The sequence below is a fragment of the Eucalyptus grandis genome, chromosome 3 (genome assembly GCF_016545825.1).
Source record: "Eucalyptus grandis isolate ANBG69807.140 chromosome 3, ASM1654582v1, whole genome shotgun sequence".
NCBI lineage: Eukaryota > Viridiplantae > Streptophyta > Magnoliopsida > Myrtales > Myrtaceae > Eucalyptus > Eucalyptus grandis.
The window spans coordinates 35,672,113-35,744,201 of record NC_052614.1 but is presented as its reverse complement, the minus strand read 5'-3'; the positions used below and the strand labels follow the sequence as shown (position 1 = coordinate 35,744,201).

The 72,089-nt window shown below is 37.8% G+C and overlaps 3 protein-coding genes across 7 annotated transcripts; all 3 read right to left on the bottom strand.

Annotated features, from left to right (window-relative positions):
- Positions 1-751: 751 nt before the first annotated feature.
- Positions 752-2,866, bottom strand: LOC104437333. The gene has a single exon (XM_010050273.3). It carries the CDS (start codon positions 2,686-2,688, stop codon positions 988-990), a length of 1,701 nt encoding a protein of 566 aa, XP_010048575.1. The 5' UTR covers positions 2,689-2,866; the 3' UTR covers positions 752-987.
- A 14,314-nt stretch (positions 2,867-17,180) lies between these two features.
- On the bottom strand, positions 17,181-53,582 carry LOC104437332 (calcium-transporting ATPase 10, plasma membrane-type). 5 transcript variants are annotated; one of them, XM_010050268.3, is made up of 35 exons: positions 53,336-53,582; positions 45,975-46,142; positions 44,618-44,734; positions 44,490-44,529; positions 41,683-41,789; positions 41,468-41,599; positions 41,238-41,327; positions 40,317-40,386; positions 38,891-38,961; positions 38,726-38,809; positions 38,568-38,645; positions 38,413-38,484; positions 37,496-37,579; positions 35,037-35,119; positions 34,780-34,888; positions 34,644-34,699; positions 33,251-33,293; positions 33,083-33,166; positions 31,681-31,818; positions 31,532-31,597; positions 31,309-31,407; positions 28,310-28,420; positions 22,713-22,883; positions 21,973-22,032; positions 20,915-21,079; positions 20,724-20,840; positions 20,268-20,366; positions 19,575-19,712; positions 19,372-19,472; positions 18,967-19,012; positions 18,751-18,885; positions 18,470-18,577; positions 18,293-18,384; positions 17,652-17,749; positions 17,181-17,568 (listed from the first exon to the last, which is right to left on the bottom strand). In XM_010050268.3, the coding sequence occupies exons 2-34, from the start codon at positions 46,128-46,130 to the stop codon at positions 17,653-17,655; spliced, it is 3,219 nt and encodes a 1,072-aa protein (XP_010048570.3). In that variant the 5' UTR covers positions 46,131-46,142; positions 53,336-53,582; the 3' UTR covers positions 17,181-17,568; position 17,652. The 5 variants fall into 5 exon arrangements, 3 of the variants coding, with proteins under 3 accessions (XP_010048570.3, XP_039164998.1, XP_039164997.1); XM_039309064.1 differs by having other exon boundaries at positions 53,341-53,582; XM_039309063.1 differs by lacking the exon at positions 53,336-53,582 and having other exon boundaries at positions 45,975-46,373.
- Positions 53,583-62,899: 9,317 nt separating this feature from the next.
- LOC104437331 (lisH domain-containing protein C1711.05) lies at positions 62,900-69,307 on the bottom strand. Its single transcript, XM_010050267.2, has 7 exons — positions 69,045-69,307; positions 67,890-67,954; positions 67,252-67,286; positions 66,235-67,085; positions 64,855-64,944; positions 64,641-64,702; positions 62,900-63,308 (listed from the first exon to the last, which is right to left on the bottom strand). Exons 1-7 carry the CDS (start codon positions 69,270-69,272, stop codon positions 63,203-63,205), a joined length of 1,437 nt encoding a protein of 478 aa, XP_010048569.2. The 5' UTR covers positions 69,273-69,307; the 3' UTR covers positions 62,900-63,202.
- Positions 69,308-72,089: the final 2,782 nt, after the last annotated feature.

The window sequence follows — 72,089 nt, the reverse complement described above, 5'->3', positions numbered from 1 at the left end:
CTCCAAGCACAATCGTAGCTCTTTCATCTGCTGAATAGTAGCATGTTCTACCCTTTGGTTACAACAAAATTCATCACCTCTCCACAGTGGTGACATTTTTCAATCAACAAACCTCGCGCCTAGAATTTGGTTCTAATGAGAGGCACCATGTAGACTCTTCATCTTATCATATGGTATCAACAAATCAGCACAAAATTATATAGTTACTAGAAATAACCGACCAGAACCAGGATGATGTAAGATATAAGTCCAAACTTATCAAGAAAGGACAATAAAAAAGATAATAGCATTCAATTTTCTTGTCAAACCATTATCATGTTCAGCTACTGTCAGAGTTCCCAACAGACTGCACTCGGTCCAGAAGGAAGTGCATATTATTACAGTAATAATAAGCACACTGCAGACAATGGTCATGTTGTTGAGGTACTAGGCTCCATGAAAGCACCTATAACTATCTATAAACCAACAACAATACCTGACATAGCAGAGCTTCAACTACGAGGCATTTTTTTTCTAACAAAAGCTTCAACAACATTAAGAGATGTGCAAAATCCCCAAGACAAATCCTCAACAAAAGGAAAGCAACCATCCATGAGGCCAACACCCAAAAAGCTACAGGTTCATAAGCATGGGCAATCAACGAGCAACTACATTAACAACAATGTCAATGCTATTTGATTTCATTCTTTAAATTTGTTTCTGGTTCAATTTCATTGTCCATTTTTCACAATATTTCCCTATCAATCTTGTATTCAAGAATTCCAGCACAAATAAGGCAATGAAGTAAGAGATGGTTGGGAAAGTCAAGTCCAAGGCCAACATTCAAACATCAAGCATTAAAACTGAATCTGTGTTCCCTAAAACCTGATCATACAAAATTAAACCAACCAGGTAGATATCCCCGAGAGTCCAAGGACAACAATCCAACATCAACAATTAAAACTGAATCTGTGTTTCCTAAAACTTGATCTTACAAAGTTAAACCCACTAGGGAGATAGCGCCTTCAACTTCTTCAGACGTTTGACAGCAGGTGAAATGCTCTTTATCGTCTTTCGGACCTTCTTTACAGTTCTCGCTCGCTGTCTTGCTTTTTTCCCCAAGGGGGGCATCTCCATGATGGGCCCAGGAGACAGCCCCTTCTTGAGTGCACTTCCTCTAGGAGTAGCAGAAGGTGGCAACCTTAGATCTTGCGGAGGTAAGGGAGTGTGAGGCTTCCACACCAAGTTGTTCTTCATCGCAAATCTGACTCGCTTAACACTCGTGTCCCCGCTCTTTGCAGAGGGTGCATCTCCATCATCTCCTCTCTCAGTCATTTCACATTTGAGAGATCGCTGCCTATCTCTAGTCTTCTCTCTCTTTCTCTTTTTGGAGCTATCACCATTTACTGCGGCCTTTTCTGCATCCCAGTCAGTAGGAACATCTATTCTTAGACCCTCTGCAGCGGCGACCCTCTCAAATTCCATTTGGAGGTTAGACATCATAGATTCATCGAAGATCATGTTTCCATTACTGTTAAGTTCATCCGTCGTGAACTCCGACATCAAATAGCCAGGATTAGCATTCTCCACATCAAAAGTGCTATTATCAAGATTCACATCCTTCTTATTCTTTTTATTCTTCTTCTTCTTCTTCTTTGCTTCTGCCTCCATGCCACCAAGAGCCTTCTTAGCTTTCTTTTGCTTCTTGGTAATCTTAACTCCATTCGTAACGTTCTCTTGAAAACCTGAATCAGCATCATCCATTTTAGTCTCGCTACCAATGGGAATCAAGTCAGGCACTTCCTCATGGTCGTCATTGGCACAAATATAAGGAATGGGAATCTCGAACTCCGAAGAAGCCAAATCCTTCTCCAACTTCAAGAACTCCTCGTGCAAGCCAAACAGCAGCTTCCTGTTCCCCTGATTGCACTCAGCTGAAGATCCCAATTCGAAGAATTTACTCGCAAATCTCATATTCAAGGCTATGGTCCCATAAACAACTAAATCATCACCCAAATCAATCTCAACCCCCGACTTCTTCGCATCCAACAGACCCTTCCCCATCCTGAGCAACACATCAAACACATTAGCCTTGATCTTACCGAGCAACACTTTATCCGACGACCTGCCCATCACATTCAAGAAGGGATTGAGCAAAACCTCCAGGGTCTCCGCTTTGGCAGGCAGAAAAGGCCTGAGCTCTTCGAGATACACGGTGGCAATATGGTAATTAACGCCATTGCCCTGGAGCTTATCGTCGGCAAGAAAAGCCCTCTCTTCCAAGACCCCCACCAACCTCCCCACGAGCCCCGAATCCCACGAGTACTTCCTCATGAGGGCGAAGGAGGAGCTCAAGAACCTGCGGATCAGGACGTAGAACTTGTCGAGGCGGAGCGCGTCGATGCCGACCCACTCGCGGCGCATGGTGAGGACGAAGGCGGAGAAGTAGTGGACGGAGAGGGGCAAGTCGAGGGAGAGGAGGAGGGAGGAGAGGCGGTCCGCCAGGTGGGTCTGGTAGGGGGCCTTGTCGGCGTGCCAGACGCAGTAGAAGAGGCCCTTCCAGAGCTTCCGCATGGCCTCCTCGGAGAGGCCCGGCTGCGCGGGCAGCCACGTCTTGAGGAGGACGCGGAGCGAGCGGTCGCGGGTCGACTGCTTGCAGGACGCGAGCTGCTTGATCAGCGACGACGGGCCTTTCTGGGCGCCGTCCATCGTCCGAGCGCGGCGGCGGAGGCGGAGGCGGAGGCGGAAGCGATCGACGACGGGGGAGCGGCGGAGGACCAGGTCGCGTCGGAGGAAGCTGGAATGCGCCTGAGGGAAGAGGAAATTAGTAGAGAGCGCAAGAGCGAGGGAAGGAAAAAACCCTAGGGTCAGTTTTGGAAATGGAAAAAAAAATGTCGTGGCTTAAAAAAAAAGTACTAGGTATTCTTCTTTATTTTATATAAATACACTATTATAATTGGAAAAAATTTAAAATAAGGATGCGAACTACTCTCATTTTCTCGAATAAAAATTTGAAATGATATTCTTATTTCAATTAGGAGCCTCAGTTACTAGGTTGATCTCAACAAAAGACTTAACCTCACTAGCTCATCGAAGGTATTTCTCTCATTTACTTTTTAATTTACTTTTTTCCTTTTTCTATTTTTTTATTTCCACAAAAAACTCAAAAAATAAAAATAAAAAAAAACTTAGAAAAATACAAATATTAGAAAGAAAAAAATACATGCAAAGGCCATCGATTAGCTTATGAGGTCATGTCATTTATTGAAACTGACATAACTATTTCAAATCCTTATTGGAAATAAAATCCACTTCAAGCCCTAATCTAAAATAAAGTTCACTTAAAGCCTTTATCTAAAAATATGGTGGCACTTTACACTTTTATTTGGAATTGTCCCTTATATTTATGACTTCATAGTTTAATATAATTATAATTATAATTTTGCTGATTTTGCGTCATGAACAAGAATAGTATACTCTCACAAATCAAATATCCAAATGAGAGGTGTCAAGAAATTAAAGTGTGATTTTTAAAGCTTGAAGTGTCTAAATAATTTTAGTTCATACGCGGAGAAAAATTATGTCATACTTTGAAGTTGACAAAACCTTTTACTTTTCATTATCACTCAAAAAATTTAGATTCGATCTATTTCAAGTGATATAAAGGATATTCTATCGTCATTAATGAGATTCAAGGGGCAAAGCAAGAATACCAGTACGGACTGCATACACATTGATGAAGAGTGAAAAATTAAAAATAATGAGAAGTTCATGGATACTAGGAGGTATGAGGTGAGCAAATTAGGAATCTTGATTGCTAATGTGCTTGAGAAGATCAAATCAATTGTCATTCATTGGGAGAAATGGATTTTTATTTCTTCTTCGGCATGGCCAACTCTATTTGTGGAAAATATGCCATTAGTAGGAAGATTTGATTGAATGGCAAACAGGATCTTCAATGATTGTATTGATTATCTTCAATAGCTATGTCAATGCTCTTATTGTGTGTTTGGTTCACTATTTTGAAGCCTCATTGGGGAAATACAAAGACTTTTTAGCCTAATGGGGTTTGGGCAAATGCAAATGGCTTTTGGTTAAAAATTCTTTGTAAAGCAACTATGATTGAACTAGTGTTTGGTTAAATAAATAAAAAATTGCAAAGGGCTTTGCTTGTAATTATTGTATTTTTTTTTTTATAAAAAGAAATCAAACCCTTTGTAGGCTCCAACAAAGGGTTCAAGCTGTCAGCCAAGGTTGCACAACCTTGAGAGCCTAGCGAGGGTCATGTGACCTCAAGTGGCCATTACATGGGTCGCATGACCTCGTTGACCCTTCATCAATCTCCTATCAGTCCTTCATCGATCAAATTTAACCTCGTCGACCATCATTAGCTGCCCTCGCAAAGAAAATGAATAGTAGCAATAAGGGGCAAAATAAAAAAAATTTGAAAATAAAAAAAATTAACATCAGTTTCAATATTTTGCAAATTCTACCTTGAAAGGCCAATCCCTACTTAGTTGGACTTTCAACGTTTTCAAGATGAACATTTGATCAAAACTATTTAAAAAGGCTTATTTGACTTACCAAACACTCTAATATTTCTCCAAAGGACTTTGGAGACTGAAAAGCCTTTGAACAAGTTGAACAAAACACATTTAGACATTATCCAATGGCTATTTGGGAGATTGAAGACTACACGACAAGTTCAAGACATTCTGAAAAAGATCAAATACAAAACAAAAAAAGCTTAAAATATTGATGCATTGATATTCTAACTATTATGAGCAAGAAGTTCATTTTGCCATTGAGACTACTCGTCAAAGATTTTAATTTAATTTGAGGGGTGCTCAAGCGTTGTAGTGGTGCTTGAATTTTGATTATGTGATGTAACAACTTCGAGAAGAAGTAATACCTACTACACTGCAACTACTCAAGAAATTACTTGTGAATTTAAGCCTATTTACGTAGGCATTAATCGCAAATCCAACCACTATAAACTCTGTACACATTAATTTATCTCTTTTACATTTGATGGAAACATAATGCCCTTGATATTGTCAATTTCAAGCACGTTCCACATATTTTAAACTTTACTTATCTCATTCCACAAAATTTGTTAAGTTTTCATAAGTCAACTTATTCACCCCTTCTAGATTGTATAGTTAATCACAAGAATTGGTATTAGAACCAAGTTGTTCATTATTTTGAATAGTTATACTTCAAGAGCATAAAAATCTTCCATGATTAGAAGAAAAGAGAAAAATAAAAATAAAAATATTAAATTATAATGAAAAATTATCTACGTCATTGCCAGCCACATAATAAAAGAATGATCAACATCCCATCAAAATTGATTGAAGAAACTCACATAACAAAGTTGAAAGAGTTTAGGATTCAATTGGCCAATTTGAATAGAATTAAAACTCAATTAACAAAATTAAAATGTTTTGGATTGAATTAACAAAAGTATAGTTGATTAAGAACTTTTTAAACAATTTTCCCCCTATAGCCCTAATGTATTTCAAGTTCATAAAATATGTTGTCTGATAGCTCGACCCTTTTCACTATTTCAAGAGAGATTGCCTTTGTATCTCCAAACACATAAGGCTATTAGGCTAGGAGAAGTGTTAAAAAAGTCCTAAACCTATTGTATTTGTGTCAATTTAGTCAAAATCCTTTTTTTGTCCCAATTTAGTTCTAAATCTTTTTATTTTGTTTCGATTTAGTCTTTTCTGGCCAATTTTAGGCCAGATTTTGCTAATTGACCGCCGGTTGGCTGAAGTAATCGATCACCAATAACTTTTAATAATATTTTAATATTTTAGAAATTTTCTTTTTCTTTTTCTTTTTTTCCTTATCCTCCTCCTTTCTCCGGTGAAGTTAAGGTTAGTTAGATTTTGGTGGTTGGTGAGCTAACTGGGCACCAACCGGTTATTAATATTTTAATATTTTTGAATTTTTTTTTTTTCTTCTCTCCTCCTTCCTTCAATCAGCGAGATTGACCTCGACCTCGTTGACCGAAAGGAGGAGGAGAAGGAAAAAAGAAAAAGAAAAATTCTAAAATATTAAAATATTATTAAAAGTTATCTATTTAGCACTGATCAAGCTACGTTAGCTAGCCGGCGCCTAGTCAACAAAATTCGGCCAAAATTGGTTGAAAATGACTAAATTGGCAAAAAATAACAAGATTTAGAACTAAATTGACACCAAAAAAAAATTAAGACTAAATTGACATAAATACAAAAGGTTTAAGACTTTTTAACACTTCTCCCTATTAGGCTTCATAAACTTGGATCCACGATAGGATGACTAATTAAGAGCTTAATCACATAACAATTAATCCCATCACCTTCATAAACATGAATCTTCAAGTTCAAGTAACGTGAATAAATGGAAACTCACTGAATAAAATATGCGACAATTATAAAAGAATACATATTTTTTAGACAAATAAAAATTCATTTTAATTCGCAACAATCACAAAACGCCTTGGATTATTTTGTTAACAAATACCATTTCCCTAGGTTTGTACTAGAAACGGCATCAAATTTGCAATTGGTATATCTAAAGCAAAGCCGAAAAGACAAAATCATGCGTAAAAAAGGGATTGTCAGGTAAATAGTTAGGAGGGGAAGCCTGTCACGACAGTCCAATTATTTAAAACTGTGAACTTATTAAGGTGGAAAATGACTTTGAGAAAATGCAAATATTTTTGGACTAAAACTGTTTTCAAGTCTAAGCAATAACAAGAATATTTTGAGTATAACATCAAAATGCTATCTTGTTTGGCAAATTATAACTCTAAAGTACATTAAAAGAGAGCTGTGACTTAAATGCCATTTTACATTCACAAAAGAAATTTATTTATTTATTTATTCATTTTGAAAAATCGAAACTAATCTGGCAAAGCTCAATTACTAGGCATCCTCACCTAAGGTTGCCAACCTTAGGCGAGGCGGCCTGAGGTTGCATGACCTCAAGCACCACCTAGATCGAGCAACCCAAGCAACGGTCACTTAGATGAACGTACTCATGAAGAAAATGATCTTTACATGGAAATGAAAGAATCGTAGAGTAATTAATGCTCGACGGTATGCGACCTCAGGCAACCATCACCTAGGTTGCTCAACATCGCCCGCTGCCTAGGTTGTTGACCTTAGGCAATGCCCTAGGTCGCATAACCTCCGACAACACCTTGGAACACACAACCCAAGCAACAACCTCACCTAGGTTGCTTGACCTCAATCGCCATTGGGACCAACGTGATGCCCTAGGTCACGCGACCTAGGCAACAATTGCAGGGGACGTGTAACCCCTTAGCGATGATCGTCAGCCTCTTATAGCTCTTCGATTCAAATTGGGGAAGATGAATAGTAATAGTGAAGAGATGACCGGTGTCCACGGGACTTGCATTCCCAAAATGTTGAAAGCCCAAAGCATTGGCTTTGGGCCTTCCCAATACAAGCACTTGGCCACTGGGATCTCAAAAGCACTCACTAAACACTTTATATTTTCCCTAATGGACTCTGGGACTCAAAGCCCCTTGAAAAAGTTTAACCAAACAAGACCTAAGCAAACCGTGAGGCCGAAAAGATTCTACAACTCTCTCGGGAGAGATCCCTATGATATGCAAATTTAGTCCACAAAACCAATAGAAAATCATAATCACAATCACAATCTCACACGTCATGAGAAATGGACCTCAAAACAATGGTAACCCCACCCTCATATAGAAAAATCTTCAACCAAAATCAAGACTTTTCTTTCTTGCTGAGCATAAGGCCAACATCCCCCTAGCTAGTGTTGCAATGATTGTGAAAATCTATTTGAATTAAAATAAACACCATTATTTGCAAATTAGATGATTTGAATGATCCAAACCTTACATTATCAAGGATTTGTCTAAAAGAAACCAAACTTTCTCCAAATATAAGATTCGTTCTTTAAAATGAACTATTGCCTCAACTCGGGCTTCAAAATTTGTGAGGTCCTAAACACTATTACAAGTGAAATATATGATTCAAAAGCCCTAAACCTCACAACATTAACTTTCTTAGATTTGAAGTTCATCTAAAGTAAGGGTAAATGGTTCTAAGTTTTATCCATCTTCCACCTGGAATCTAGAACCTATCCATTGGAACAAGTTTTTCTTTTTCTGGAAACTGGAACCTATCCTAAATACCTTGAAACCTGTGATCCTATAACTTAAAACATATCCTGTCACAAGTTCAAAAATCGATATAAGAGTATATCTAGGTTTCACCTATATAATTATTTAAACGATTACAGTTCAATAACCATAACTTATATTTAGACATACGAAAAATATAAACATTAATAAAGTAAAAATCTTAGTTATAAAATGAAAATTTAGACTAGTACTTCCAAATTATACACTTATCATCGAACAATATAAAATATTGGAGCATCACACAGAGACATGGACTAAGAAAAGCCTTAAAACTTATTCTGAGTTTTAAGTTCCAAGTTCCAAGTTTCTCCAACTAAAAATCTAAAATCTATCCATCAAAACAAACTTTTCATTTTTTAGAACTTAAAACCTATCATGTATATCTTTGAACTTGGGAACCTACATATTTCAACTGGTCTGGTTATCAAGTTCTAAGCTTCACCTTCGAACCATGCTCACTAGGGGTGTGCAACCGGATCAGGTTTACCCGGTTCCCGGTCCAGCCCACCCGGAAAACAAGATTGGGAACCAGTTCCAGTTGAAACCGGTCCGGGAATCGGTTCCCAAATTCCATACCCTATTTGAATCGATCTGGGAATAGATTTCGATGGATTACTCACCCGAGAATCGGATCGACCGGACTGGTTCGGGAACTGGTTTTTAAGGCGGGCCAAAATCCAAAACCCTAATTCGTTTCTATCTTTACCTCTCACCTGCAGACTTGCTTTTCCTTCGTCGCGCCATCGCCAGATCCGTTAGTGGGAGAACGCCACCGCCGGAGCTATCGCCGGGTTCGCCACCGTCGTAGTCGCGCACCCCCTCGACGTCGTCCGCACCCGATTCCAAGGTCTCTCTCTCTCTCTCTCTCTCTCTCTCTCTCTCTCTCTCGGGTGCTTTCGGCTTGTGTCGAGTTTTCGGAGTTTGCTTTCGGCTGATACGGATGATTCGTTGATGACTCAGTGGGAGAACGCCACTGCCGGAGCCATCGCCGGGTTCCCCACCATCGCCGCCGCACACCCCCTCGACGTCATCTGCACCCGGTTCCAAGGTCTCTCTCTCTCTCTCTCTCTCTCTCTCTCTCTCTCTCTCTCTCTCTCTCTCTCTCTCTCTCGGGTGCTTATGGCTTTGTAGACACCCGAAATTTTCGTCAACATTTTTAAATAAATATTTTGCAAAAATAAAAAAATTGAAAAAAAATTCATTGAAATGAAAAAAAGGAGAGAAATAAAGAAAAAGGGAGAGAAAAGGAAAAAATAATAGAAAAGGAAGGAGGGGGCGTTCAAAGGGGGTACTCTCTCTCGGCGCGGATTCTCTCTCTCAGAGACGCTCTCTCTCTCGCTAGTTCCCGCTCTCTCGACTAAACAACCGAACGGACTCGCACACTCCCTCTCTTTCGCCGTAACAACCTCCTCTCTCTCTCTCGATTTCTTCCCGATCTCAGAGGCTGACGAAGAACCCTCCGGCGCCGGCCATGGCTCCGCTCCCTCCCTCGACAATCGCCTCCAAGTCTCGCAGAGCTCCTCTTGAGAAGTAGCGCGCCAGATCCGGCATCCTCACGATCAGAGACTCTCTCTCTCCCGATCAACTCTAGAAGACGGAACAACTGTTGATCGAGGAACTTGTGGTGCGTGACTCGGAATCGCGCCAAGTTGTTGGAGATATCAGTTCGGTTCCGAGGGTAAGGATCTGAAGGCGGTGACATCGGCGGTCGGAGATCAGTGCTTTCTCTTGGTTGGAGCTCGATTAGTTGGGGTTTTCCTTTATTGGCGCGATCGGAGGTGCGGGAGCTCGCCGGATCGAACTCTCTCTCGATCATTCATTCTCTCTCTAGATTTGGGGTTCCGGTTCAGCTCCAAGGATTGAGCTCCGAGACCGATCGACGACATCAGCGGTGACGGCAACAACGGTGACGATAGGACGTTTAACTGTTTCTCTCTCAGCTCTGTCGTTTGCTCGACGATGAGCTATTTTTCTCTCTCTCAATCCACTGAGTTTTTGGCATATGGTTTCTCTCTCCTGTTCACTTCCTTTGACTTAAACGCTTTCTCCCTCTCGATCGCTCTCTCGCGCACCCTATCTAACTCGCTGGAACGGTCGGTCGAGGAGCTTGACGTTTAGGGCTCAAACAGCATCGTCAACGGCAACAGCCGACGGCTTGTGATCCTTCGCCTATTCATTCAAGGTAAGCTTCAACCCTTTCATTGCTGGTTGGTACTGCTGCGATTGCGAGGTCTTGGGTGTTTATTGTTTTTGAATCCCTACTCAAGCTCAGTCTCGGTGCTCCCTGTTTTTCTTGCGCCTATTTAGCATTTGATGAAATGCCTAAGCTAAACGCACGTTCATAGTCTTTACTGTGCTCGAGGCTTGCTGTCCTTTTGTACTATGCTCGAGGCTTGTTTCTTTCTTGATATTTTCTAATGGATGCCGTGAACTTTTGGATTTGATCATCATTTACTAGATTCAACAATTGTTACAAGCGGAGCTACAATTGATAAATGATTAAGTGTTCTGTTTTCATGACCTATGTTGTTTGCCATTTTCACATGATTTTTTGTGATTAGATTCTAAAGTTGATGTCTAAATGAAAGTTGTTCATTAGGTTCCAATCTATATCAAATAAAAATTTCGTGATAATTGAAGATCATTTACCTAGGTCGAGTATGCCTAGAATATCCCTAACCTTGTTTGAAATTTTGCAGTTCTGATATGTTCTTTGTTTCGAATGGCCTTTTATGCAAATGACCTGATATGAGCTGGTTGCTGTGGTTTTCTATGTTTGATGCCTTCATGAGAGTTGAAGATGGTTCGACCAGCTTTCCAACAAGCTATAACACACCCTGATCCGATATCATTAGCCACATGAAACCTTCTTTAAAAGTTAGGGAGTAATTCTGGAAAATTGTTGTGTTCGTACCAATGTGTTATGTTACAGATTATGTCTATTCCGTGCATGCTTGCCGTTCATATGCCCTAATATGTGGAGTTGTTCGATCGTGCATTTGATGTTTGTTGTTCATGTATGCATTTGCTGTGTTAACTGACGTTAGATAGCAAAGCTTTTTGCAGTACAAAGAAGCAAATTTCCTTTGCTACCATATAACCTGGGTGGGATTTTATCTGTTCGCAAGATTTTGCTGCCATGTATTGTTTCCCTTTGCTTTCAAAAGTTTCTGTTCTCTTATGCTTCAGTGTCTATGAAATGTCGTTTTCTTACATCCCAATTGTGTCACTTACTAAATGATTTGGTTCGCGATGCATACAATTTCCAAGCTTTCATGTTGTATTTCCAAATTTCTTAATCATGCTTTTGGCTTGACATCAATGCTATCTGAGGTTTGAAACATGTTTAGAACGTCTTTGAAGCTTGATCAGTTGTGCCCATGATGCACCTAAGCTTGCCTTGATGACTAGATACATTCCCTGACTTGATGAACTGATATCTCCCTTTTCATCAAATCTTTTAAAATGATGTCCTTTGTCAATTGTCTATAAAACGGTTTTAGGTATCATGTGGGTTACATATTGAATGCTTCATTCCCCTTGAATACATGTGTTGAGCGAATTCAATGGTGCATGTGTTTGAATAAGTGATCCTTAGTTGGTTCACTCATTGGTTTGGATTGATTAAGAGTCAAGATCGTATGGCCAAAGTGCATGTCAATTAATATGCCTCGCATGTGATTGTTAGATAAATGACTTAGGCGCGATGCAGGATAATGTAAGTGCCTTTGGGATGTCGCATAGAACTTGACTTAGGGACTTCGTGACTTTAGTCACCATTTATGAACATAAAAAATGTCTTGCTTTTGATTGTTTCTTTCATTTGTATGCATCTAGTCATCTAGATTTCTTAGAGTAGGTTTAGATTAGGGCCCCAAAGGTGGACCTTTGTGTGAAGATGGTGGAGGTCGATGTCCACTCCGACCGTTGTCATGTACTATTTGTTTTCCCGACATATGTCTCGGGTTCCATGCATTGTATAAAACCCAACGAGTTGCGGGTTTCCTTTCTTTCCCAATTGTTTTCTCTTTTATATTTTTAGAATTGCATGATTAGGTTTAACTGTTTTTCTTGATTGTTTACTTCATGTCTTGCAATTTCATTTTCATTGTTTGTTTTCCTTTCATTTTTTAGGAATAGAATAGAATGAAAGTAATCCACCACGCATGATCATTTAGTATAGAATTGATGATCCTGAAAATATAAAACGAAACACATGGACATGTTAGGAAAAAACACAACATACTGTTTAGGTACCGAAAGGGCGCTAATAGCAATATTAGTGTAACCCAAGTCCCCGAACCTAAATATTTGGTTGTGTAGGAATTGAGGGAACACTCCCGACCCTCGATTGGGTTTCTAGCCGACCCCCAAAAACGAGGCTAGTGGCTACTCTTGTATATTTTTAGGTTGTTATAAACAACTAGATCGCATAAATAAACCTACTGTCACGCGGGGTACGAGCTTGGGAGAGCTCGCGATCTTGAGATCAAGTACCCCTAAACCTGACCTTTCCCACCTTGGACATTTCGAGGGCGGCGAGATCGGGTCGCGACAGGCTTGTGTCAAGGCTCTCTCTCTCTCTCTCTCTCTCTCTCTCTCTCTCTATGAAAACCCTGAATTTCAACTCCGTTTTCTACTGAATAAACCGGGCATTTCATTGACATGCCTATAGGGCTATTTTCAGAACTAATCACTCTTGAGATAACTAGATTATCAGGGAAAGCCATTAAGAATTTTAAGGCAAATAGACTTGAGAATTCAACCAGGAATCGGCTTCTCGACCGTGCTCATCTATCGAGATTATTACGGCACAAATATAAATCGATTTGAGATCAAATATAGGTTGGTTGATTGAGATGTGTGTCTAATCGTGGGTGACACCACTAAATTGAAAAATTCTCGTTGGCCGGCACTAATTTGATTTCTCTATCGTTTTGGTACCATGTGTACGTATTTGAATACTCGAGATTTTCACGACAATCGAGAGTCGCCAATGAGTCAAGTGGGTTCATAGTGACTCGAAGAAAATCGACCACGGGTCATTTGCACTTAAAATATCTTAAAGTTACCTAGTAGCCTAAATCACGCTAAAAACGCGCCAAGTTGAAATTAACTAAGAATTCAAGTTTGATTTCAGAAATTGAAATTCCTGCCATGTCGCAATAAATTATAAAAGTGTTGACTCAATCTTAGAAGATTTTTCTGACAGTCGAGACTTTTTGGAAAAAAGTTTGTACATAACCATTTTGTGCAGAAAAGGCCGGGGAATGTTTTGATGGCAAAATTGAAAAGCAAGATGGCTATACGTGAGGAAGAATGCCAAGGTAATCAATGGTGGATCAATTGATTTTTAGAGGCTATTTGATATCGAATTAAGAGAGAGTTGATGTGCAATTGAGTCCATCCCTCCCCCAAATTCGTGTACCCCTAAGCCACAACCTTTGGACCCTTTTGGCTTCTAGAAGAAGTGTATGTGTGACCTAATGGAGGCCAAACAAAAACACTTGGCTTAAGATGGTTTGTGAAGATATTTTTTTGGAAAGATCAAGCTAAGGGGGACCCTCCATTCTCTCTTTTTCTCCAACCCGTGTGTGACCAGCAAGGGAGAGTAGAATCAGCGAAAATTCCAGTCCACCGAACGTCCACCTCCTCCGTTCCTATCCATCTTCACAGTTTCTCTTTCGTTTTGTTCCAAGCTACATCCATTGAAAAAAATTACTGCCTTCTCTCGCCTCACGAGCTTCAGCTTGCCGCCACGTCCGAGTCATCTTCAACACCACCAAAGCCCTCTCCACTATCTCTCTCTCTTTCACTTGGCCAGTCCACGAATTCCACCGATTCCTCTGCTGCAACTCCTAGCGCCAACACCCCAATCGGTCGGTCACCATCTTCCACCAAAACCAATCCTCCACTCACACACGTCCAGGCCACGCATCCAGTCAACCACGCCATCCCCCTCCATCGGTTTGTTGACCTCGTGGCCCCACACGAAGCCGCCCATCTCCACGAAGCCAGCTCACCTCCACGACCCCACAATTTTGGCCCAAATCACAACAAGCTTCGATAATTTGAAGACTCCACCGAAGCGACCATCTCCTTCAACCTTCACGCCCCTGCAACACATGTGTTTCTCCCCTGCCAGCGAACACCAGCTGCTCCCTCATTCGGTTTGTTGACCGAAGCAACGTAGCTACCGCTTCCTTCGCGGGCCGCGCCAGCCCACATTTCTGCTACCAGACGTCCCCAGCATGGCCTTCTCCAGCAAATTTCAATCCAGCTTGCATTTCGGTCGGCCCAACTCTCCCAGCAGCAACCCAGCGAAGTCTCTATCAGTTGGGCTCTTAAGCCCGCTAGTTGAAGCCCATCAAAGCCCAGTGGAATCAACAGCCCATCTTAGCCCATTAAATAAGTCCAACAGCCCAAGTCTTTGGCCCAAAAATCCAGCAGCTCCATTGAGCCCAATTCAGCAAGTTCGGCCCAAGTCCAGCCCACGAAGAAGGCCCAATCGCAGCCAAGCCCAAGCCTAAGAATGAGCCCAGTCTAGTGCAAGAACAAATCTCAGTTGGGCTGAGATTTGTTAGGCCCAAGTTTAAGGCCCGGTCCAAACCCGCCGATGTCGTTGAAAGCCCGATTTCGACCGCCGTCACGATGTCCTGATCCCCACTTTTAATCAAATGAATAATCTCATTAATCATTGCTTAGTAGACTAATGATGCTTAAAGGTTGATTAGATTTAATTAAGTGCAATTAGGTGGTTAGATTAGAATGGATTAGCGATTATTAGTTAATTGCATTGCATATTAGTTAGGTGGTTAGTGTACTCAGCTAGAGAACTGCCTATACTATTTATTAAATGCATCTCGGGATTTTTCTCGGCCCTTATCGGGCTTCAATTAGGCATTATGGGCCTAAATTGGATTTTTAGTATTTATTTATTAATTTTCGAAATTAATTATTTAATTATTAATTTTTCGGAAATTAGGTAAGGATAGTCGACGACCGAAATTTCGTGCTAATTGTCGTGGTGCAATCCATTTATTTATTTGAGCTCTACGTTGTGCTGAATCGAATTAATTGTGCAATTTGAGGAATTATTCCTTAATTGACTGAAATTGAATGATTAATTGGTAGATGGCCGAGTGTGGTTATTTAGCATTGACAATGCTTTAATGAGTTGTAAAGTAGAGGAAATCGTGAGACTGAATTGAGAATAATCTTGGCTGAGAATTCCAATGATGATCCGAGTACGACCCGGATGAGGACTATGATCCAATCCTCTTTGTGAACCCTGTTTGTATATGGTTGAGTGTGAAACTATACCTTTTGTGAATAGTATGGTAAAATACTTTGAGGTGTAGTTGTATAAAATTTTGGTTGTGAATTTAAATATGAAAAATATGGCCATACTTTTCTATTCCATTGTTTTACAAGTAAGGAATGTGTAGGTGCCTAAGGATCGGGGCGTGACACACACTCTCTCTCTCTCTCTCTCTCTCTCTCTCTCTCTCTCTCTCTCTCTCTCTCTCTCTCTCGAGCTAAAAGTGCTTGCGTTGAAATGGTGAGTCAAATTTGGTAGTGTACATTTCAGCTCCTGGGTTGGTGAGCTGCATCCCAGCTGCCTTTGGTAGTGTACATTTCAGCTCCTGGGTTGGTGAGCTGCATCCCAGCTGCCTCGTGTTGACTTGCCCCCTTGATCATGGCTCGCTCGTCGCGTCCTATGATATCCTAGAGTTTTTAAAAATTGTTGGTTACCTTCCACTCTTTTGGGTTCTAAACTTCTGGGTGTTTCTTAAACTCGAACCAGGTTTGGATTTTGAGTTCTGAGTTTTTCTTGAACTTGACCCAAGTTTAGATCTTGAGTTCTTGGTTTTCCTTGGAATTCTAAGAAGGAACCACCGGCGAGACGTTGGGGGTGAGCCAGTTGTTGTCCAGAACTCGGCAGAGGAAAGGGAAAAAAATAAAAGTAAGAACAGAGGTGACTAGTTATACTGAGTTTCAAGCTAGATGGGTTTTTCTTGAACTTGATTATTGCTATAGTGCTTTTTATCTACTGCATATTGTCTCTAGAATTTTCTATATCCATGTACTTTAGCTCGTTATTGAGTACTAAACTAAGATTGATTCCGTTGACTGGCATACTTACAGTGTTTTGCGCTATTTTTATGTTAATGTCGATTGTTGGTCTATGAATTTTCTACATGTATCTCTTCAATACTTTACAATAATTGATGGTTTTTTTCTCATGGACATTGGTTTTTCCCCAGTATGGTTTTATTGCCTGGCTCCTCAATACTTGCGTTGGGTTGCTGCTTTCATTTCTGAGGTATGCACTTGGTACTACAACATTCATCTTCGTGTTTGACTTCTACACACTGTCAATATTTGCAAGCTAGAAATGATAGTTCACCTCTCTTTCATGGAAATGAATGTATAGTTCAAGGTATTACATATAACAAGAAACTTTCATAGTAATGTATTGGTCTCTATTGTTTGCCATGTATGTATCATTGTTATGCACAAGGTGCTGTTATTTTTAATATGTAATTCTACAACAGTTATCTGATTCAGGCTTCATAATTGGAAATAATCTAAACTTATTTTAGGAAGTATGTAAAGGCTTGTTTGTTAGGATTTTTGACTTACTAGCATGTGTGATACATTAATGCTAAAAGTGAGATCATATAGAAAGGTCACTCAAGTTATAGGGATGCTCTAAACTTAATTATTGCTTTTGTCCTCTCAAACTTGCAACTGTCTTGGTGGCCTTCTGTGGTGTCTCCTACTTTGAGGTAATTAAATCCAGAGGCGACCAAGTTCCAAGGAAGGGCGATTTTCTTGCTTCTTTTACTTTTTCGAGTGTAAGATTGATTTATCTTTGGCTTAGTATCTCGATTGTATAATGAGAGACCTATGATGATTCATTGCTGGGTTTTTTAAGTGCCAAGTTGCTCCTGGATTTGTAACATTGGTCTAGAATGGTCCTCTACGTGCCCAAAAAAATTTCATGTTGAAAGATGAACTCTCTTATGTTTTCCCTTGAGAATGCTTATATAGTGACGTTTGGTTCTTATCATCATCATCACCACCAACGCTTTATCTTACATATGAGTGTTATACAGCAATTTTTATGCAAAACCGGTTCCAATATAAACAGGGTTAACCCTATTCCCGGACTGAAAAAACAGGGTGGTTCGGGAACAGTGTCCAATGCAAACAGGGTCGGGTACAGGGTCCAAAAAAAGAGAACCGGTTATAACAGGGTCGGGTACAGAGTCCGGGTCCAGACCATACCCACCTTAGACCCGCTCACCCCTATTCATAAGGAAGTATGGGCTGAAAGAGAATTGACATGGAGCCTAGTAGCTATATATGTTTCTCGCCATCGATGAGGTAACCTGAAGAGCAAAATGTCACAATCTTAGACAGGCTCAAAATAAAAAGTAAGCACAAGACTCCACGACAAATTCTACCATCATACCTCAGGTTCCTCTACGGCAGCATATTATCCTGGCAAAATAGTCGCTCAGGGGAGTCGTTGGAACAGGTATCAGTTTCCCAACAATGGCAAGAGGCCAACTGATCACAAACAAGAACAAAAACAAGAGACATAGACAACACATTAGCGCTAGTATAGATGGGACATAACCAAAGATTGTTTACTCTCGCACCTATGTTCATCAATTAAGCAATGTTCAATGCTTCAAAAACACAACATAAAAAATTAAAAGGAAGAAGAAATTCCATCATTAGGCAAACAAAATCAGTCATGACCAGCCCTGAGGATATTGACTCGGGAAATTCACAAAACTGCCAGCTTGGCACTAAGCCAGCCAGGAAAAGAAAGGCAAAAGAAAAAGCTGTCACTCTTCAGGAATCAAACACAGAATCAGTTGATCAAAATGAACGACAAGAATTTTGGACAAAGCATGAGAGAGATACACCCAACCATGGACAGGATAGAAAGAGGAGGAAACCAACAAATCTTTTCACCATATAAGTTGAAATCTATGTCAGTTAACCAGAACAAAGCATGAGAAACACCCAACCTTGAACAGAATAAAAAGAGGAGGAAATCAACAAACTTTTTCACCATATTTGTTGAAATCTATGTCAGTTAACCTGATGAGAGCAATAATGATCGATATGAGCCACTGCTTCCAATTAAGCTTTACTGTTGAAGTAAATGTTCCAAGAAACTCGACTATAATGACCTGGAGGAATCCAGAGAGAAAAATTGGATCATAATGGTTTACAGAGAAAAACGAAACAAATCTAATAAGACAAAGCATGACTGACCTGCAGAATAAGTGTTAGACCCACTATTCCCATGAAGAGGTGGTTTCTGGTGATTCCTTTGAACACATTTAATTCATCTGGTTTCCGAGCATTGAATTCGTTGAAAATCTGCAGTTCAAATGATGTGCTATTTGACAGTTGTTTCAAGGTAAAAAATTTATTACCCTCTTTTTCAAGCAAAAAGAGCAGGTCACTAAAAGCCTCCCTGTCCAACAACATATATAACGACTCATGCATACATTTCATCCCACCATTATATTGACTCAAAGAATGATGCTTACTTGGCAAAGGACAAATGCATTGAAGATCAAAGTATTTTTCACTTTGTTCGCATGATCACTGCCATCATTCTTTAAATTTAGCAGGCTCCTTCCTCGAAAATTAAGGACAAGCAGGACACAAACTTGATAAACAGCCTGCAATACAAAATTTACATTTGTAACTTTTGGCAAACAATAGATGAGCCTAGTACAGAGGAAATTACATTGATCTTTTACCTGTGTCAGTAAGTTCCGCCACATAATATTGGTTATGAGAGGTTCTCTGGTCATAAAAGATACAACTAAATGCATTCATACATCTTCCCAAGAAATGTACAAATGGGTGAGCCACTTGCAACATTCAGAAAAGGAAAATCAAGATATCAAGAACTATGGGCACAAGAGTGGAAAAGCTTTACTGTTGAAGAACAAAAATATTTGCATGACCCCATGCCCCCCCCTTTTTTCCTCCCTCTCCCCACTGTGGGCACAAAAGTGGAAAAGATTTACTGTAGAAAAACAAAGACTATTTGCATGACCCCCCCTCCCTTTTTCTTCTCTCTCTCTCTCTCTCTCTCTCTCTCACACACACACACACAAACTCAAAGCTCAACTGCTGATAAATCACCAATAAATCCTTACCTCCGGCCAACAGGTGGCCTCTGCATCAGATGATCTGTAGGGGGCTCTGTAGCCAAAGCCAGTGCTCCAAGAGTGTCCATAATGAGATTGACCCAGAGAAGCTGCCCAAAGAGAAAGCCAGCCAAGCATGGGAGTCATACGGAAACATATGGGGCATAGGAATAAATTAAACAATCTCTGACAGATGAGTGGGGGAATCAAACCTGGACTGCATTTAGTGGAACATTGCCGGAGGAAACAGCAGCAACGACGTTTATCACTAGAGCTGCAACATTAACTGTAAGCTGGAACTGGATGAATTTCTGGATATTTGCATATACAGATCGTCCCCACCTGACAACCTGCATGGTGTACATAATAACTGAAGATTATTTCAAGAACTTCAAGTTCTTAGAACTTAAAACATATAAGTGACTTCCTTTAAACTTCTTTTGCATCAACAGGGTCGTCGACAAGATAGATATCAAAATTACAAACAAGAGAAAAACTAATAGCATAATAACAACTATCTCATTTTTTTCATCCTCCTTCCACCCCATAAACCATCATATGCAACTGCATGCTGCATTTTGCAGTCATCTATTTAAATGCATCCAGCCAAAAAAAACAAATACAAAGCACTCAAACAATAAAGCAAAGCAGAAGAAACACACAAAATCATGACCAAAAAGAAGCAATCTTACATCATAGCTCATGCAGTTCAGCACATATCATACTTGTGGTAGAACCTTAGTTGGTGGAACAAGGACAACAACGTTCATCTCCATATTTGACCAGAAATTATCTAGAAACTACTTTTCCCTACTGAGAGGATATAAGAATGAAAATTTCCAGGAACATCACTCTCTGACGGTGAGATACAAGATCATAAGCCAATCAAGGTGGCAAGTACTAACCTTCACAACAGAGGCAAAATCATCATCCAAGATAATGATATCAGAGCTCTCCTTAGCAACTTCTGTCCCTTGAATACCCATTGCAAGGCCAATATCTGCCTAAACACCATAAAAAGTTTACGTCCCAACAACAATATCAGAGAGAAAACGTATCCAGTCTACGGATATTACACCACAGACAGTAAACGTAAAATATATATGTAATGTTTTAATGATAACGATACCATAAGATATCAAGATCACAACAAGGTGTACAAACCAATTTGATAACATTTATTGCACCACAGTTACTCTGACTGTCCACCTGTCAACTATAGGTTTAGGAGCCTAGGGATGTGTGAGCAGGGTCATGTCATTGAATCCCACTGAGGTGGCCAGTAATGCAAATGTGGCAGCCAGCATAATCATTTTCATGCATAGATCCAAACCTTCCCATAAAAAAGAGTAAAAACGAACCTCATGTAGAGCAGGAGCATCATTTGTGCCATCTCCAGTGACAGCAACTACATGTCCTCGTTTCTTCAGAGCTTGCACAAGCAGAAGCTTGTCATTAGGCGAGGATCGTCCCATCACCTACATATGCAAAGGCATTATCAAATTTCATTCTACACCAGAAGAGCTGAAACAACTAATTAGTCAGAACATACAGATATCTCTTCTGCAGTTTCTTCCCTTTCAAAATCAGATAAGGCACGAAAGGCTTTTCCTTCAATGAGGTTAGGCTCAGTAGCATCTGCATCAGAACCTAATATCCCACATTCCAAAGCAATTGCTTTAGCAGTTTGAAGATTGTCGCCCGTAACCATGCGTACCTATGTATCGAGAAAAAGGATACATTTCACACAAAAGACAAATTAGATGACCTAATTTTTCCAGTCATCTTCTAAACTTAGGAAGGATGCTTTGTGGATATTTGTGTATATAATTTGCATGAAGATGAATAAGAAGTGTTTAAAAGCTTAACAGGGTAGATGGAGTGATCTCATTATAAGGAAAAAAAGAAAATTATTCCTAGTGAATAGCAATACTCCACCCGTTTCCTCTAATATAAGAGACAACACAAAGTATCCCAATGAGTCGCATGTAAGTAACTTTTTTAAGACTGCAGGAGAATGCCCAAACATAGCAGTGGCAATGAGCCAAGCTTGGTTTTAGTAGCAGGGCCTTGACAATCACCTTCCTGGTTTTCACCAATGAAAATGACGAAGCAAACTGCCTTATTAGATTAGTATGAGCAACCATCACATCCCACATATCAGTCAAGCAGACCAAAATGGTTCACATGGTTAACTTGGCAATTCCCAGTATTTGGACCTGGACACAGACTTAACTCTCTGATTGAAGTCCAAAAGGAATATTCTGTACCTCTTATCCATCAGACAATGTAAGGACTCAGTTATCTGCGGCTATCAAGGTGGAAGTACCAAGATAATACATTGGAAACATATGTGAACGAGAAAATATTACAACGCATTTGGAAGGAGGGCGTGTGGGGATTTTTTGTTTTCACAGATGCAAGTTGCATAATCTTAGAGGAAATCCATGTGCTATACTTTGAGTTATATAACATATATATATCACATTTATCCATAACACCATATCCCAGTCTTCATAGAGGTCTAGATCTAACAAAACTATGAATGTTCATCCATGAAAATCTTAAACATGACACAAATCTAAGATTCTCAATGAGAAAAGAACATACTTTAACACCAGCTTTTTGGCATAATCGTACAGCATCCTTTACACCAGGCCGACATGGATCCTGCAATGCAGTGAAAAATAAACAAAAAACATAAGTTATCAATCTGTTGTTGAAACTACCAAAAAGTTGGAAGAAACACAAATCATTTAGATGCAAGACTTCTTGTCACGAGTCTGTTTTATAAGAAGAATCACTAAATAAAAAATAGTGCCCTTGGGAACATTATTCTTATTAGAGTTCCCCATTTAGCATCAGTTACAATGCCAAATCACTATCATTCATCATGAGTGCCCTTGGAAACCAGAATCTCCACCTATTTTATGAACTGAAGCTATAATCATCAATAAAATGATGAAATAGCAGAGGCTTTTAACATTGGCCATCAAAGCATGGTGAAAGTGTTACATGTTGCAATGCAAAATTTGTTCAGGTGAAAGCACATACTCAAAGATGCAAGGGAAAAGTACTATGAAAATGATGATGACAACAGTGACAACAACAACGATAACCACTAATTCATTGCACAATATAATTGCTACAAAAATCATTTCTCATGATATATGTTTAGAGCAGAGAACACTCTCATTGTTGATAACCATTTGCACGCTGTGATAGCTATCAAAATCATTTTCCATCATATTTGTCTAAAAGAGAACATTCTCATTATAGCATTTCATGCAAATGTCTCATAGAAAATATCGGAATGAAAAAATAAGTAAACTCAACCGATGTATACGTGCCTTCAAGCCAACAATAGCCAGTAAAATAAGCTCATCCTCAGGCAGTGCCCACTTAGTTAATTGTTCTTCGTCAGTTGGAATGTCTTCAAAGTCATAGGTCCTATATGCAATGGCAACACAGCGTAGACTACTGGCAGCCATATCTTCAATAGCCTTCTCAAAAACCACCACCTACAACCATGGTTTATGATCAGGAAATGTTATATCATATAGAGAACAATTATGAGAGAATGACATATGATGACAATCATTAACAACAACATCAGTGAGAAGCACAATTAAAATTGTATGCATGCGACTGATCTTTATTTTCTTCCTTGTCGGTGGTATAACAATATTCACATATCTTCAAGTGGCAGCAGCACCACTCCAATTTGACAAGGGAGGATCAAAGCTGTATGATATCACTGGAGATATTACCAAGAAAAATCGAGATCAAAGTCTCTGATGTTGAAGAAAAAGCAGATCTTATGGTGTTTTCTGATTGGATAAAATCTATGGATGACTACTTCAACGGTATGACAGGATAGATGCTCACAAGGTCCAATTCGCAGAGCTAGAACTTTTGTTGGCTTGGCTAAAAATATGGTGGCAGGACATTGAGGTTGATATAAGTAAATTGTGGTAACCACCTCCCAGCACTTGGCAAGAGACGAAAGCAAAGATGAAAGAGAAGTACGTGCCATGCAATTATTTATAGCGGATGTGCAAAAGAGTCAAAATCTTTGAAGCAAAATTGTTCGGTGGTGGCTGAGTATGTGCAAAAGTTGGATGAAGTGAGGATTCAGAGCCAAGTAGCATGCAAGTCAATCAATGTGCTGATTTGAGGCTGGTCTAAGGCCTGATATTCAATGGTGATGGCTTAGACCGCCTCTTATAGTGTGGACCATGCATTCCAAGCTGCACTTGATGTGGAGGAACACTGCAATTATTCTACTCCAGAGAAAAAAAAATCCCAAGTTCAGAAGCCCGCCTCAAAGCCAGTTAACAGTGATTTTCAGGAGACAGAGTCAGTTTTTCCCCACTCTTTATCCTGCAAACCATTCCAAAACTTGCTTCTTCAGGCATGCACAGAAATTTCAATAATCAAGTGGGAAGAGCAGCAAGACTTGTTTCAAGTAATGTCCAAAGACAATTATTTGCATCTTGGGAAAGTTGAAGACGAAGAAGATGAACATGGAGGCAACAAAGAGGAAAACTCATTCAATTACTGTACTTATGAGGCTGATGATTTAAAAGATCATGAAGTTGTGGATTATTCTTTTCTCTCTATTGTTCAATATATTCTTATAGCTCATAATGTGGAGAGAAAAGTATAAGGCGGAAGTTGCATGAACGTGGTCTCAGCCTCTAGATAGAACGCCTCAAACTTCCAACTACTCACATCTGCAGCCATACAAAATGGCTTGGATTGACGACACTACTATTCCTGTGATGCAACAGTGTCTTCTTTCCTGTAAGCGTGCAGCTTATAGTGACTCTAAACTTTGTGATGTCATCTTTATGCAAGTTGCACCTATTCTTCTTGGTCAGCCTTGGCATTATGGTCAAAAGATGAATCATAATGGAAGGAACACACAGTTTCTCTTTTAGAAACAAAGTTGTCATTTTAAGACCAATGAGTTGACTGAGGTCAACAAATACCAAGAGCAAGGATCATTCAAGCAGACAGCTGTTGGTGAAGGGGTGCGCTGAATTCAGAGGAAAGCTTGCTGAAAATAAAAGTGAACAGATGACTCGAAGAGATATCAGGCTTGCATGCCCAGCTGCAAGCAAACTTGACGCAGGGAGAGATGATGCAGCATGACGGATAGACTATTTGAATACCTTCATAGGTATATTGAAGTTCATAGCTAGATACTAACTAGAGTTCCCTAGTTAAATTAGGAATTTGGCAAGTTCCTTTTCTTATTTTAAATAGGATTTTATACACACTATATTTAGAGGCTTCCTAGTTTGATTATGTTTCTCGATCTGAGATTCCTATTTCAATTAGGAGTACAACTTTTAGAAAGTCGACATTGTCCTGGGATTGTGCGACCACAATGCTTCTCTTAGATGTGATGCTTAAGAAACCCTAGGTATGGAGCTAAGGAAGCTTTGGATGTGAAGCCTAAAGATTTATTCTTTGTTGTAGGACTCGTCGCCCTACATCAGAACTGCTCATACAGTAAATAGAGAACAGGACAGTTACAGTTAAAGAATAATAACCTATGTGAATACATGGGTTGATGCATATACCTGTAAACTAATGCCATTTGCTTTCTTAATCCAGATAACTTGATGAGTCAGTTTGTTTTGTTGTGTTCTTTCTATGTTGGAGTTCTAAATGATCCCAAGATCTGCTAAAGAATTATGCGATGCTAAGTCAAGTCCTAAGGCTAGAGCTGAAAAATCAAATGTTTAAGCATCTAAGCACTTCAAGTAGGTGTTGTAGCAACCAGCATCCCAGCAACACTGTGGTCTGGAACATTACCACAGGGAAGCAGAGTAGAAATACGCCTTCCACTGAGGCATTTACCTTTTCTTACAATTCATCCACTCTATGGTGGATTCCATGCAGACTTCATATAGAAGTAGCAGTTTAACTAACATTGGAATCTACACATTCTCAATCCTCTATTCATACAAGGAAAATCACGATATCTCTGATAAGACATTGCACAGGCATTTGTTTTACATGCCTAAGGAAATCTGTCTCCATTAATAGCAAGTAGTCTCATGTCTTCTAAGCACATACAATTGGATGATTTGCTAAGTTGGTCACTGTCATTTGCTTATATCAACTTTTCTTCTTTAAAAACATGTACAAGCACTACAATTCTTCATGACAAAGTAAAGCATGTCTACACGTACTGTACTTCGAAAATTAGGTATTTTAAATGGTTTTTATTATTAGAGTCATTGCTCTGTGGAGAAATAAATGATCTCAAGTTGCAACTGCAACATGATTATGCACTAAATCTATTAATTGCTTTTCTAAAAAGCATCATTTCTTATTATTCCTAGGTGTAATATTTTAAGAATCACAAGAGAGAAGAAAGAGAAATACACAAAGGACTATTTAAACTAATGGCTTACTGTAAAATCACATGAGAGCTCTATTTCTAATGCATTGAGAGACCCACAGACCCTAATCACCTTATTTAAAATAATTAGCAACTAATTCCTGACATTATAATTACAATTCAACACTCTCATTCTACCTGAATACATCCAGCTTGCCACTAACAAGACAAAAGGTGCCTGGCATGAACAATAATAATAGTACGTGCGACTTTCTTCTTTTGTAGAGTTTCACTGTGACAACAAATAGTGTCATGGAAACCTTATGTAGAACACTAGACGTGTTCTGATCATACTGAATTTAACAAAGAAAGGGTGTAAACCGGACGTTACACCATCAACTGGATATTACCAACATCAGAATTGACTTTTAGCGATGGGAGCACCCAATGAACAAAAGCTGACACCTATAATTTTCTGACAACCCTGCTAGAATTGTGAGAACCTGATACTATGAAATATAGCAAATAAAACGATAAGCATCAACTGTAGCAGCACAATGGTTTGTCTGACTCACATGCTCATGGAGGTGTGTTTTGACTCGCATGCTCACAGTTGCCTACAAAGTAGGAACTTGACAGCAACTTTGCTCATTCAATAATGCTGACAATAGATGGGGAGTCTCACATTGGATAAGGTCCACAATAGCCATTGTTGAGAGTTCACATAACCAAAATTGGGGGACTTTGCTGAAGATCGATTCTTGTAGAGGAAACATTGCAATTTATCTTTTGGAGGATGGGGGGAATGGGGCAGGATTGCCAAGATCAAGGTTAGAGAGTAGCTAACCTGAACATCAGACAATATGCTCAGACTAGTGACTCCAAGGACACAGAGACAAGACACCAATAGAGGAGAAGATCAATGGCAACGTCTGATAGCTCAAAGATATGACCATGATGGATGAGCTCAATTAAAGATAACCACAACACAGTTCAACTGAGACTAATGGTCAAGACAGGACAAACAGTAATTGAGATTGATGAAGTGGCCAGCCACCAAGACACACTAGAACTTGTAATTATTCCCAACAAAGGAGAAGGCAACAGCAACAAATGGTGAGAGGCCAACCGAGACAGCAACAGAACAACATTAACATTGAGCAGTTGACAGAGACACCAGCAAGGCAGACAAGGGGACGAACAGAAAGACAAGACCAGAGGTTGACTTGTGATGACTGCGACAGATGTCACCAGCAGCTAAGATGCCAGCTACAAGATCTGATGAGACAACCCAACAGCAAAAGGTCAGTGGAGATTATCAATATGAAAGTGGCAAGGAATAACACCCAAAGAGTGAGGAACCTACAACAAGCAAAAAGGATCTCGAGGGAGGATGGGAAGAAATTGAGAATGAAACCAAGGAATAGGAAACTTGAGGCCGAAGCTGCAAATGATGCTATTGAACGATGATTAAAGGATGACAGAGGAGCTCACTGACAACACAGGGGTTGTCCACTCAGGCTGAACTCAACACACCTGATCAGGCTCTAGCAGGACTTATGATAAAGAAACCAACAAGGATTGAAGTGGTATTGATTACCAATAGAGAAACTAGGGTAATTAGGGGGTGCATGACAGCCATCTATTTCTATGCTAGAAACAATTTTTCTATTCCAGACTTGTTTCTGGAAAAGAAATCCGTTTGATAAACTTATTCAATTTTTCTATTTTTGAAATAGATTCTTGTTCCAGAAATAGGTTTGGAATAGAAATCAGAAATAGAAATTTTCTACTTCTCTATTTCTAAAACAGAAATGAGAAATAAAAATTCTTCTCATCGTTCATCAACCGGTCCTTCATCCATTGCCGTCGACCACCGTCTGTCGGTCGCCGGCCGCCACTGGTCGCCGCCGCTGCCGCCAGTCGCCGCCCGCCGCCGCCGGCCACTGCTGATCATCACTGCCGGTCATTGTTTGCCGGTCCACCGGCGTCCGAAAGGAAAAAATTTTGTATCGTTATTAAACGAATTTCTATTTTCAGAGTATAAATTTTGTGTCGTTATCAAACGGTTATTTTTGCTTAGAAACTCTTCTAGAAATATAAATAAATTTATATTTCTCTTCCAGAAATCAATTTCTGGCCAAAATGGTTATCATTCACCCCCTTATTTCTTCCTTTATGTGTGGCTAGCAAAGTATTTAGGGTCTAGTTGGATTCTTCTCACTTTCCCTGCTCTGATACCGTGTACCTTTTTAGCAACCACAGGAGAGGAGAGAGAATGCACAAAAGAGTAAAGACTACTCCTTACTAAAATGGCGGAAAGATTATATAAGAACTTCTATTTATAAAGCATTGAAAGATATCCAAAACCCTAATTGCCTTGTATAATACTACTTAACAGCTAATTATTAACATCACTATTTATACCTTAAAAACCAAGGTTGGATTATTAGTAGTCAAAAGTAAGGATCCTATGCAACAAACAAGTCAGCATCACTGTCTAGTTAGAATATGCAAACAGGGAAACAGCAGTTATCATTCAACAAATGCTGAAAGACATCCATGGCGTAAAGGCTTAATGTCACATACCTTTGTTTCATCCAATGCAGCCACCTGACCATTCAAATCCAAGTATCGGGTACATGAGGACAAGACTATTTCAGCAGCTCCTTTCCAATGTACATGAACCTCTGAGTTTGTCTGTGCATACAATATATTGTAAAATTACTTAATCCCAAAAAAACTGCGCAACTATGTCATGATGCAACATTCTGAACCAGCAGAAAAAGTATCCTTGGAACAGAACAAGAGAAAAAGGCTTAAAGAGAAATATGTAGAGAGACTGCAATCATTCTTCTAGATATAAGGCATCAGGTGGTCAAAGAGAACCCTGAGCTCTGTTGGATCAAAAGCAAAGTAAAATAAGGATAAGACAAGATAGAATTATCATCCAAAAGCATTAAAAAAGGACATGTAACAATTAGAAAAGGAAACCTCCGATCTCAATGACTAGTGTTGACCATAGTCAAAAAAATCTTTCAGCGCACACAATATGATCAGCGACATGATTGGGAAGAAAGCCTTTCAGCACATTGGAAGTACAAAGTCAGCTGTCATCATTGGGCAAGAAAAGTGACTTTTTTCAGAAAATACTCAGCTTAGCTCCCGTTTGTTTTGCGGAAAATGAATGATTTGGAAAACATTTTCCTAAAAACGATCCCTTGTAGCACTTAAAATAATTAATCAATCGAAAATGTATTCATTATTGACAACAATTTAGTCTAATTATTTTCGTGAACAATGAAAGTATTATTCGTTCATTTATTTTTGTAAGCAATACAACCTATTGTTTTTAAGAAAAATGCTTTCCATATTAATCATCTTTCGCAAAACAAACAGAGCGTTAATTTACTATCATTAAGCTGGCAGAATGTACAACAAGATCAGAGGGGCTGCTTTGGATGTAAAACAAGATATTTCTGGGGCTACGGCGATAACTGTTATTGGAAGTCTTCTAGTGATCAATGAATGCAAAATATTCTCTTTAATCTCAACACAGTTGCTTGGGTACCTTGTTAAAATGATTCATGACAATCATATTCCAATTTTTCAATCAATAAAATAACATTTCATTTAAGTGGAAGGGAATGCCTTCCCCACACAAAAATCACTTACATGCAAGTGCATCCACTAACTGATACGGAAGCATCCGACTTAGCTTCATCAGCCCACTCAGCACCATCATTGCTCATTCAAGCCAAGATAGAATTTGGGCATAAAGTGCTTCAGTAGGTCGAGACTGAAAGTTCCAACTAAGACTGTACCGAACCATTCTTACCGAAGCTATCGATACCAACAATTAATGAGTTACTGAAGTTATCGATACCGACAATTAATGAGTTACCAAATTCTCAATATGATATATTAGTCGCTAATTTCTCGGTATGCTTTAGTAGTTGCGGATCTTGAAGTTTATCAACAACATATCAATGGGAGGTCATTTTGAACAACTTCCTTGGTTATTTGATGAAGTCTTGGGATATTTATCTTCTAGTCAAGGTGGGAGCACGAATTTTGCGAGGCTGAAGAATCAAGAATGCAAGTTCCCAAGTCATTAAACGCATCTCTTTTTTCCTAGGAGTCTTTATAGTTATGTAAGTTTAAAGAGTCAAAGTTCTAAGTTCCTAGGTCTTTAATGATAGGCTAATTCCCACTTCTATTTATTACTTTTCTATTTCCTAAGTTGTATTCCTCCTATTTATATAGAGGAAGCCTCTCAGTTGTAACCAAACTAGATTTGATTAATGAAAATATTTGAGATTTCCCCTGCATAAGCAAATATCTTGGGAGAGTGGATAACTCCTATTTCAGTCTTTTATCCTTGGAGAATGGATTACTCCTCGGTGATGAGCCAAGAAGCCCTTTATCCTCGGCTGGTGGATTTTCCTTTAGGCCTTGGTGGTGAGCTTCTCCTATCCCAAAATCCTTTATCCTTAGCAGGTGGTTTGTCCTTTAAGCCTTGGTGGTGAACTTCGTTTATCCCAATCTTAATCTTCGATTGGTGGCGCAACCTTTAGACCTTGGTAGGATCGTAATCTATCTTTTATTCTGCAATTCATCCTTCAATGTCCACCACCATACCCCCCATTCTATCATGCTCTTATATTTACCCATTGAAACCATCCTCATAAACACTATTTCGTAAACACTTAAACTAAAAAAATCCCTACATCCCGGAATCACTCACCCACACACGCATCACTAACACTATGATATCAATTGCATCAACTCAACTATAATTATCAGACCAGAAGTTCATACTCGAGTTGATGCAATTGATATCACAGAGCCAACGGTAAAATGTGGTTTTTCACCCTCTGCACTACATACTCTGGTTTTTCTCCCTCTGAATTAACCAAAACACAGTGAAGGGCGGATATGGATGGGTTTCATCCTTTCCCTAATGCTTCATAAGACTTTAACTCTACTTAGAACTTGCTGCATTGACTTAATAGGTCCCCGTCATCACAATGATCATGTTCCAAGATTCACTGTATGAGAACAGTGAAGAAACAATTTATTTAGCCTTTGCTTCCTCCTTTTAGAGACTGCAGATCTATTTACCAGAACCATCCCTCTCTTCTGCAGAGTATCCTAAGTGAGAATACTTGACCAGAAAGCCTCCTAGCGATACAAAGACATATTGGAGGTGTAGGTGTGAGTCAAGTTATCAAGAGAAATTGTCAACCAATAGTTGTTCTGCCCATACTTGGATCTATTTTTTGGAATTCTAGTGGCTTACATAGCTTTTCCGGTTCAGCTGGAGATCACTAATACTTGAGTTAAGAAGCTGTCATGGTGGGTTGTGCAGCAGCCCCATCATGCCAGAAGAGAACAGTACTCTCACTCCGAATTGAATGAATGGTTTTGTTTAAGAAATCATTAGTATCTGCTAATACCTTCCAAACAACCTTTAACACTATTTCATGTGACTAAAGAAGCATAAATATTATTACCTTACATATGTCAAGAAAAACAAATTAGCATGCACATTGCTAATGCAGATTTTTTATGAATCAAAACATTACCAACTTTAATGCAACGCCCCCTCGTTTCTTCTCAGAATTAAATGGAAAAACATGAATTATTGAGGCCTCCAATCGGGTAGCTTCAAAGTTCATCCCAAGCTACCAAAAAGAAAACAATAAAAATCAGTTTAAACTTCAGAATCTAACCTACAAATGGTTATTGAACTGAAGGTCAAGGCAGGAGGAATTGCAGATGTAGCATATATAAGTTGAGATTGAAAACCTCAAGTCCCCAACGGAGGATGGCCTTCTCTGTCGGTGAGCCAGAAACCTCAACATCTTTCCCACCCTAGAGATGTCAGAAAACAGATGATAACCATGCGTCCAATGTGAACTACTCTGCCTCTGATACCTCAAGACTGTTAGACATACCTCAGGGGTGAAAACACTGCCATTGGTATTCTGTGCAATACCTTCAATGAGTAACGAAACCATTGTCATGGGTAGTTGTGAACTGCTATAAGGAGAGTCCACTTTGACCCCACCAACATAAGCTTCAACCACTGTCATCTGTCAGATTATGAAGAACCATCATCAAACAGAACCTTCTTCTTGACAACAAAGCTAGAATTTAATAAATTAGTTGAGAAAGATTACACTTGCTTTAAAATCTCAATCTTGAAAACAATGAAATTTGGGTAAGGAAAAGAACCACATGCAATCAGAAATTATAAAGCTAAAGGTCATGTCTAGATAGACATTTTACTTTTTATTGTATGCTTAATCAAAATATTTGACGACCATATTTTGACCATTTATTAGCCCAAAACACCATAAACTTCTGCAGTATGCGAAAGTTGACACATAAATTTTCACATATAATTTTTTCATAATTTCTGCAATCTAGATAATATCTTAAGTTTTGACAGGAAGCAGAAAGTCGCCTTTCTCTTTTTAAAAAGTATAAACTAACAAACCCTAAGTTTTAAGAAGTTGCACCACAAAGGGGAAAAAATATCTCAAATTAAAATATTATATTTTAACATTACAAATGAAACCAACTAATGCAGGAGCATCAGATTCGACGGAACAATTCTCAAGCCCAACTCCGAATTCATTGATTGGCCTTGCTCAATCATTACTCATGCAAGCAAAAACAAATTTCGGCCACAGCGTAATTTAATGGATCCAAGTTTGCAGAAATCAATTCTCCTTGCTAGTTGTCGACTCGCAATACTAGTTGTCGATTTCATGGTTGCCAATCAACTAACAAGATGTCGATTTACAAGTTTTGTGTCGACTTCAGAGCCGCTAATCAACTACCTAATGACTAGAGGCTGTTTTGGTCAATTTCCATGGCTATTTGTTAAATTTCTAAGGTGGCTATTCGGCTTCGACGAATTTGGAGAGTCTAATATAAGATACATGCATCTGTTCTTAGTTAAATGCATAAGTTCTAGTTTTTATAAGTCTTTATTATGATGTCAGTCTAAATTATGTGAATACTCCAAAATTCATTTCAGTTTCTAGGATTTCCAGATCCCTCTACAAATAAAGGTGTAATCTCATTTGTAATGAGATGACTTGCATTCAAATATACTTTAGACTTTCCTCAAGTGAGCAAATTTCTTATTTTGGTTCTTTATCCAAATTTCTTTGATCATCACCAAGTCCTTTACTTGGTGGGTTTCCTTTAGGCCTTGGTGATAAACTTCTCATATCCTGAAGTCCTTTGGCTGGTAGCATTCCTTTAGACTCAATATCAATCAAATTCCTATTATCACTCAAAACACATCCCCATCATGCATCACCAAGAATATGAACAAGAATGCACCTGGCTCAAAGTCAAGGTACCAGTCTTGTCACTACATATGGTCGTGGCCGATCCCATAGTTTCACAAGCTGAAAGTCTTCGCACCTGCAAATTCACTACCTCTAGACCTCATTCCATTTTTGTAAATGATATTCCATAAGGGAGGTTGAATTTTTCAAGAATTTGTACCAATGCCTTGTCCGCCATCATTTTTCTCATTGAGTAAGCAAGTCTGCAATGTGGGGGAAAGAATATATGAAACAAATGGAGAGACAGTAAAATGCACATCGTCAGAATTGCAATATTTTCACTTCTCTAATGAAATTAAGCACCTCTCGATGGTAGAACTATATCACAATCAGTCTTTAAATTCAAAAGTACGTAATATTGTGGATGACAGATATTGACATTATGTTAATGTCTTCCCAACATATCAGAAGGACAATCTCCATTCCCTACAATCGTTCAGAAGTACATATCTATATATTTGTTTATATCATTGCATAGCACATTTCAAGTTTAAACATACCTTGTGTTAAAAGGAGCATGAAAAGATCAAAGAAGATGAACGAGAAAATAAGGAAATTATGGAGCGCCTAGAACTTACAGAAGACTTCATAAAGTGAAGAGGAATGCATATTCGTAAAGCACATTTAATAAGATATGGCCGAGTCAGCTGCTCTTGTAACCCCCCTTCCTTTTCTCTCTTCCTCTTTCCAAAATTTAAAAGAACAGAGAAATGTACCAAGTAAGCCATCAAATATGGTCTGTTCTAGATCAATTCCTCATTGACCTGGCAAATGCCATGACCAAGTTGAACATTCGGAAAATAACTAAGCAATTTTGGTCCTTCCCTTCAAGCCCGCATGTTATATGGTTCCAAATAAGAGAGAGTTCAGCATCTTGTTCTCTAGACTTGAACAAACTAGCTCAAAGGGCTAGAAAGAAACCGAATGGTTAAGGAGCTCTTCTTACAAAGAATGATAAGGATCCATTTATTTGGACTTTCAACATATTACTTCCAATTTCCCCCTCAAAAACTTTGAAAACAAAAAATAAAAAAATAAGTTTCAGGAAATTACGAAAAGAATTATATAATTCGACATGTCAAGATTAGCATATTCTGAATAGTTTGACATTTCCTATTAAATAAAAGTCAAAATATAAGAGCACAATATGTGGAAAAGAACAAAGTTCAAAGTTCAAAGGAAAGTCACTTCAAATTGAAAATGAAAACTGAAAAGAATAAAAAAATATTTAAAAATAAAAAATAAAAAATGGAGACAAGTTTGCTACCACAACTTATTCTCTTCTTCTTTCTTCTGAAATACTTGGCCAATCCACAAGATGGAAATAAAGGAAGTCAACTCTATTGCTCAAGGGACACGGCTGACACTGAGTCTATGGAGTCCACAACAAGGCATGCAAACACACCAACCCGATCCTCGTGCACCGATTCCAAGTTATAAAATGCAAAATGAAAAGATACATAATGTAGTAGTATGGTCCTCATTAACTATATTGAGTACAATTTTTATGTAAATGAACCCAGAAGAAACAAAGATTGGTTGAAAGTGCTTACGTCAGCGTAACAGCTAAAGGGAGCCCTTCAGGCACTGCAACCACCACAATTGTCACCTGGCATTCCATTTTCAGTTATGACAAGGAAAGAGAAAGGAAAATCTGGTTGCACAAATACAAAAGAAGAGTGCACCTACAGCAATCGTGAAAATTTTTATGGCTCCATCAACAGCACGACTAACACTCGTCTTCCCTGCCTTAAACTGAGGACTGCCATCTGAATTATTTGTATGGCCAGTAAAGTATCTGCACATACACAGGTTGTCAGTCCAAATAGATTTGATCTCTGCACGCATATATGTACTTGAGCATGCATGCTCTGAGAGAGAGAGAGAGAGAGAGAGAGAGAATATGTATTCTTTCAAAAGACAGTCATCATCGAAATGGTACTTGCCTTGCCAAAAGTACAATCAAAACTACTACAGCTACAGTCAGCCCAACAATCCCAATAAACGTAGCGACCCCATTTAAGCGTACCTATTCATGAATAGGCAACCTTATTCAGTGTCAAGTAAATACAACAAGGAAATGATTGAGCCAAAACACATAAAAGCACATGCTTATCATAGACAAGTACAAAAATTATATCAGACCGAATATGGACCTAGTCACAATCAATCTCCTCTTCACTCTGACTGGATGGATCTCACACTTAAACCCTATCCTATTACTATCTAGCCCTATATTCCACACGATGCCGTGACAAAGAGTGCTGCTACTAACTTTTCCGTTGATCTGTCAGATAATGCCTAAATTCACCTGTTTTCCCTGCCTCCTTATATAACAGACCAATCTATGATGACGAACTAACCTCTTTCCATAAACTGCCTTCCCTAGATGATGTTCAACCTTGCTTCCAGCACTTCCTCCAATTTCCACAGAAATTACAAGTAATATCTCCTTCTAGGGCAATGTAAATAAGATTTCATGGTGAAAGCTGTACCACCCATTGCCCTATCAAACATTAGGTTGTCTTTTCTTAAGTAAAAATAAATTCTCTGTGAGACACCAAGGGAGTGTCAATCCTTCTACAAGAAGAGCCGAAAGCCCAGAGAGAGCTCATTGATGATAGAAGAAATCCAGAGTCAATCAAAAGGTCTGTCTATTGGTCATTGACACTGAAAAAGTCCAGATAAGTAATTACATTCATTCCAACTACCGATAATGAGCTTCCCCAGTAAATGTGAGAAACCAAGGTAATTTACCATTCACTCATGGCATCACAGTTTCGAATGGAACAAATTTGAAAAAGAGCCCACCGGACCAAATATCAAGCTAAAATCTAACTCCATTACCATGTCCAACTTGAGAAAAGTGCCATTACAAAATTCATTCCACAGCTTTCATTTCTATTTCCAGAGACTGATCCCATGAGAATAATGACTTTTTGCAGTAAGCCAGCCACTGTCTACTTTCAAATAAAAGCTGCTTTCCACAAGCTTATATTCACCAGGTAGTCACATAACAATTTGCAGAAATATCTGTTAAGACTTCTTAAATCCATCTTTTTGCACAAGATCGTCGATACCATGCCAGTTAACCAAATGAAAATTACTGATTGCACTATCTTCCCATAGAAGGTCTATAACTCTCCAGCTTTTATGCAACTGAAGATGGAAAAAGGATATAAAGAGAACCAAAGGAAGATTTGATGACACTCTCAATCAACAGACCAACAACCATCTCCTCACCCCTACACACACACACAAAAAATAAAAATAAAAATTAAAAATTCAGATATTGAGACCTGTTCTTCCTTTCCGCCATCACCAAAATGCCATTCCAAACCAAAGGTTTTGCCAGATAACCCAAAGTAAGACCCATCAGTTTATCGGCAATGAATCAATATTACAATGCAAACAGCATCTTAAATATCTTAGTTGATCTCTTTCCATCACCAGCAAATTAGAGGTAAGGAATTTGAACAAGGCTGATATCACTCAGTTCAACCTTAAACCAGCCAAAAGAATCTCATTTCTACTGCTTTCAAATCTTATTAAGAACTTTCTCGACAATGATAAAGGAGAAGGTGAACCCTGGAAATTACAAAAGATCCCAGCAAGTATTCCAGAACCTGATCCTGCTACACAGCACCCAAGCACTCATAGAAAATAATCCTTTTCTAAATCAAATAAGTGAATGAGTCCAGGAATACTAGCCTTGATCCAGCTACACAGTACCCAAGCACTCATAAGCAATGGCATCCTCAAAATATCTTCCAAGGATAAAGCATTTGGATAGAAAAAATGATCTTTTTTTTTAATGCAATAGGGGGAATGACCTTTGCCGTAACAATATAGATTATGAGCAAAAACACTAGAGATAAAAAATTTATGAACCATACCAATCCTCAGTACCTGCCACATTCAGAAACAACGCAACAACAGAAGCATTCAGACTTTTCTCTAAAAAGAAAAAGTTAGAATTAATTAAAAACAGCTTCTCTAAGCAGCCTAGCACACTTCCATAACTCCAATTGTCAAACGTCAAATATGGGAGATTTGTCTCCATATCTCCAAGGAAACTTGGCTTTCTTGGCTAATCTTTGTCATCTTGACTGCAATCCATCATTTCAATTTTTCACCTCCATGTCTTAATCCGGCCTCTGCCTCTTTATAGCCAATGCACATCAATTTATCCCAGAATCTCATTATTCACTAAAACAGACACCTTTCCAATTTTCAGAATACCAAAGTAATTTATTGAATAGTATCAATTTATCTTTTAAGTCTTTAAATGCTTGCCAACACAAAACTTGGAGAAGAAATAGAGAAAGTACTTCACCAATCAACATGTTCACATAAAGTACACAGGATAAAAAAAAATACAACTCAAGATAAATTAGAGAAGGACCTGCAAGGGTGTCTCTTCACCAGTGTCTTCTGAAATGCTGGCCATAAGCATTCCCCATTCAGTATTAATTCCAACACTCGTTACCTAGAAGAGAGAAGATCTCGTAGGCAATCCAAACACAAATCAAGGGAACAACATGTGCATGTGTCCGTGCACGTGAGAAACAGCAATCACTATCTCAAGCTCAGTAAACACTTCACAATATGCAATTATGAGAAATATCTTCAACACTAGTATGTGCAGCTAAAGCTACATCAATTAAATAAGCTGCCTGTGGAAAATAATGCATATTACCTGACCAAAGCCACTCCCATGTACAATAAAATATCACCCAGGAAGCATATGCAAGAGAATACAGCAAAAAGGACAGTCTAATACTAGACATGGAGCTCAACTATATTTCCATATTTATTACTCCCACTGGGGTTGCACTAAACACGTTACCAAATTCTATTGTTTTGAACTCTTGATATCATAAGTCATAAACCTTTTGATCAACATAAGAAAGGACATTCAGATGCAAAAATTTATGGGAACGTCTTAAAACACAAGGCACAAATCATCAGTCTATAAACAGGACTTAATTTCAAGCCAATGTATCTAGAGATTTTGTAAGTTACTACATCAAATAGAATGAAGGGCATGACAATATTTTTGCAGCCAACAGCACCCATTAAAATGGATATTATTGTTGTGCATCTCGAGAATTGGCAGCAACAATGAGGTAGCATAACGAGGGACTTTTACAATCACAGGGGCGAGTGAAGCATGCAACTGGACTTAACCCAACCCACTTTGTAGAGGAGTATTGATTATGCACTTTAACAACTAACATTAGACTCCAAAAATGTCACAAATGATTTATGAAGACTAAGAATAACTTAAAACAAAAGAAACTGCAAAAGAATTCATTTTACCAGCATGATACCACTACCATCAGCAACTTTGCATCCCGACATTATAAAAGGATGCCTCAAATCTTTTTGAACCTGTAAAAAGAGAAAAAAAAAATAATGAATTACTAATCAGATTGCATAATATAACACTCAGAAAAACCAAAAGTGAGCCATACAATTTTGCTCTCTCCAGTCATGCTAGATTCATCGATTGCGAGAGAATGACCAGAAACCAAAACTCCATCAGCAGGTACCTGAGAATGATCAAATGAAAATCAGGTTGAAATATTTCTAAACACCAAGTAGAAATCTCAAAGAATATGAAGCAGCTTACCTGATCGCCAATATTAAGGGGTACAATGTCACCAACAACTATATCATATATTGACACCTCAACTCTTCGACCACCTCTAATGACCTACAATTATGTTCCACCATATTGAAACCAAGAGAAAAGAAGTATACTTTCACAAACACAAACTAAGTGTAAATAGCATACCTCCATGTGAATGTTTCTCTTTTCTTCATTTAAGTTCTGAAATTGAAGGGACTGTCTATAGTCACTTATAGCTGCAAAGTATTCACAAAGGTATTAAATATCCTTTTAGATCAACTGCTACCTTTTTTAATATCATTCAGTTGCCACATACTTCCATTAAAAAAACTCTAGTGTAGAGTTGACCAGAACTTAGTCTAACCATCACTGCTTCTGTCAGAATATCTAAATATTAAATGATTATTTAATCTAACAACTGCAAAAAGCACTCGCCTAAGCACTCAGGCCAGGCGGCAAAGCACAGGCTCAGTGCTTTGCTTGGTCTTAGGAAAAGTGCCATCGCATAGGAGCTGCCTAGATTACGCACTTCAAGGTGCGGCACTTCACTGGTGAGGCAACGCCTCCATAAAGTAGATTCTTTTTACTAAAGCTTTTCGCTTTTGACCTTTTAATACTTGTTCTGATAAAAGCAAAGGAAATGTGGGAATCATAAAGAGGCTAATAAATGTTTTAAAATAAAGAAAAGTGGTGGACAACTTTTGTCTTTGGCAGGAATAAGTGAGATGCTTTTCTGCTGCCCCTCTTTCTCTCTCGGTATAATCCCTATATCATGCCTCAAAGTACGACTGGATTGCTCTATCCAATTCGAAGCCATATTTTCCAACAAACATCAAATGAGAGATTACAAAACTTTCTCGATGAGTTTGAAATGGCTTCCAATTGCCCTTCTCAAAGTCCAACTTGATTGCTCTATCCAATTTGAAGCCATGTTCACTTTAGTGGCTAGTACATATGCACCTTACCCCAGCATCCGATAGCTAGAATCAAGCCAAATAAACCTGAAGTAGATTTGGGTCTAAACTACTAGCTAGATAAACCTAGAGAGATCCGATCACAAGATCAAACACCTCAATTCCCACATCTTATCACTGCCAACCATGGCTCAGCACTGGTCCATTCACAAACTATGCATGTACTCACAATCAATTAAGGCTGTTCAATCTCTGCTGAAGTCCGCAAGTTGTCAACCTCCCATTAGACTACTATGTCACAGTACTCTCCCCCCTTCTTTCTCTTTTTCTTCCCCTCCCCTTTTCACCTCCATCTCTTCTGCCCAATTGACCCACTGCTTGAAAAAGCACCAAGGATCATAGCAAACCAGAAAGCTTCAAGCTAACTGTTTTTTTTTCCTGCTTTTCTTTGGAGTAGTTCATAAAAGAAAATTCACAAGGCAATTAGCATCATTAGGGAAAACAAACTCCAAAACAATATTGGCCCTTCTGATCCTAGTAACAAACCCAATTTACCATTTGATCATCATTCAAATGCCCATGAAGATAGAGATATCTATTTCCCAAGATGAAAGAGTATAGAGCTGTCATGAAACATGACTAACAAGTTTTACAAAAAACACCAGAAAAACTCATACCAGTGACAAAAATCACGAGGAGAACTGCAAAAGCAATGCTCGCACCATCATACCATCCTTCTTTTATACCCTAGATAAAAATTGTAAGCACAAAAACAAATAATTCAACATCACAGATAGCACATATAAATTTATTATACTCTAGGGGCTTCTCTAAAAGATGGGGAAAATAGGACAAAAGAACAAAGAGAGCAACGATCAAAAGCATAAACTGACAAAACACTGTGGGGCCATCAGGGGAGACTGATTACTCAACTTGCGCAATGTCATTTACTTTTCAAATGATGACAAATACCAACAACATGTGACAGAAATTTTGAGACTAAAATAACCCATCCTGACTCAGCCTCTGAGAAATGAAAAATCACAACAACGCCGATAGCCCCACAATTGTTAAGAGTTGAGCCCAGTGAACTTATAATTTGTGGTCATGCCTGGTAAAGAATCAAAAGTCATGGTACATGGCAAGGACTTGCTCTATTATAGCAGGCCAGCAGCACAAACATTGAAACTATAACAAAATTTACAATCTATCTGGATCTTTCACTTTTTACTCTTTGCTTAATCCAAATCTTCCACACACTTACTTTTCTTAAATGCGAAACACTTGAAACTTTCACAACATACAAACATTGACACTTACATTCATATATAAATTTTAAGTTTTGGTGGGAAACCAGAAAAGTACATTTTGATTTTCTAAAATTTAAATAAACAAACCCTTAGTCAGAACAGTTTGCACTTTTAATGCACCAGCTGTTAAGTATTCTTAATTAATTAACATGGTTCTTTCATAAAACGTAAGAGATGTCCCCACAATACCTAAATACAAGTACTGTTTCAGTAATACCATCATTTTTTTAGGCAGAAGAGGCAATTTGACATCTATGGTTTGAATTTAATATGCTTTCTCCACCTTACCTCTGTCTTTATACCCAGTGCCAGAGAAGCCACTGCAGCAATGATTAATATAATCAGCGTGAGATCTTGCCAAGCTTCCCAGAGGAACATCTGAGTAGACCCAAAATTGGGGACAAAACAATGAAACAAACCATTAAAACATAATTTCCATCTTCAATGAGAAGCATCAGCAACTTCGTGTGGATCCATAGTACATTCAGATATTTACATACATCTACAAAACTACTCACCCAAAAACTTCTTCCTTTTTTACGAGGATACGTGTTTGACCCAAATGCATTTCTCCGTGCGTGTAAATCAGCATCATCACCACAAATACCCTTCTCTAAGTTTGTTTTTAATAAATTTGACAGCTCCTTAACCTGAAGGAAAAGTGGCAAACATTAAGATGAAGATATCTAATTGTTCACGAACCTAAGGAAATGACATTTTTTAGTAAATTTACCCCCCCATATTCCTCAAGTGCAGAATAATTATGATCTTTGGTCATCAAAAGAAGTTGGTCTTGACTAATTCCAAAATCACCACTTGGGGTAGGGGATTTTGTAATGCCTGCCATTAGCACCATGAGTTCATTTACAAAGCATGCAACATAGGAGTAAGAGTGAAATGAGAAACTTCTAGCTGTCAAAACGCTGAATGAAAAGAAAATCGATCTCTTAGTTCTTATGCAACAAAAAGAAAAAAGATGCGATATATGACTCCATATCAGCTTCTCATTCATATTCAAATACATGCTGACATCATTAAGACTCCAATTGTGCAATAATGATAAGGAAGGTAAGCAGGTAACCAAGGATATCTTTTAAAATGAGCTGACAAAGAGGAAAAAATTACTGCAAAGATTCTCCCCATGTAAGGTAGAAGGAAAACCAACAATGAGAAATCAACAAAATGTATTTATAAAGAAAAGGGTAGATTAAGAAGCTGTTTAACAGAAAGAACAATAATCCAGAGTGACTAGCAAGAGAAGGGGGTGAGAGTGGAGAGGATTCCATTCAGTCATTCCCCTCTCTAAGCCCAATGACATACCCACCACACAAACACAGGTTTATACCAACTTCAGGAACTGGTGGATGAGAACCTAAAAAGCTTGCATATATAACTAGCCCCAGCTAATTTTGACACCTCTTGTTCTCTAGTAGCATAAACTGAGAAAGGAAAAGCTCGACTGCAGATGCTCATAACATGACAACTTCACCTTTTCTTTAGGTAAAAGTAAAATAACCACAGGGTAGCGAGGGAGCGCAAATCTGGAGCTCAAGACACCGAAAACAAAGAGCTCAATTATGGGGTGACACTTAACATTTATACAGTCAAAGTAAAAGAACAAGGCAAGGAAGGCTGACTGTCGACTACAGTAATTCATTGTAAGGCTCCAAGCTTCTTTTTCTTGACTAAACAAAACATTATAAAAGCTTCAAATTCCAGATTGGTTGAGTTATTGAGAAGCATAAACTGTGAAGGAGAAACATATCAGGCAAATAACACCTCCCATCGCCATGCTTCGGAACACAACCAGTGAGCAGAATAATAACAACTAGATACTCAGACAAAGACCCACTGTTCAATAATAATCTCATTAAGTTACTATGTGGTCAGCAGTTTACATCAACAGGCAAAAATCTACTATAGTTTGATTAACTGAGGCCTCAGCTATTACACTTAAGCAATCCAAAGCTATACACTACACACATTCAGCTAGTTAGCTCAGTTGAGAACAAAACGCCACATTGAATGAGGGATAAGACCTTGAGATACGAGGAGAGGAATGCTTTCTCGTAAGGAGCTTCTCAAGATCATAATGAGAACAGAGATGTCAAGGATAATTTACCAGAGCATCTAAGAATATACGTAGATCAAACAATATCTTTCTGTTCATCCTCTAGGTTTGGAGATAGCCTTTTCATTAATGTGTTATATGACCCTTTGAAGATCCTTCTGACCCCACACAAGAAGACTAAAATCTTAGTTTATTTATTGAACAGCTAGGCTACTTGAGCTCTCCTTGATCAGAATCTACTTTTCACCCAGAGCCAGTGTTGTATTTGACCAAGATCCAATGGAACTCACAAAATCTAGATGTAGACTTACTGAAGAAATCTAGTGCTAATTACCATCATTTCATATATCGCCTAACAAACCATGATTGACTCCCACTATGTACATATATTGACATAGATTTAAATGATGTACTGCAACCGCAGCACAATTTAGGAGATTTTAGTACACAGTTGCGTATATAATTACGTAAAATAACTCGGTCAAATGAAACATCAATTAGTGACATCTAACAAAGATAAAGGCCATAGAGTTCCACAGATTCATGTCTAAGTGATGCCTATATACATGCGACTTCAATAAAGTAAGAAGCTTTTAAATACAAATCTTTCAAACACATCCAATACAGGATTCTCAAGACTCACTAGGTTCAAGTCGATTTCTCACAAAACCAACAGAGGACCACTGCACATAGAAATTACTCTCAAACTCTCTGTACTTTCAGACTCTGCTAAATTTTGACCTAATGTTTATATCAAAAACAAACAGTAAGACAATGATTCTTGTCCTTACTAACATAGGAGACTTTCAGAAATTTTTTATTCCCTATGAGTCTGCTACTAAACACAAGTCCGTTAGTTATCTAGGATTGCTATTGCTTCGTAGAAGGATCTCAGAAGAGTCAATACTTGGCACAATGGATTAAGCATGATGAAATACAAGCAATAGTCTTCATTTAAACCATCTTATGCATTTCCATTCTCAAGCATGCTCCTCAAAGGCAATGCTTAAGATCTAAAGAATTTACTCTCTTTGCAGCATTTTGCTTCAAAATATCCACAAAAAAAAAAATAAGGCTTGCCTTGACAAAAGAAAATTTAAGCCCTAAACAAAATCTAACAAACACAAAATTTACCATCGTTAGAACCTCATATCCATGAATCTTTCTTTTTGGCTTATAGTTCAATCTACAACTCACCCTAAGTAGAAAAAATCTCTGTGTCAATAATCAAATATGGGCAACCATTACCATCAATATTAGCAAAGATGACAGAAGTCTCAGAATATAGTTTCCACCCAGAGAGAGAGAGAGAGAGAGAGAGAGAGAGAAGTGACTTGGATTATTTAATAATCAAAGTCGATTTGCTTTATGAAAAGATGATATCAATTAACTTCTATGAAATGGTTAACATCTATCATCAGCTCCAACCCAATTGCTGTGACTCAAGCAGAAGTTAAGGTGGAAAGTACCATTAACATGTTCACCAGCAGCTTGAAAGAGATGCGCAGCCTAATTCCAAGAAAACAAACTTCAAATTATTACTCATATCGCAGAAATGGCACAAAACTATCAAAGTCATCCACAGAGAAATTTGTACTCGTAGGGCTTGAACATTGGCTCTAATTTTTCTCAGCATTTGCTTTTTCTCTTCCTCTTTTGTCAGGTCCAGGGTGTATCGAAAGCGGCGAGAGGCATTAAGAACAAGTGCTGCTTGCTGCATTAGACGTTCAACCAATTTGCATTTAGTAATTGTTTGACAGCAAATTAGGAGTGTAGTACAAAAGAATAGCCCAAACAGGCGGAACAGAAACAAGAAAATGACACGGTATGCATCAAAGAATCGGCCTCAGGAATAGAAATAAGCTCTTGAAGAAGAATCAGTCAAAACAAACAGATATATTCGCATTCACAAATTTTAAGAAAGCATTGTTAGATAGAAATAAATGATCACATAAAAAGCAGGCGTCACATATCATGCTCATTACGCGACATGACATATGCAATATGCACGTGTGCTTTAGCTAATACATCAGTATTAAGGAACTTTACCTTTCCCAAACAAAGTGATTAATCACAAGCCAATGAGCGTAAGATAATGGGACATGAGCATATCAGAGACATTCGATTAATTAGACAAGTAATTTTTAAGCAAAAAGTAACTTACTGATTTTCCAGCCAAAACTTTATAATATTATTCAGACTACAAAACATTATGAAAAACACAAGTGTATATGATTCGATGCATCGATTTAGTACATTTTTCAAAGGTCACGAGTGTTTTACACTAAATAAAAATCAAAATAGTCACGAGATTTGAAAAAGAAAAAAGAAAAACACTTTTCAAAAGGCCTTTGCTGTACTATGCTAGAGTCGACCCGGTTGCCACTGACTACATTAAAACCTCTTGTGGTTAACGGCAACGGCGTTCATGCTCAAAGTCAATTTTTGTTATGTTTAATATGACCTTTTCTTCATGACTTAGCACCATATTCGCCATGGCACTAACTGTGCTTCAGCGTGCTAGGGGCTATAGGATGTGTTCCATGCCATTTTCAGAAGGGTGTAAATTAATAGCATAAAATATTCGTTCATGACATATAAGCCAATCAACTTCCCCAAGGCTATGAGGTCCCCTAAGCATATCCTAAACTCAAAACCAATAAAGTTATAAAGAAGCTTCAGCAGCAAAAATTTGAAAACATCCCAAAAGAAGAAATCCACCAAAGACCCTACAGCAGCAACCCAACTTTTGAAATCAGGACCCACCTGCCCCAAGGCACTACTCACTAACAAAGAAGCACACATAGGTTCTGCCACGCAAATGCTCCGTCGCCACACAATCGGCGAAATCAAAACTTCATAACACGCGAATTTCCCCCATCATCAACCAAACAACCAAGGGGCAGAATGCACACACAGAGAGATAGAGAGAGAGAGAGAGAGAACACGCGTACCCGCCAGCGTTTGAGGCGATCGGCCGGAGCATTCTTGGTGGTGGCGATGTCGAACGGATCTAGGGAGACGCCGTCGCCGGAATCGCCAAAGACCCCGCCTCCGGCCTCCGCGTCCCGCCGCCTCCGGTACGGGGAGCTCCGGGTGGGATAGTCCATTAAATTTATTGTCTGTAACATTAAATTTGTCGCAGGAGAGATGGCACCGTCAGAAGCCGGCAGCGTTGCCGAGCACACGACCGTAGCAAAAGCAACGCAGGCGCATGTCGCAGGCTCGAACTCGAAGAGGAAAGGACTAACTGCGAGGGGATCACTCGACTCGATCTCGACTGAGTAAAAGAAAATGCAAGTTGGGGGAGACAGACAGCTTCATCGCGAAGACGACCCTTAGGGTTCGTGCGTGGTGGCGGTCCACTCCTCACTCCTCAGGAAGGAAAAAAATGGAAAAGGGAAAAAAAAAAACCAAATTCCACTTTTTTTATTTATTTGTTTTCGATTTTACTTTGTTAAATTCCGGATTACGCGATTATATAATTCGACAATAGAGTCCACATGAATACCGAAACACTGCGTTACTCGTGCTCATTTTTTCATGAATTTGCATGATAAATTGCCCGGTAATCATTTACTATCGATGGGAAAATTTTATGTTTTTAATTTATGGAACTTATCACGAGTAGTTGATAGGAAGAAGGGTCGCTAGTCATTCTTTTCAGAATCCGAAGTCGAATCTTCTGCTTCCTTATAAGATTTGAGGATGTATATACTGTAAACATGATTAAACGGGTTTTAGCCTGTCTCGATCCTCTTTATTCTTGAAAAGGAAAAAAAATAGTGAAGTGGAAAGGATAAGGAAAAAAAGCAAGTGGCGAATGAGATAAATTCGAAAATAAGGGAAGGAAAAAAAAAATGAAGGAAAAGAAAGGACGTGTCGAGATATGGAACTTAACCCCGAATTTCAAGACATCGTGCGAAAAGAAAAAGGCAAAAAAGCAAGCGGTGAATAAGATAAATTCAAAAAAAAGGGAAGGAAAAGAAAAACACGCGTGAAGACATCGAACTTCACTTGTGTATTTTGTTCGGGAGCGAAGGGAGGAAGAGAGAGAGAGAGGAAATAAATGGTGGGCGTAGAAAAGTTAAAATCAAAAATTAAAACTGACTTTTTGAGGGAGCAAAATTAATTTTAAATTCATCTTACTTTTACCAAAAAAAATTAATTTTAAATTCAATAAAGACAGAAAAATCTTACCTGAAAGAGATTCGCGGCAGATTTTAGATTGAAAAGGACTGGAACCAAGGCGACAAGATCTTTTTGCTTTTTCTTACCTTTTATATTGACTGATTAATTTAATTTAAGTCGTCGCTTTAACGTCGAAAGTGCTTCACAGACTTTTTATCCAAAAAACGCGTCTTTTCCTAAAGTGGTTTTCACTTTCAGGGCCTCGGAAGTCAAATTGAAGCAACATCAGAGAAAATTGCTTGACATGAAAAGGTAAAGCTCCTTGATTCCCGCAGGATGTCATCCCAAAATTGTGAATTTCGAAAATGCCCATCATCCCGTAAATAAAATTTTGCGCCATGTATGTGGATCGTACAGTTTTCACGTATAAATAAAAATTAGGGTAAGTGAAAAGTCCCAATGATGCTGGTTAGAAAAGAAGGAGATAATAAAAATAAAGATAATGTCAAATTTTTTCTTATCAATGATGTGATTGAACTTGAATCTCACATTAGAATAAGGCTTTTAATAGGTTAATTGTGCTTTTTGTCTTTCTTTTCATTAAGCATTTGTTATTCATAATCCAGCAAAAATAAGCTATGACACGCCCTAAGATAAAATATGTAAATTCAACAAAAAGAGGTTGGGAAAATGCATACTTGCCATGGCATCTGGTTGGCTTGGAACTTTCAACACTATCCTTGGTCATCATATTAGCATAAATGTCAATTAAAATATTTGCCCAATAAGTGGTTCATTTATTGACAACCCACAGCTTCAGTGACGTGTATGATCTTAAACTTAGCTGCACTTTTTTTCTTGGTGAGAATTAAACACGGTTTGCATTATGTAAACTATATATTAAGCAAATCCAATGGCCACTACAATCATATGTGACCATAGATGAACAAAAGCCAAGTTGGCAAATAATCAATGAATCTCTTATCGGTTAGAAAGTCCAATTCAAAAGTATAAGTAAGGAGATGGAATTTGGCGAATTGGGAAGGACTCGTGGAATTAAACGCCTTCTCTCATGTGAAAGCCAAATTAGAGATGAACGTGATGTTTGACGAACGGTGGTCTCCACGCATGAAGTAAACTGGGTAGAATTTAACTATGATATCATATTAGATTGTCCAATGAAAAACTTAGATTTATAGACATCGATTCATAACAAGCATAGAAACATGTATTTTAGCATTACCCTTCAAATTTTGAATTAAAAAAAAAAAAACCAAATCCATAGATCTCTTCTTCTTTTTTTAATGATAATAACAATTATATTCAAACAACAGGTGAAAACTTTTCCACACTATTTTATTCTTTATTTGCTTTTTTTTTTTTTTCATTTTTGTTAATCACACTTAGCTTGTGTGCTCTTTGTCTAGTACTACATGTATTCCTTTATGAACTTTAAGAACAAATTTCATTTGCAACCTTTATAGAAAATTAGAGACTTTTAATTTATTAAAGGTGATCTGTAATTTTACAAAACATTCAAATGTGGACTATGTTTGGCATGTGGCAATCCAACACGATTCAAGTGTCGAGCATAGGCATAAACATTTCGTCAATGTTGACTTTCAACCTCTTTTCGATGTTAAAGGATTTTGATCCTCTCAATTCAATAAGTTATTTTACTTAAATTAACACTTTAGGATCACGAAAAAAACAGAGTCATGATCTTTTATACATTAGTCGAATGAAGACTTGAAGATATCCAAATTCGTTATTGATTGAACTCGTATTAATTATCATACCTAGCAAGAGATAACAATGCAGCTTTGTTGTAAGTATCATAAATTTGGTAATATATGTTTTGGGTTCTGTATGTTTGATGTAAAATGAATCATTTGGAGAATATTTTCCTAAAAATGATTGCTTGTGCTGCTTATAAAATTGAATGAATGTAAAATATTTTTATTATCCACAATAATAATTAAGCATAAATTGATGTCAATGATAAAAATATTTTCTATTGACTAATAATTTCAATTAATTAAAGCGATTATATTTATAAAAAAATTAAATCATCTATTTTCCGCGAAACAAACAAAATCTTAAGATTTGCAACAATTTAAAGGTACTATAACCGCTTGGTGCTATAGTTATGAGAAGTCTGGTAAAGAGTCTCGCTAAGAGGACGGTCTCAGTCATTTGGCAAATGATGGATCATACCTACCCACAAACTCTGAGATTAGAGAAGAGAGAAACTTAAGTGAATTTTTAAGACCTCATTCTTGATCTAGTGAGAGAGATGCATAAAACTTAAAGTGAATTTTTCGTATGTCCAATTAATATATATTAGTTTGATAAGTATGAGTAAAAATCACCACATTTATCCTTTTTCTCATAAAAATTTTCGGCTACCAAACTCTATCCTTTCTCTCATAAAAGCTTTCGGCTACTATTCTCTTTAGTTACAGAGTATTTGTTCCTCGTATATTCCCCAAGTATCTTTATGAAAAATGCTTATCTATACCAAATTCAAACAACAAAGTAAAGAGGGATTCCTACTTTTAAAGAAAAGAAAATTCTCTACCCCATTAGTGCACATGGTGAATTGTATATCTCACAAAGAAAATAAATAATATATAGAAGACAATCATTCACAATTAATTAGAAACAACCTCTGGAGCTACATTTAGGATCTCATCGAATGTTCAGCATATTATAATCCAGTTTTCCTTATTTTTCCATCATTTTAAACCATATCAATGTGTAAATTATACTTTGACTATAAAGCTAATCCCAGTTAGAATTTAAAAATTCCTTAAATCACACAATTTCCCTTTAATATTGTATCATAACTACTCAGTTTTCATCACAAGTCCATCCTCCCAAAGACTTTACCGATTGAGATTCACAACACGGCACCTCTTCCCCACTCATTGCCTTTTCTCCTTCAAATTGATTGGAATTTGATTTTCGTACTATTTCCATACATTTTTTTTTATAGAGTGACTAAAATTTAGTTTTCATATTATTTGAGGATTAGGTGGTGCAGTTCTAAATGTGGACAAATCAAATTGCTATGCCTACTCCAATAGAGTCAAACTAATGGTAAATCATATAAAAATCAATCGTATGAATCAATGTCTCGAAAAGTTCAAACTTATGGTCCTAATTTGAATAATGTTTTCATTTACCTCACAAGGTAATGTATTGAAAAACAATCTGAAAAATATATGCATAAACTTTCGCATGAAAACATAAATTAGGTGCATGGAGACTACTTTATTCAGATTTAATGCCCATTTATTTTATAGTTCACAGCAAGGTATAGAGACGTGACCACTTGAAAGTCCTTCGAACACTCTATAAGCGCCTGAACTGGCTTAACACCAAACTCTTGGTCAATGCTAGTGACCCTGATTAAGAGATTTGTTTGAATGGATGATCTCCTATTACCGAGCTGAGAATTTTCTAATGCCCCCAGCAATTATGCCAATCATATGAGATTAGTTTTATGTCCATTACTAATTTGAGAGTGAGAATTTTATGTTTCAACTATTTTGAAAAGTTTTAGATATAGTTCTGTTAACTCTTTTGAAGTCATCTAAATTTCTCAATTCGTTCAATGAAATCACTCTATTAACCACCACACTCACTTGTTGATGTGGCCAGAGTATTCATATGTAGAGTTCATGTAGCTGATTTTTTTTTTTTTTTGAGGGAAAGAGATCAAGAGAATTTTCGCTCTCTCCTTTCCACCATTAACATTGGTGGTGAGCAAGGGCACTACCCTATGCGTGTTTCAGTTTTGCTACATTATAACGGAACACCTAATTGGCTCTGATATAGCCGATTCAACACATCCCGTCTGTGCTTTGATAATATTAATAATTCTAGTTGATGAAAGGACTTTGATTCTATGCATTGAAAAAATGGAGTGCTCGTTGGAAAAACAAAAATGAGAGGGCAATATCACGATCACGAAACGAAGCTAGATGATTAAAGTCGTAATTGAACCATTTATGTTTCATGCGCAGTCAAGGAACCTTCAAGTCCATTTAAAATTTTAGTATCCATGAAATAATCCATAGAATGGTAAAAGATATGGTTAAAACACTTGAGTAGTTATTTTGCCTTTTCTTGAGGATAAAAGAAAAGGTGTCTATCCAAAAACGAATTAGAGTAAATTATGTCTTAACCTCAATTATTTTGGACCACTTTTAAAATAACGTCATGTACGACCTTATATAACTCCATACACTCAAGAATTGAAAAGAGAGACTCCGGTGCCCATTATTTTCTTGTCTTATTTTATCAATATCTTACGGGATAATCACAACCTAATTTGACCAGAATTTATGTTTTAAACCCACCAAATTGTATAATACTCCGTTAATGTATTTTAATCTCGCTTAACAATCGACAAGATGCATACTTTAAGCTAAAAGTGATGATTATGATTTATTCGAAGATAAAAGGATGGAAACTGAGCATAATGACCTTTTGTTATCAATTGCAAAAGGAGATTAGTGCACTTCAGGTCTTACAATTTGTCGAGAAAATCAAATCAAGTTCTAAAATTTTCAGATATTGCAATCAAATTTTAAACTTTCAAATTGATACAATTAAGTCTCTCCATTATCTCTTTTCAATATGTTTAATAAAAAAAATTGATGTGACCTTTTAAAGATATGTGGTACTGATATGGCCTCTATCGAGATATTTCAGAACAAATTGAAGATTTAAAAATGAAAAAGAAAAAGGGGAAAAAAAGCAAAAGGAAATAAATGATAAGGATTAAAAAAATAACAAGGCTAATTTAGAGAGAGAGAGAGAGAGAGAGAGAGAGGCAAAATCATTAGGCTATTTTAACCTATTGGCAAGGCTAAACAATCTTCAATGGGGTGTCGATGAGGGCTGGCAATGGTTGTTGAGGTTTCTACAAGGGTTGACAAGTAGGCAAGGGCTAGTTGCAGGCCAGGGATTGGAAGTCCTCATCTACATCACACAATGTTGGCGCCACCATCCCCACCATAGTGCGACAAGGGAGGGCCTTTAAGCTCTCACCTCGATCTAGGAGAGGGTCCATAGGTCCTTATCAGTCACTGGAGAAGGGTCACCGACCCTTGCTAGTACTAGGGACCCTAGTAAGGAGGGTTGGCCCTTACTAATAAAGGTAGGGATGGGGCCCCTTGTTTTGTCCTTTTCATTTTATTTTTATTTTTTTGGCATTGGTTCACACTTGAATTAACATTAACAACCACTTAGGAAATAGAAGACGATAAAAAAGGCTCGTTAATTATTTTCGTTAGGCATATCATGTGAAATTAACAAAGAAACATCATTATATCAATTTGATAAGTTTTATAACTTGATTATACTATCTAAAAGTTTTAGAACTATATTACACTTTAATAAGTTTTATGACTTTCGGTGCCCTTATGCCATTGAAAGAATAGAGGTATCTTATAAAAAATTTAGTGTAGGAATCAATTCATATATTATAATGATTTAAGCATGATCGAGACTCAATAAGTTAATAATAGTGAGATTCTTACCTTCACGCTGTTAAAATTGATTTTTAATTCATAATAAAATCATGTCATTTTATGATTTTAAACTTAATCACTATACAATTGGACCTCGTATTAAAATCAGATGTTGGTAGAACCGTAGTAAAATCACTTGCTAAGGTCATTTATGATCCATGGTGAAATTGTTAGAGTTTGAGATATACCTTTGGCTTTTCAATCTAAAAGAAAAGAAAAAGTGTGAAAGGAAGAAGATGTAAAAGCGCACACACACGACTTTCATCCACATCCCAGTTCTAAAGCAAATGTGACACTGAAGTTGACCCAAAAGACAATTGATAGCCATTAAAAGTTTCAAAATGTTTGAATATTATGACTTGGACGATGGAAAATGAAATGATTGATTTCGACTTGTTGTAAATCAACGCAGGATCAAAATATTTTTCGGTTATATTTTACGGGTTGTTTACATCTCATCGCCATTTTCATCTGTTGATAAGTTCTTTCTATTCTGGTCGAAATTTTTTGTAAGTTCAACTAGAACAAAATCCATAGAAATTGATGAGACATAATTGCTTTTAAGAATACATTACTTCAATTCAAGATCCGATAACATGAATCCCCCAACGACATCACATGAGAGAAAAATTGCTGCTTACCTTACCGCAGGATAAGTGCACTGCAATCCCTTTGCCGGAGCAGGAACATGCAAACGCCACGTGTCGCAAAAAGTAGAGAGAGGGACAGAAGAAAAGGCAGGGTGAATGACTCCCAGGAGACTCTTCTGGAGCAAAGGAAAGGCGGAGGAGGGCTTCAAGATTGAATGGGATGAGGCAGAAGGCAGAGCATGAGATGGAGTCGAGAGGGCAGCTACGAAGGTGACATAAATACTGAAGGTTCTGGGCAATTTCCTGGCAGCTGCGTCACCCGACCTTTACGCATCAGTTTTTATATTAAGAAAGCCCCATTATGATACCGAAACTTCCCGGAAATCTTCATCTTGACCCCACGAAACACGCAAGACTAATTAAGATTCAACTTTGGAAATAACGATCCTAGTCATTTGGCTTTTTTTTTTTTTTTTTCCTTCTTTTTTTTGCTTTTTTGCCCTCTGTTTTTTTTTTTTTTTTTTTTTTTTTGGGTAGGCGAGTCTAATGACAAGAGAATCAAAGGGAATCCTCGATAGAGCCAAGAAGAGCTGAGACGTCGAGGGAAACTACGCATGCATTTTGGTTTTTCGTCGAGGTTAATGGAATCGCTAGCTCTTCAAAATTCACTCGATGTTGGTCATCACCATCGCAATCGTTGTTGATGTAGTCCCACTACTACTAGTGTCAAGGACCTCAGTGCTGGCCTCACTCTCCCATTATAAGTTGTCACTAGTGCTTAAGATGCATGACCTCATATTTGAAATGCGCATAAATGCCTAAAAGTGAATATATTAAATTAAATACATAATATTCAAAGACCATATTGAATTATGAGGTAATTTTCAAATGAGAACATGAGATAAAGACATTTTCTTAAATGGTAGGAGATGGTTATTGTCTTAAATAAGGATTAAAGTAGTCAACGATGAAATCTTATTTGCAGTCAGGCACATTTTGGTCAAGAGCTTTTTTTTTTTTTTTCTTTTTTTTTGATTTTTTTTTTTTTCCTATTTCTCTCATCTTCTTTTTCCTTCGTCTTCTTCACGTATGGTGCTCCGCTGGACACCATCATCGACCTCCCCACCAGCGAGCTCCTGAGATTCGAGTTCTCGCGCAGGCTCTCGCCGATCTCAGCGACGAGGGGCCGGGTTGAAGATGCGCCGCCGGTCACCCCCGACGACGACGAAATCCTCAGGACGCTGCCTGGGACTGCTGGTAGAGCAGCGTCCTGAGCTGTGACTTAGGGACTAAAGGACAGCCTCAGTGATTTCTCGGGTTTTCAGAAGTTAAGAGAGCTAAAAGTATCAATTTATGCGAGGAGTCGGAGCAATTTCGACCCTTCATTTCCTTGAATTGAGGTGATGTCGGAAAGTGAAGTTCCTTCCAACCCATCGACAATGATTCTCAAGTTCGTCATCGCGGGACTTTCCTGTCGATATTAAGAAGCCGATACTGAAGTCATGTGCGAAGAGGATTTCATCGTCGAAGAAGGCGATCGACGGTGAACGATGGAACGATGGTGCCCAAGAGGGAGCTGATGCAGAGCGAAGGACCAGGCACGAGAAGGAAGATAAAAAGAGAGAGAGAGAGAGAAAGAAAACAAAATAAATAAAAAAGGAGAGAAAAGAAAAAAGAAAAAGAAAATAAAGAATAAAGAAAAAGATTTGTACATGCCAGTGAGCTTTGAAGTCTTCCCTGAGACTAATTTGTCACTTCAATTTCTTATTTGAAGCAATATTTATATAAAATCTTTTTTGAAAAAGCGACCTCGCTTTGGGCCTTTACCTTGAATTTTTCCTATTGTTATGGTGAATTAAATCCATCACAATACATAATATATATCACTATCTATACATTTTATGGGATCCAATATTATGTGACAAGATGACTTCAGAAAATAATAATAACTGTACTCTTTCTTGCTATCCTATTATTTCCATTTACAAAATCAAGTGAATTCATATGGATAAATTTTATCAAATGCCTTGATAGTAATGTACTTCATGAATTCATACTCTTGAAATAACATAGCAATGATAATTTAAATTAAAATGTAAGAATGTCAAAAAATGAAGTTTGGGGACAAATGTAAAGTTTATGACAAAGTTGAAGGAGCAAAAATGAAGTTAAACCCTATTATTTGCTTCCAAGTTTGGTCTAAAGTGCAATTTATAAAATCAATTATAAAATTATATTTTTCTTTTCTTTGTTTCCCTCTTCTTTTTCTTGGCCGATTGCCAATCACAAGCAAGCCTTGAGTTCTTTGGCGAGCATGAGGCTTGCCCACCTCTTACGACCTCAAGCTCTACTCGCTAGATTGGCAAGTGCGAGCGTCGACCTTGAGGCCAGCGAGCTCGGAGCTCACCCATTTGGAGAGCCTCAAGCCTTGCCAAATTGGTAAGTCTCGAGCTCGACGCTCACGCTTGCCAATCTAGCGAGCGACCTTGTGCTCGTCAGCGAGCTTGAGGCTTGCTTGTGGCCGGTCACCGACAGCTGTCATAACCAGCAACCAGACAAAAAAGAAGAAGAGGAAAAACAAAGAAAATAAAAGGAAAAAAGAAAAGAAAAAAAAAGTAATTCAAATTTAAAAAATATATTTAAAAACAAGAAGGAGGATGAGGAGTGGGAGGAGGAAATGATGGCTTATAGAGATGTGAGATAAGAAAGATCAATTAAGGAAAAATTTTCAACTTTTCAAAAGTTAGAAACATTTTCCTCTAGTTTAGTAGACTTTTTTCCCTTCATGAAAAATGTTTTCCTCCAGCAATTCATTTTCCATAAAATAAACGCCTAAAAATCCAGAAAACATTTTCCTAGTAGTTACTTTTTGTGAAACAAAAAAAGTCCTATATGTCATGCAAATTCCTAAGATGAATGGAGTCTTGTGCTAGTGCACTGCATGGTAAACACAAAGATAAAGGCAGCCATTTTAGATTGGATTTTCAATTAGCTTCTGACGTTTGACTAAGTTGATCGACTATTAAAGGGAAACTTGAACCGACAAAGCCTAAAGAGTTGAAGGTGCATGGCTTAGAGGAAATTTCCACTTCATTTACTTGGAAAAAAGAGGAGAGTTGCCATTTCAAAGGTTCTTTAGGACGTTTTATAGCCTCAATTCAAAATGAGCATGCTACAAGCTAACTATTAAATTAATGGCTCAAGTTTCAACCATTTATGGAATCCAATTCACTTAGATTTTAATTTGTTCAAAATCTAGTATTGCACCTATTTAAATCATATTTGATTTCGTAATTATCAAGGAGTGCAATGTTACATGTACAAATCCAAGTTTGACTTGGAAAATGGTTTTGTACTAAAAGACAAAATAAAGGGCGAGGAGGTCTTCTGTCAAGAAAGGAGGTTACTACTCTCTCTCCCCTAGAAGCCGCATAAAAGAAAGGAAATGATTCTCTTTTCACATATAGCCGAGAAACCTAGTGAAGACCCACACGAGCCGAGAAGCACTTATAATGAAGCCATCGGAAAACATGAGCTACGTACAAAGAAGGAAAATATTCAAGAATGCGCAACATTCTTGATTTTCGACCATACAAGAAAAGCTTTTACTTGGGTTAAACACCGATGATTTTATGCTATGAGTTTACATATTTATTTATAAATATTTTGGGTTTGGGCTTAAATCTAGGTGGATGAAACATTTGAGCACGTAAGCGATTATAACTCTAATTCTCAAATTATAGTAAATTATTTAATGTTGACTCTCCTCATGGATATATGTACCAATATTCTGATTGAACCACGTACATATCTGATGTCCTATTATTCCTCATTTATTTCTTTGGAATTTTCGCATTAACCTAATTTGCAAGTCGCTTCCACGTTAATATTACGACAATTGGTATTCGAGCTTTGGATCAAATTTCTTGATTGTAATTTGGGGCTTTTACTTGTCTGATATTGCAATTATAGTTGAGGTAAAAGCTAAAATTGAGAAGTTTAACGGAAGGAATAACTTTAGGTTATGAAGCATCAAATGCATGCGCTAATGCACTATTGACAACTTAAGATTTGGCCAAGGCACTAGATAGTGAAGATGAGTTGTCAATTGTGATAAAAGCCTCTCATAGGGTAGAGTTAATGGAAAGAGCAAAGCGCACAATCCTATTAAATTTGTTAGATTAGGTGTTAATAGAAGTGTCTGAGGAGAAGGATGTCACAACATTATGAGCAAAACTTCGGGCGCTTTATGCAACAAAAGATTTGAGGAATCACTTGTCCATGTTGAAGAGGATGTTTCCATTTAGATGTATTGAAGGTATGTCTATCAAATCCCATCTACATGAATTCAATAAACTCGTGATGGATTTGAAAAACGTCATTAAGATACTTGATGATGAAGAATGACGCATGATGTTGTTAGCTTCTTTATTAGAGTTATGAGAGCATTTTACTGATTTATTGTTAAAGGGGCATACTACGATAATCTTAGAAGAGATAAAGTCCTCTTTATTCTCTAAGGAGTGGCAGAGAAAATTGTAAGATGACAGTCTAGTACAAGGGGTTGTGCAAACTACTTAGGATAGAGATCAATATCGAGGACTTAGTAGCAGCAGAGGTAAAAACAGGTTGAAATCACGCTCTAGAAAGTCCAAGGGATGTGTGAAGTGTTTCGAGTGCATGAGGAAATGCATATTAGGAGGGATTATCCAAAGTAGAGAATAAAGATGATAGGTAAAATGCCACAAGCATAGTGATGAATGTTATTGAGTAAAGCACTAATAATGCAGAAGCTTTTTTTATGTGTAACTACTAGTTTGTTAAAAGATGAATGGATGCTAGATTCGAGATGTTCTTATTATATGACGCATTGTAAGAATTGATTTACTGCTTACTAGACTATATATAGAGAGATATAATTCTTTTGGGAAATAACATAACTTGCAAGGTTGTGGGGATAGGGACAATGGGATAGGGACAAATCAGATTTGGATGCACACTAGGTTGGTGCGTACATTGATAGACATGAGGCATATACTGAAGCTCAAGAAGAACCTTTTTTCTTTGGGGATACTCGATGAAATTGGTTGTAGGTACACAGTTGAAGGTGTAGTATATAAAATCTCTCAAGATGCTATAATAGTGATGAATGGAAGAAAGTGAATGCTCTCTATCATTTATCGGGAGAGACAATGACTAGAATTGCTACAGTTTCATCAAGTAAGTCAAACTTAAACTTGATTCAATTATGACATATGCTCTTAGGGAACATAAGTGAGACAAGTAGGACAATACTAAGTGAGAGGGGGTTGTTGAAAGGTCTGAAGACGAGGAAACTAAACTTATGTGAGCACTACATCTATGGGAAGCAATGCCTAATTAAGTTTACTACACTTACTCAACCAAGCGACCAGTTGAATACATTCATTTAGATGTTTAGGGCTTGTCTCCGATTCCTTTGAAATGAGATATCCAATATATGCTGACATTTATTGACGACTATTCGAGGAAAGCATATGTATACTTTCTGAAACACAAATATAATGTGTTCAATCAGTTCAAGAAACTTAAGGCATTGATAGTGAAGTAGTTAGATAAACATACCAAGTTCTTGAGAATCAATATGGCATGAATTTTTGTGGTAAAGATTTTACTAAGTTCAATGAGAGAAAAAAGGGGGATTGTGAGACACCGCATACTACTTGAGACACCACAGCCGAATGACATAATAGAATGGAAGAACGGAACTTTATTTGAGCGAGCTCAATGCATGCCTTTATATGCAGGATTAAGTAAGAAATTTTGGGCCGAAACAATGATAATGGCATGTTACCTAATTAATCGATCTCCATTATCTACTATCGAGTGGAAGACTCTTGAGGAAGTTTGGTTGGAGAAATTTATTGATTACTCCGTATTACGAATATTTGAATGTCTAACATATGCTTATATAAATAATGGTAAGCTTGAGTCGAGGGCAAAGAAGTGATTATTTCTCGGTTATGCACATGGGGTGAAAGCCTACCAGTTGTGGTGGGTTGATCTAGATCACCTGGTTTTGTAATTAGTAAACATGTGATCTTCGATGAGATTGTAATGCTTTAGTAGCTGAGTTCTGAGACACAACTAGCATAAAAATAAATCACAGTATCATTAGTAAAATGGAGCTTCAAGTGGAGACTCCAAAGACCTTGGAGGTAACACAAGTAGAGACTATAGATAAGGCCATAATTCCTGAAGTCAGTGATTATGAACAACTAGCGTAGTTGTAGCACACTATAGTCGCAGAAAGATAAAGAAGACAAATTAAATTACATGTGCATTATGGTTATATAGATATTGCTTATGCATTGATTATATGTGATAAGGTGGAGACAGATGAACCTTCGTTTTACACTAATGCAATGGGTAATAGTGAGTTATCACAGTGGTTAAAAGTTATGAGTGAAGAGATTGAGTTATTCAATTGGGATCAAACATAGGAGTTGGTCAGAGTACCCAATGGTCAAAAGATTGTAGGAATTAAATAGGTCTTCAAACAAAAGGAGGCATTCCCAATGTTGAAACAGCAAGATATAAGGCGAGACTTATGGTGAAGGGGTATATTTAGCAAGAGAGCATTGATAACAATGAATTGTTCACTTTTGTGATAAGATATACTTTGATTCTTGTTTTACTTGCCTAAATTGCTATATAGGATCTCAAGCTAGAGTAGCTACATGTGAAAATGGCGTTTTTGCATAGTGAGTTGGAGGAGTAAATTTATATGAGGTAGCTAGAGAAATTTGCTATTCCAAATAAGAAAGATCATGTTTGCTTGCTAAAGAAATCTTTATATGGGCTAAAACAGTCTCCTAGGTAATAATATAAACGTTTTGATGTTTTAATGACTCGTCAAGACTATTCGAAAAGTCAGATGGATAACTATATTTACTTTAGAATATTAGAGGATGGTTCTTTGATTTATCTATTCTTATATATGTTGATGACGTTGAGAGCAATTAAGAATATGTTTGATTTGATGTATTGAATAGGCAATTGAATGTTAAGTTTGAGATGAAAAACTTATGTGTTACAAAAAAAAATATTGGGTATGGAGGTTTTGCATAACAAAATTACATGACTTTCATGTCTATCTCAAAAGAAATATATTAAGAAAATTATGGCACATTTTAATATACAATTAGCGAAATCTGTAAATATACCTTTAGGAAAACATTTTAAATTTTCAAATAAATCACCGCAGATTGTGGAGGAAGAGCAACATGTCTTGTGTTCCTTATTGTAGTGTCATGGATAATATTATGTATGCTACAGTATGTGCTAAACTTGATATTTCACAAGTTGTGAGTGTAGTTAGTCATTATATAAAGCATCCTGGTAAAGCTCAAGCGTCTTAATAAAGTTCATTGGGATGGAAGTAGATCCTCAAATTTTTAAGGGGATAACAAATGTAGGTATAATGTATCGGAGGGACAACAATGACAGCAAAACCACTAGTTCTGTGAATTCAAATCATGCCGATGACTTGGGATAATTGCAAGTCTTTAATAGGGTACAGGTTTACACTAGCAGATGATGCAACTAGTTGGAAAGCATCCTTACAGAATCATGTTTGCTTGTCTTCAACTAAGACATAGTATATAGTAACCTTTGTAGCAAATGAGACAATATGGTTACAAAATTTGTTCTCAGACTTTGAATTAGATTAGAAAAGTGTTGATATACACTCGTATAATCCAGTTCATCATAAGCGAACGAAAGATATCAATATTGGGTATCGATTCATCCAAGATGTTTTAACATGATAACATTATTGTGAAAAAGATTAATCCTACAAAGAACCAAGTAAAAGCCTATTCCTTTGGCGAAACTCAAGCTTTGCTTGAACACAATTGATGTATGTGGAGTATGAGCACATGTGGGGACGTTGGCAAAGCAACATGGATGATGAGCACTATGACTTGGCCTCAAACATCAAGCCAATATGGAAAATTGTTAAATTAATGTCTCGAGTTTTAGCTCTTTACGGAATCCAATTCGCTAGAAGATTTTAATTTGTTCAAAATCTAGTATTGCACCTATCCAAATCAGATTTGATTTCATAATTATCCAGGAAGGCAATGTTACATGTATGAATCCAAGTTTGTCTTGGAAAAGGTTTTTCGATAAAAGAAAAAAAAAAGAATGCTTATTAAACTGTATTGTTAGCTTGGAAAAATGACGGTCAATCCTCAGCAACACATTTTGGATGAGAGAGAAGGAGAGTAGTGTCTTGCCTGGAAACTTCCTAGTGCATGTGTTTGAGAACAGGAAATTTTTGTGGACATCTTTTAGACTGTCACACCATGAGATGGTGATACTAGACTAAGGAGTAGGGAGATCTTTTGTCAAGAAAATCTCCGACAAAAGCTGTATAAAAGAAATGAAAGGATTCCTTGTCGGTCCCTGTCTATTCACATATAGCTGACACACACTGCAAAGTGAAGCCTTTGGCAAAACGAGAGCTATGTATGAAAAAGGGGAAAAAATTCAAGAGCACAGGATATTCTTGATAAGTTTTTACTTGGGCTGAACATCAGTAATTTTGTGCTGTGAATTTACATCTTTATTTGTAAATATTTTGTATTTGGGTTTAAATTTAAGTATGAAAAACATTTGAGCGTGTAAGCAATTGTAACTCTGAGTCTCTGAATTATAATGGATTATTTACTGCTAACTCTTCTCGTGAGTGTAAGTACTGATAGTTAAACCGAACTATGTAAATCTCTAGTGTCCTATTATTCCTCGTTTATTTCTCTGATATTTTTATATAGACTTAATTTGTAAGATCCTGTCATTTCAGCGTTAATATTACAACATTAAACCAGCAATTGGAATGGCTTTATGCTGCTATGAGTCCACTGTACCCTTTCAAGATTAATTGCTATGACTAGATTTTTATGCCTTCTCCTAATGTTGGTGTCAAATGATTTTAAGGCCGAATCATACTCTTGGCGAACTCTCAACAAGGGCTTACCTCGCCGAGATACTCAGAGACATCGGAGCCGGAGGCAAGTGTCGTTGCACAACACCGTCCATAGAGGTGCAGCTACTTCAGGAAAGATCCAGCTGCCTCTAAGCCAGATTACAGTTACCCACCAACCACAACAGGGAGTCATCGAGACAATAAGGTTTGCAAAACGAAGCCTCTTTGACAAACGGGCTTCAGATTAAACTCCCTTGGTGGAAATTGGGTCTGTGGGGGCAGCAAAAATCGATGCCCAGAATTAAAGGCTTTGCAGGGTCCGCGATAGAACCATGCGGGTCCCCTCCTTGCCTTGGGGAAAACTTCAGCAGCTTTGCTTCACAAGGAAGGAAAGACCAAGACTTTCACTAGCCTTCCCCAACCTCCCAAGGACAGCCTGGTCAGCTTTACAACAAAGGATGACGTGTTCTTCTGATCCAATGTCGAGACGGTGGGGGCCTTTGACAGTGTCCGGGCCTCGATCTAGCCTGGGGCACGATCGTACCGAGGCCGACCTCGTGCCTATCCTGATCCTTCAGGGATGTATTTGACCATACAAGGATTAAACGGAACAAAAGAGAGCGTTTCCCAAGAGAAAAGAACGAAAAAGACGAAGAAGCAGGCTGCGGTGAATACTATTGAATGCATACACGTCCGGGTACATTACAACCATCTGATGAAGCATTTGTGTCAAAAAAGAAAAAGAAAAATCAGTACAGTAGTCCACTAAGGCCAAGAATAGAACACAACAAAAATGATTATTCTGCTGATCGGATATTAACCCAAAACGCAGAAGAATCCTGCCGTCCACAGAGAAACTCCTCGGTTTGCTGATCCTCGTAAACTTTAATTTCCCCAGCAGGATATCAAAATCAATTAGGCCTCTATAAATTCAACCGAAAACTCTTTGTTTACTCGTCATCAGAATAATTAAACTTCACCGAGTGAGATTGCAGATCAATCTGTCCTCCTCTGTAACTTCCGCGCTTCTTCTTTGTCTTTTCATGCCGAAAATCCCTGCCAGAGAGAGAGAATCTCAGACGAAGGAATTGCTAAAGTCTATAGTAAGTTTTTTTTTTTTTTTTGGCTAGAAAAAGTCTATAGTAAGTTGCTATAATTGCTAAGCTCACTTACTAAGATATAATACAAGGAAATCCAATCATTCAGCTTTAACTGTTCTTATACAGTTGGTTTAGGTTATATGTTTGGCTCATCTATGATTGTGCTCCAAAATGAGGAAGCACCATCCATCTAACTTGACAAAAGAACTTATAATTACTAGACAGGAATTTCTCAGCAACTATAACTCGTCTCGGTTTTCATTCAACTGGGTCAACTTGGGGTAAGCTCCCCCCCAAAAAATAAGAAAAATTCCAACTTGACAAAAGAATTTGTATTTACTAGACAGGTCTTTGTCATAAACTATAACTCATCTCAGATTTTCATCCGAACAGGGTCCACTTGGGTGAAGCTTGACAGACAAATCGTGAAATAGGGCATAACTGCCTCTCTGTACCAATCCCCCCTTTCCCACCCTCTCAATTTGAAGTATGTTTTTCATACGAGATTAAATCTTTGTAAACAATAAAAATAATTTTCAGTTTTTCAGCATCCTCATTTGGATCATTTTTCATGTTCTGACCAAATTTGTTGCACAGGGCCTTTTTCTTCTCAAATGAAACTTAAAAAAGATTCTGAAAATTTTCCACAAACCAAGCAGGCCCCATGATTCGACAAGAGAAGCAAAATCCAACCCTACAAAGACTAAGGGCAATGCCAGGAGAGGACTTGATACCCACGCATTTCTAGCTGTACTTTAGGTAAGGGCAATTAGTCCTTGAAAATTAGCTGATGCATGCATAATGATATATGTACAATACTAAATGCATTTTATCTGTAATTAGTCTTCTCTCTGTTGCTAGGCTGGTCATTTGATAGGCATTGAACCTTTTAATGAAATTGGATGGCTAACATTAGCAATCATTTATGTCTGATCAAAGGTTGAGCATTGAATCGTACTATGTCTTAATCTTAGTATATATAGGTCCTTAAGTCAAGTCATTGATCTTTCCAGTAAACATTTTCCTCAAAACTATAGAATATCAAATTCTGGTTCCAGTTTCGATTATACTCAGCTAGCCCTTGATTTAATTACCGTCTTTTACTTCTCCAACTAAGTTGTATCACTGCAGGGGAAAAATTTCCACTTGTAAAAGTTTGCCTCATTCAAGAAAAAGAGAAAGATCAGTCAGCCTTCATCTAAAATAACTAAATAGATATTCTTCCAGAGATTTAATCTAAGTTGAGAAGGTAGCAAACTAGCACCACTTTAGTCAACTTGCGACGTACCTTCCTCTAACTTGTCCAAGAACTTCTTGTGCTTTTGCACCATAGCCAGTTTCTGCACCATCCTGGGGAATTATAATATATGGTTGAGATACTAGCACACATTAAGAGACCGAGTTTCCATGTCCAACAAGCAGTAGAGGATATCAACCCAAAAAAATAAAAGAAAACAACAACAACAACAACAATAGGTTGATAGAATGAAACAGAAAATCACCTTAGCCCAATAGGAATTATCCTTAAGTCTATCATCAGCATACAACACTTCATCAACTTTTATCCTTTGGAACGCCTTTGCTGTTGTAGGCTGAAATATACACCAATTAAGTGAATTTTATTCATAGAGAAGGGTTAAGTAAGTCTTTCAGTCAAGAAATTACATCTATACAAATTCAAAATGGGGATGCTTAAGAACCAAAGGAAAAATAGTCTCTTGAGCCTCCAAAAATATTGTCCTAGAAGGAAAAAACATAAGCCCCTATAATTAAGAAAGCACAATTAACAAACAGATATTTAAAGATATGAATACTCACCAAGGGTTGTAGTCGTGCTTCCCTGGCCAACCAAATTCAAATACATTTGGAGAATCAAAATGTTTCTAGGACCCAAATACCTCAAAGACCCAAACAACAAGCATTGTCCACTGAGTGGGATCAGCTCTATGAATCTATCATGCTATAGTGCAATAAAAAAAGAGAATGTTCAAGATTTACACTTTTATAAATTGGAAAGGTAGTTTTCATATTGGTCAACAGTAGCCCTTGGTGTTCATTGAAAATCCATTATCTGAATTTCATTTGAGCTAGACTAATTGAGTTGGAAGGCTTCACAGACCAACATGGAGACAATATCAAACATATAATGTGCTTCTGCCCAAGGTATTACAAAGAGTGACAATAATTTTAAGGAACAACTTGTCGGCCAAACACTACAAAATTATTAACATGATTGTGTAAGTACTCTCCTTATATTTGGATAGAGAATTTGATCGGTCATCAGTCAACCTTTTTCCCAGCATTGGAAAAAATGTTAATAGAGATATCATTTGATCACAGATTCATCTTGATATGTAGGAGAATTTAGTTAAACTGGACTCCACCTTACAAAGCTTCAATCTGGAAGCATTTTAGCAAAAGAAAATTTAAATTCTTATTCAATCATCTGCCTGTGCTGCAAACCACCCTCCCAATATATGCTTCAACAGGAATTATCTATTAAGCTACATAAAACCATGTGCACGGACACATAGAGAGATCATGGGTGATGTGTTTTATGCCTATACATACTTTTATGCATGGGTCAACTCTAAGAAAAATGCACACATAGGTAGATCATGCAGCTACATTGGTTATGAAAACTCCTTAATCTATGACTGGTTAAGGTATACTAAAACACATTTTCAAATACGAATAGACAAAAAAGGAAGAAGAGGGACTTTATCCTGGATATACTTCTAATGAGGGCAGCCATGCCACAAATATACTTTCCAGAAGAGCAATTCTAGCATGAGTAAATAACATGGATATCACCATGAAGTTGGAAATGACCTTAAGACAGAAATCAGGATGCAATAATAACATTAGATCTCAGATCATACCTCTGCAGAGCCATTACGTTGCTTTTTCATGTTTTCGCTCTTAGCAGATTCTTCTCCATCATTCCCTTCGACATTGTCTGGATCATCGAAGTGCTTAGTAGGAGTCTTCTCAGTAAGATTGCACTGACCATTTTGTCCATTACTTCCCATGTCGTTAGCTCCTTTACTGTTTCCTGATGCATTTGATTTTGCAAGTTGCCTGTCAACCTTGTCATCCTTAACATCACCACTCTTTCTCCGTTTGGGTTCATCAAGTGCATCCTGATCAACAGGTTTACATTCATTCTCTTCGGACTCAAGCCTTTTTCGTTTCTTGGAACCTTTTTTCACTTTGATGCCCTCATCTGAAGTCTTAGTATCACCGTCCTTAGAGGATACCCCATTGGCATTCTCTGCTTTTGTTTGCTCCTCATCATCTGATTTATGCTTAGATTTCTCTTTCTTTTTTTTAGACTTCTTCACATCTTTGGAGGAAACAATGTCATTTCCCTCAAAAGAGGATAAATCTTGAGGAACAAGAGATTCAGAAACCAGTTCTTTTTTCTTACTTCTTTTATCCTTTCCCTTCACAGTAATCTCATCTGACTGCAGTCCACAAGTCACATCAGTAGCAGACTCTTCTAGCTCTTTCAAGCTCGCAATTTTACTGTCTTTACTGGAAAAATCAGAATCCTTTTTGCCTTTCTTCTTTTCTTTGCCTTTTAAATTTTCATCTACTGCACCATTCTTCATCTCCTGAGAATGATGATTTGCAGCATCAACATTGCTCTCGCCACTTCTCTTCTTCTTTTTCTTATCAAGAGCTTCTGGCAAGGAACCTGACTCTCCTTCACCAATCATGTGTGCACCACCTGAGTAAATATATTTAACATGTAAGAACACAGCTCTTAAAAAATAAGTATCCATACAGAAGCTACTGCACAAAACACACCCATGCACATATGCAGAGAGAGAGAGAGAGAGAGAGTCAAACTGGCACAAATTGCACAGACAACTTGTGGCTCAAAGTTAGCGTACCTTTCTCTAGGCCATTCTTTGTTGCAGCATGACCACTGCACAGAACATCAAAAAAACATTAAGAATGAAAGAGAACCCCTGCAGGGAATTGAAAAGAACACCACAATTTGACGGGCAAATATGAGAGATGGCATTTTTCCATTTAAAAATTAAAGAAATTGAACTCCATTTGATCTGCACAAGTAGGCAATAGGCTGGAACCCATGAAGTTTTGGTAAGGCTGGAACACTCCTAGGCTGACTCTTACTATGGAGTTATGAGCTCTATCACCCAATGACGAAGCAAACAAAATTACTAACAAAGAGACCTCTTCATAGCTTTAAGCATTCTCTCACATTGTCCATCACATACAGGATGCAAACCTATGAAATTCAGACAAGCTACAAAGCAATTTGTTGCCAAAACTTGCGAATATCAAGTTGCAATAAGCGGCTCTAACAAAGTATCAACCCAATGTTCTCACAGAAGAATTTATATCTTTACCAAAAGGAATGCATTTAGCACATTTAAGCTGGCACAGAAACATGTGCCACCCATATTATTTCCCAGCTAGAGAAAACTATATCTTTGACAATTACAACAAGAAAAAACTTCTGCATACAACAGGATTATCATGGAATAAAAGAAGAATCCCCTACGCCGTTTTCAAGTAGTTGAGACATATTTCTTCCAAATCCAATGTCGAACCCTTAAAACTAACTTCCTGCACCAAAAGATAAAAAAGAAAGAAATTCAGCAAGGAACCTTAGAGCGCTTTATGGCCTAAAAGCATCGTTATCACAGTAGCAATAGACCAAGATGCACCAACAAAATATTTAAACCTGAAAGGCAACCTTAGAGATAGCAAGGTTCATTCAACACGCGAACTTTTCCGTTCTTAAATAAGTATTTCAATCAGGTAATTCAAAAGCATAACAAGGATCAATTGTGGCAAGCATTGTAAAAATAAAGCGGCTGAAACAGAGTATTGCACACAATGAAGTGCCCTCCAGATAGTCAGAGAGCAGAAAGCAAGATTTTCTTCGAGAGTTGCTTGCTCCAGAAGCTTCTGAACATTGACAACTTATGGAGAAGGAATGCATATTACTCACAGGGCCTTCTTTGTAAAGATATGCCGAGTGTTACTGTTTCTTCTTGCGCTTTTAAATAAGTAAGACATAAATTGAATTCAGACCATAAACAGTCGCATTTTAGAAAGTTGGTTGCTGACAAAGTCGTCAGATACCTTTGTTCCTCTAAGTGGAAATATCGAGATCCTCTTGGCAAATTTTTTTTATTGTTGATCCCTTCTGGGAACCAAGAGTCCGACCTTTGATACAAATCTCCTCTACAGCTCATCATTTAAATAGCTCTCACAAAAATGAATTGGAACCTCAAAATGCATAAAATCTCCAACTTGGCATAAAGAAATAGCAACCAAATAACCTCCGACGAACACTCTTTAGAATGCATGCCACCTTAGCAAAGTAAAGCTAGTGATATACAAAGTGGACACTAAAAAGATTCAAACCCCGTGTCGCCTTTTTTCTCTTCTTTTTTTGGTTTAAAACTTGTACAGGAGGAATGCCCACAATTTCTTGCTCCCACCATTATATTGATCCTTTCAACTACATAATCGAGCTTCCTTCCCTCACAGGACTCCGTTCCTATGGCGATGATCCCTCTCCCTAAATCAGTCAAAACTGTGCCAACCCCTCACAACCACCCCAAAAGAGGCTCGGAACAGCTCGCCGAATGGCACCGCAGCAAGACCCAGAATGCGAAAGGAGCGCGCGAGAACGAGGGGCGCGTACCTCGAGCTGGGCTTCGGCGCGGAACTTCTTGAGAGTCTTGGAGAATCCATTGCTCTGCAGATACCGAGCTATGGAGAGGAGGAGGAGCGTCTTGGTCTCCATGGGGGATGCCGCCGTGGGTGCTCGCTGCTTCGTCTCTTTCTTCGCTAGAGAAACTTGGCGAGGCGTGAAAGCTAGTAGCTTAGGGTTTATGGCGACTGCGGTAGCGAGGGTTTTGGTCTCGGGCATGGGATGGTGGGGGTAGACGACGCTAGCCTCCGTCGCCGCCTGGGGAGCTCTTGAGCGTTGTTGGGTTTTGGACTAAGGAAAACAGATTTTTCAATCTCACCCTTGCAGTTATCCCAAATTGTAGTTACACCCGGCATTTGTCACAAATTGTAATCCGTAACCGCCTGTGCATAAAATGAGTCTAATGATACGTGATTCATATGTAGCCTCTAAACTTAAAATTTGTTCGATATAGTTCTTGAACTTTAATCTCATGTATAATCTCATCCATTGGACAATTTTTGAATTTGAATTAGTGTGAAGACCATATTGAACATATTTACATAGTTCAAAGTATTAAAAGTTCATGAACCATATTGAATAAATCAAAATTTTACGAATAACTTGCTCATCAAACTAAAGTTCATGGACTACATTGAACAAGTTTAAAGTTCAGGATTACACATTGGGTTAAAGTTCATAAACCGATTGTGTCATTATCTCATATATATATGGTTTAATCTTCTAAAAAACCCAAACATTAGATTTAATCCTAAATATGCTCGTGTCCAAAAATCACCATCGATTTCTTTAAAATTATAGATGTCAAGAGGCTGTTGTGCACCATACGTGGGGATATCGATAAAGATGCAGGTTCTAATAATATATCCCTAATCGGCTTTGAAGTTGATAATTTTCAAGAAATTAGTTGTAATTTTTGGACATTTGGGCAAATTTTAGATTGTAATGAAAGTTGATTATCTTTTTTGGATAAAAATGTTTGGGACATAACTGAAATTAAATCTAAAGTTAGAAATTATTTAAGGAAGTAAGCCGGAGAATATATTGAAGAGTTTCTTAATCTTTGCATCGCTGAACATATGATCTCATATGTACTAGTGAAAATCCATTATCCCCATCACGTTGTTGATAAAACGAAAAAAGAAAAAGAAAAAAGGAAAAGTTTATATCATGATTTGCAAATTGTGCCCGGTTTTCTTTAGATCAAACTCTGGTGTAACGCCTTGTTCTTCTGAGGAAGACTATGATTGAAATCTCATTTATTGTCAAGAAAAATGTGAAATCATATTTACTCATGTAAGTCAACTTCGACACGACCATAGCATAAAAACTGGGAAGTCTCTTAAAAAATGCACATGCGAGTCATATTGCTGTAAATTATATAAAACAACCGAAGTCCATTGCTTTTTAGAGATTGGACCTAGAAAAGATGCCAAGACATTAATAATATAAAAAGGTTAATACCGTCTAAAAACAAATCAGTGCATTTGTACCACATTTAACCCAAATTAATATTTGTATTACAAAATAGGCCAAACTAATGTATCTGTGCCATGTTTGCTGCCAAATTATTTTTCATGTTATAAAAATCTCTGAAATTGATATACATGTGCCATAAATTTCTTTAAATTGGTACATTTATACCATATTATCCAAATCTTTGATTTTTGTAATGAGAAAATCAATTTAGGTAAATGTGGTACTAATGCACCAACTTAATATTTTTTGTGACAAAAAAAGTATTTTAGGATAAATATGGCAAGAGTTGTACTGGCATGAAGTTTTTTGTAATGTACAATTTTGGAATTTTTTATGGGTATTAACCCCCATATAAATTGGTGGGATTCATGATATTACGCAACACTATTTCCTCAAGATCTAAGTTTATTTGCTTCATCTTCCAATTCAAAATGGCATGAGCAGGATCAATATGTATAGTGCGTCGACACACTAATAGAAAATCCTTGTCAGAAAAGCACATGAAGAGACGTGTAAATGTAAAATAGGACCCAATTAAGCATTCATGGATATAGTGAGCAAACACAACCTTGTGATGCAAAGTATGGAGAAACCTCGCAAATGATTGCTGTTAACACTTGAATTTCAGTCAATACATCAAAATTGATGATAAGAAAATAATAATAATAGTGAAACTAAATGAAAATGAAAGAAATAATAATGATGATTAAACGAGGATCTTATAGATTTGAGTATGTCCTAAAATTGTTTCGTTTGAATTTTGGAACGTAAAATTTGAGAGTATTCACAGGGGCGAGGGAAGAAAAAACTTTCTTTCAAATTGGGAAGATAGAACGTACATGTACCGACACATTAAAATAAAGAACGCATCCAGGCTTGGGCGCTGGAGTATTAGACTATAATTGAAAGCCATTATTGGAAGCTTGCTTCTAATTGGTCAGACACGTGCTTTGCTTAGTATTTAGAAGTGATTAGTATCCCTGTTTTGGACTCGTGATAAGAAACAATAATAAAAATGAAACGAAAGGAAAATGAAAGAAATAATAATGATGACAAAATGCGGATCTTTAAAACGCCCAATGCTTACGTCCAAATTTACTATTTTGGGAAACTTCAAAGGGCTTGGCCCAAGCAGAATCGAAAAAATGGGGGAAAAAAAGCGCAAACCAATTGGCCCAAACTCATTTTTAATCTGCACAGGGCCCATCTTGAAATCTCTCTCTCTCTCTCTCAAGATGAGCGACGCCGACGCAAGCGAAAGGCGCGCGAGACAACGAGATTGGAGCACGAGAGTAGAAACACAATGCAAGGAGCGCGTGGACGTAGACAAAGCAAAGAGAACACGCGTGATGCAATCTTGTAACATCTCGGGCCCCACTGTGTAATATTGTCCGCTTTGGGTCACCCGCCCTGGCGCGGACGAACCGCCATCCCAGCCACGGTCTTTTCCCTCACACGCTTTAAAACGCGTTACGATTAGAGGGACCAGCCTTATAAGCTAGCAAGACCTCCCTCCCTAGGCGTGTGGGATAAGAGAGGAGGTTGTTACACTCTCCA

What these genes read in the sequence shown, in the direction of transcription:
- LOC104437332 (XM_039309063.1), bottom strand. Translation starts at nt 46,151, where the DNA reads ATGTTACAGACAATAAATTTAATGGACTATCCCACCCGGAGCTCCCCG. An exon ending in GCAGTGTTTTCACCCCTGAG is followed by an intron (nt 31,598 to 31,680) that starts GTATGTCTAACA and finishes TGACATCTCTAG; the next exon opens with GGTGGGAAAGATGTTGAGGT. An exon ending in ATTTTGCCTCTGTTGTGAAG is followed by an intron (nt 19,713 to 20,267) that starts GTTAGTACTTGC and finishes TACACCATGCAG; the next exon opens with GTTGTCAGGTGGGGACGATC.
- LOC104437333 (XM_010050273.3), bottom strand. Translation starts at nt 2,688, where the DNA reads ATGGACGGCGCCCAGAAAGGCCCGTCGTCGCTGATCAAGCAGCTCGCG.
- LOC104437331 (XM_010050267.2), bottom strand. Translation starts at nt 69,272, where the DNA reads ATGCCCGAGACCAAAACCCTCGCTACCGCAGTCGCCATAAACCCTAAG. An exon ending in CTCAACTACTTGAAAACGGC is followed by an intron (nt 67,287 to 67,889) that starts GTAGGGGATTCT and finishes TGTTCTGTGCAG; the next exon opens with TGGTCATGCTGCAACAAAGA. An exon ending in ATAATTCCTATTGGGCTAAG is followed by an intron (nt 64,703 to 64,854) that starts GTGATTTTCTGT and finishes ATAATTCCCCAG; the next exon opens with GATGGTGCAGAAACTGGCTA.